A 68,656-nucleotide genomic window follows, 5' to 3' on the forward strand; every position below is an offset into this window, starting at 1 on the left:
CTTATTTATTTATTTTATTTTATTATTTGAGAGAGAGAGAACACAAGCAGAGGGAGTAGCAGGCAGAGGGAGAGGGAGAAGCAGACAGAGCAAGGAGCCACTCAAGTATCCCACCCATCCATTTCTTTTTTAAAAGTTTTTATTTTAGGGGCACCTGGGTGGCTCAGCCAATTAAGCATCTGCCTTCAGCTCAGGTCATGATCCCAGGGTCTTAGGATCGAGCCCCGCATTGGGCTCCCTGCTCAGCGGGGAGCCTGCTTCTCCCTCTCCCTCCATCCCTCCCCCTGCTTGTGCTCTCTCTCGCTCTGGGCCCTCTCTCAAATAAATAAATAAAATCTTTTTTAAAAAATAAAAGTTTTTATTTTAATTCCGGTATAGTTAACATACAGTGTAATATTAGTTTCAGATGTACAATATGGTGAGAGAACACTTCCATACAACACCCGGTGCTTGTCACAAATGAAGAAGTACCAACTATTTTTTTAAGTAAGCTCTATGCCCCACACAAGGCTTGAACTCATGACCTCAAGACCAATAGTCACATGCTCTACTGACTGAACCAGCCAGGCTCCCCCATTTACTTTCAATCTATATGTGTTTTTACATTTAAAATGGGTTTCTTATACACAATATGTAGTTGAGTTTTGTTTTCTGATCCTCTCTGACAACCTCTCTTTTAATTGGTACAATTAGACCATTGACATTCGAAGTGATTATTGACATATTTGGATTAATGTCTACCATATTTGTTGTTTTCTATTTATTGCCCTTGTTGTTTGTTCCTATTTTTGTTTTCAACCCCTTTTCTATTTTGTGTGGTTTTAACTGAGCATTTTATACGATTCCATTTCTTTCTTCTTTCTTTCTTTTTTTCTTTCTTTCTTCCTTTCTTCCTTTCTTCCTTTCTTCTTTCTAATGTTAAAGACAGGTCTCATCAAATATCCTGGGCAAAACTGCACACTGCTTACTCCACCTTTGCCCAACACAGGGAATTTGACCTCTTCTGTGCAAGCCTGGACTGGGTCCCTCTTGCCTTAGACCACGGGGTACCCCCAGGACCACCATGCTGGTGCCACACTTGGTGCAGATGCCTACTCTAAAAGTGCCATAGTTCCCAATCCCTCAGCATCCATGGTCATGACCTCAGCCTTCCAGGGAACTGAAATTACAGGCTTGCACTGCTGTGGCCTGGCTCTCATTTCTTAACAAGTCAATTACATTTTTGTTTAAAGATTTATTTATTTATTTTAGAGGGGGGAGGCCAGAGGGAAAGGAAGAGAGAGAGAATCTCCAGCAGACTCCCCACTCAGCATGGAACCCCAGGTGATGCGCCATCTCATGCCACATGAGATCATGACCTGAGACAAAATCAAGAGATGCTTAAACAACTGAGTCACCTGGATGCCCCAATTATACTTTTTAAAATACCTTTTTAAAAAAAGATTTTATTTATATATTTGAGATAGAGAGAGAGAGCATGAGTGGGGGGCAGGGAAGAGGGAGAAGCAGGCTCCCTGCTTGGCACGGGGCTTAGTCTCAGGACCCGGGGATCATGACCTGAACTGAAGGCAGACACTTAACTGACTGAGCCACCCAGATACCCCTAAATACTTTTTTTGAAAACTTTTTTTTAGTGGTTACTCTAGAGTTTGCAATGTACATTTTCAGGTAATCCAAGTCCACATTCAAACAACATTATATCACTTCATGGGTAATGTGACTACCTTATAAAACAATGTAATCCTAATTCCTCCTTCTCATCCCTTGTGTCATTGCTGTCATTCATTTCATTTATATATAAGCACACAAAAGCATATATATACACATACACATATGTATATGCATACATACAAAGATATTTTGATAAGCATACATCATGAAATACATTGTTGCTATTAATGTTTTGAAAGTTTGAAATATTTTGAGAATTATCAAAATGTTACAGAGAGGGCTGCCTGGGTGGCTCAGTCGGCTAAGCATCTGACTCTTGATTTCAGCTCAGGTTGTAATCTCACGGTCCTGAGACCAAGATCTGAGTTGGGCTCTGTGCTCAGTGGGGACTCTGCTTGAGATTCTTTTCCTCTTTCCCTCTGCCCCCCCAACCCCCTGCTCCCAGCTCATGCACACCCACTCTCTCTCTCTCCCTAAAATAAATATATGTTTTTAAAAAAATGTGACAGAGAGACATGAAGTGAGCCCATGCTATTGGAAAACTGGCATTGATACACTACCTAGACTCAGAGTTGCCACAAATCTTCACTTTGTAAAAAATACAGTATCTATGAAGGGTAGTAAAGCAAATCACAGTAAAATGAGATATGCCTGGGGGCGCCTGAGTGGCTCAGCTGTTAAGCATCTGCCTTCGGCTCAGGTCATGATCCCAGGGTCCTGGGATGGAGCCCAGCATCGGGCTCCCTGCTCCACAGAAGGCCTGCTTCTCCCTCTCCCACTCCCCCTGCTTGTGTTCCTTCTCTGGCTGTGTCTCTCTCTGTCAAATAAATAAATAAAATCTTTAAAAAAAAAAATGTGACAGAGAGACATGAAGTGAGCCCATGCTATTGGAAAACTGGCATTGATATACTAGCTAGACTCAGAGTTGCCACAAATCTTCGCTTTGTAAAAAATACAGTATCGGTGAAGCGTAGTAAAGCAAATCACAGTAAAATGAGATATGCCTGGGGGCGCCTGGCTGGCTTAGTCGTTAAGCGTCTCCTTTGGCTCAGGTCATGATCCCAGCACCCTGGGATCAAGCCCTGCATCGGGCTCCCTGCTCTGCAGGAAGCCTGCTTACTCCCTCCCCCACTTCCCCTGCTTGTGTTCCTTCTCTGGCTGAGTCTCTCTCTGTCAAATAAATAAATAAAATCGTTTTAAAAAATGAGATATGCCTGTAAATGACTTAAACATCGTAATACAAGCATACCCCTGTCTCTCTCCCTCTCCTAAAACCTCTACATTCCCTGAGTTGCAACAATATTGAAATTAGGCCAGTTAATAACCTTAGAATGGCCTGTAAGTGTTCAAATAAAAGGAAGAGTCAGACATCTCACTTTAAATCTAAAGCTAGAAATGATTAAGCTTACTGAGGAAGGCATGTTGAAAGCCAAGGTAGGTTGAAAGTGAGGTCTCTTGTGCCAAATTGTTAGCCAAATTGTGAATGGAAAGGAGAAGTTCTTGAAGAAAGTTAAAATTGCTCCTCCAGTGAACACAAAGATAATAAGAAAGCAAAACAGCCTATCGCTTGTAAGGACAACATTTCAATGGTCTGAATAGATCAAATCAGCCACAATATTCCCTTAAACCATAGCCTAATCCAGAGCAAGCCCTGTCTTCAATTCTGTGAAGGTGAGAAAGCTACAGATGAAAAGTTTGAAGCTAGCGGAGATTGGCTCATCAGGTTTAAGGAAAGAAGATATTTCCATAACAAATGTGCAAGGTAAAGCAGCAAGTACTGATGCAGAACCTGCAGCAAGTTATCCTAAAGATCTAGCTTAGATGATTAATAAAGGTGACTACACTAAACAACAGATTTTCATTTTATACAAAACAATCTTCTACTCAAAGAATACGCCATCCAGTATTTTTCATAGCTAGAGAGGAGAAAGCTTCAAAGCTTCAAAGGACAGGCTGTCTTGTTAGGTGGTAACACAGCTCGTGTCTTTAAGTTGAAGTCAATGCTCATTGACCATTCTGAAAATTTTAGGGCCCTTAAGAATTATGCTAAACTACTCTGCCTGTGCTTTATAGATGGAACAACAAAGCCTGGATGGCAGCATATCTGCATATCTGTTTACAATGTGGTTTACTGAATATTTTAAGCCAACTATTGAGACCTACTACTCAAAAAAAAAAAAAAGATTCAAATTACTGCTCATTAACAATGCACTTGGTCACCTAAGAGCTCTGATGGAGATGTACAATAAGATTTTTTTTTTAGTGAGTAAAGCGGGAGAAGTTTATTACATGAAGATACAGAAAAAATTATCCAGAGTGAGGGGCCCTGACAGGTTTGCCAACGAGGGCCTTTAAGGTTGGTCTTTTATAGAAAGCTAACCAGGGAACTTAAATTCTTTTAACATTTCTACTGATACTACCATTGAGCAAGGACTAGAGATAACACTTTCAGTGGCTTACTTCCTTTTTAGGGTCTGGTTATTGGTTATTAGTCACAGGTGATTATCATAAAAGACACCCCTCACACACACATACACACCAAGGGCAGGGTGGTCCTAGGGCAGGGTGGTCTGGTTTATTCCCTTATCTCTGGTTTTCCCACATCTTCACATTTTTGGGATTTCTATGAGCCTGATCACATAGCCCCCTATCTATCTCTCCCTACCTAGCCCCACCTGTCCCTTACTCATTCCTCCCCGTGGAATAGTAACTCTAACTGCCCTTAGGGTATGGGACGATGACCACTCTGGCTGCTTCCTGCTGAAATGGGGTGGCGGGGTGTGCAGCCGATAGAATGTATCCAGGGGTTGGTCCAGGGGCTTGTGGTATGGCTCCAGTGAGTCATGATGGGCAGCAAATGGTACATGCATCAACACATGCCAAAGAATGAACATAAAACAAGTATTAGGCCCAAAATTATGATCACATCCATTAGATAAGATCCCCAATTACCAATTTTGTCAAATGGATCAGTGGCTATATTGATCCTATTTAATTGATCACAAATGTCCCCTATTAATTGGGATAACTTGCAGGAGTTAACTGTAATGTTAAAATAACACATGTGAGGAAATTTTTCACACCCCAAATGGTGTAGCGATAGTAGACAGTCTCAAGATTTCCTTCTCTGACTTCATTTAATTCTTGGCTGAGTGCATCCAGTGCCTGGGAAATATCATTCAGAGTCCTGCTGAGCAAGCATACTGTTTTGCCTATTTTATATTGCAATCCTAACATAAGTCCTGCAAGTCCCATCAGGAGCTTTGAGGCTTTTTTACCAGGAGGGCTGTTGGATGCTTGGTTAAAAAATCTTTGTTTGCAATTGTAGGTCAGTTGAGGTGGCTTCTAGGATAAATGACTATCAGAAATGAAACCATCAAGGAGCCCTTTTTGTTTGAGGTCCAGCCTTAACAATATCCTAATTGATCCAAGGAATCACTGGCAAATGGGAGACTTGTCTCAGGAGATAAGGGCATCCCCAAGTGCATCATCCAATCTAATCATAAAGAAAGCAGGGCCAACCATTATCTCCATGGGATACGCTCTGGCTTTTAAAGAGCAATTTTGTCATCACAGCCACATAGAATTTTAATATCTTAGTCTTTAATGTCTAGCTTCTAAAAGGGTAAAAAGTAAAAAATGAAGGGGTAGGGAAGAGAGTGTGCATGGATGTAACATAATTTTAAAAACATGTTCCCTATTGATTGAGATTTGGTTATTTTCCTTTTTATTATTATTATCAACATATAATGTATTATTTGTTTCAGGGGTATGGGTCTGTGATTCATCAGTCTTATACAACACACAGTGCTCACCATAACACATACCCTCCCCAATGTCCTTTACCCAGCCACCCCGTTCCCCCCAACCCCCTCCCCTCCAGCAACCCTCAGTTTGTTTCCTATGTTCAAGAGTCTCTTATGGTTTGTCTCACTCTCTGGTTTCATCTTGTTTCATTTTTCCTCTCTTCCTCTATGATCCTCTGCCTTGTTTCTTAAATTCCACATATCATGAGATAATATGATAATTGTCTTTCTCTGATTGACTTATTTTGCTTAGCATAATACCCTCTAGTTCTATCCACATCACGGCAAATGGCAAGATTTCTTTCTTTCTTTTTTTTTTTTGGATGGTTGAGTAGTATTCCATTGTGTGTATATACCACATCTTCTTTATCAATGGACATCTGGGCTCTTTCCATAGTTTGGCTATTGTGGACATTGCTGTTGTAAACGTTGGGTGCTTGTGCCCCTTCGGATCACTACATTTATATCTTTGGGTAAATACCCAGGAGTGCAATTGCTGGGTCATAGGGTAGCTCTATTTTCAACTTTTTGAGGAATGTCCATACTGTTTTCCAGAGTGGCTGCACCAGCTTGCATTCCCACCAACAGTGTAAGAGGGTTTCCCTTTCTCTGCATCCTTGCCAAAATCTGTTTCCTGACCTGTTAATTTTAGCCATTCTGATTGGTGTGAGGTGGCATCTCATTGTGGTTTTGATTTGTATTTCCCTGATGCTGAGTGATGTTGACCACTTTTTCATGTGTCTATTGGATGTCTTCTTTGGAGAAATATCTGTTTTCTTCTGTTTATGTCCTCTGCCCATTTCTTGATTGGATTTTTTTGTTCTCTGGATGTTGAGTTTGATAAGTTCTTTATAGATTTTGGATACTAGTCCTTTATCTGATAAGACATTTATCAATGTCTTATAATATATTCTCCCGTACTATTGGTTGTCTTTTGGTTTTGTCAACTGTTTCCTTTGCTGTGCAAAAGCTTTTTATCTTGAAGTCCCAATAGTTCATTTTTTCCTTTGTTTCCCTTGTCTATGGAGACATGTCTAGCAAGAAGTTGCTGTGGTTGAGGTCACAGAGGTTGCTTCCTGTGTTCTCCAAGGATTTTGATGGATTCCTGCCTCACATTTAGGTCTTTCATCCATTTTGTTTCTATCTTTGTGCATGGTGTAAGGAAATGGTCCAGTTTCATTCTTCTGCATGTGGCTGTCCAATTTTGCCAACACCATTTTTTGAAGAGACTGTCTTTTTTCCATTGGATATTCTTTCCTGCTTTGTCGAAGATTAGTTGACCATAGAGTTGAGGGTTCATTTCCGAGTTCTCCATTCTGTTCCATTGACCTATGTGGTTGTTTTTGTGCCAGTACCATACTGTCTTGATAATGACAGCTTTGTAAGAGAACTTGAAGTCCGGAATTGTGATGCCACCAGCTTTGGTTTTCTTTTTCAATATTCCTTTGGCTACTCGGGGTCTTTTCTGGTTCCATACAAATTTTAGGATTATTTGTTGAATCTCTGTGAAAAAAAGTGGATGGTATTTTGATAGGGATTGCTTTGATGTATAGATTGCTCTAGGTAGCATAGACATTTTAACAATATTTGTTCTTCCAATCCATGAGCATGGAGCATTTTCCCATTTCTTTGTGTCTTCTTCAATTTCTTTCATGAGTGTTCTATAGTTTTCTGAGTACAGATCCTTTGCCTCTTTGGTTAGATTTATTCCTAGTTATCTTATGGTTTTTGGTGCAATTGCAATTGTGAATGGGATTGACTCCTTAATTTCTCTTCCTTCTCTCTCATTGTTGGTGTATAGAAATGCCACTGTTATTGTGCATTGATTTTATATCCTGCCACTTTACTGAATTCCTGTATGAGTTCTAGCAGTTTTGGGGTGGAGTCTTTTGGGTTTTACATATAAAGTATCATATCATTTGGGTGATATGAGTGAGAGTTTGACTTCTTTGCCGATTCAGATGCCTTTTATTTCTTTTTCTTGTCTGATTGCTGAGGCTAGGACTTCTAATACTATGTTGAACAGCAGTGGTGATAGTGGATATCCCTGCTGTGTTCCTGACCTTAGGGGAAAAGCTCTCAATTTTTCCCCATTGAGAATGATATTCGCTATGGGCTTTTTGTAGATGGCTTTTATGATTTGAGATATGTACCCTCTATCCCTACACTGTGAATAGTTTTCATCAAGAAAGGATGCTGTACTTTCTCAAATGTTTTTTCTGCATGTACTGAGGATAGTATTTTTGGTATTTTGCGAGTACATCTTTGAGATAGATTCTTAGAAGTGAATTTCTGGTTTAAAATGTAAATTTTATGTGATTATGCCTGTATTGCCAATTCTTCTCTGATATTGTATCAGTTTGCTCTGCCAGTAGAAATATACAAAAATATCTTTTTCCCTATAGCTATTGTAGACAATAACATGTTTATACCTTTTTTCTTATCCCTTACTAGTAATGTCCTTAAAGTCCAGATTTCTACTGAGAGTATTCAGTGAAATTATTAAGTCAGTAAGTGAGAAGTATCAAGAGTAATCAACAGTAATGAGATCAATAGAGCAAATGCAAATAAATAAAAAGAATGTATTAGTAAGGATAAGTTAATAAATCACCAAACTAGAGAAAAGATAAATATGAAACAAGATTTTGGCACCTGGAAGGGGGTGATGCTCTTACAAATTCTTAGAAATGTGGAAGTGGCTTTTGAACTGGGCAGTGTGTGAAGTCTGGAAGATTTTGAAGAGGTAAATTTTCCTGATAAATACATTTTAAGTTACAACTTCCCTCTATTTCTGCTTTGGGTCTTTCTCACAAATTTTGACATTTTATATTCTTGTTACCATTTCATTCTCTTTATTTATTTATTTATTTATTTAATATGTATTTTAAATATTTGTTTATTTATTTATTTTAGAAATAGAGAGCACACGAGCAGGGAGAGAGGTAGAGGGGGAGGAAGAGGCAGAGGGAGAGGGAGAGGGAAAGAACCTGAAGCAGACTCCCTGCTGAGTGTGGAGCCTAATACAGTCCTTTATCTCACCACCCTGAGACCATGACCTGAGCTAAAATCGAGTTGGTTGCTTAACTGACTGAGCCACTCAGGTGCCCCTTATTACCATTTCATTCTTAAGTATTTCTTCATTTCTTCATAATTTCCTTTTATCCCAACAGGTATTTAGTAATCATTTACTTAGTTTTCACACATTTAAGGCTTATTTATTTTGTTGTTAATCCTGAATATTATTAGATTATGGTTGGATAACATGATCTATATGATACTGAATTTTAGGATTCATTAAGTTTACTTTAGGGCCAAATCTGATGTATTGTTATAAATATTTTTAATGTAAAAAGAATGTCTATTTTCTCCTTGCTAATTGTGTAATTCTCCATATATATATTAACTCAGTTATTTGTTTAGATCTTTTTTATATCATCATATTTTTTGATCTCCTTGATCTCTCAGTTTCTGTGAGTGGGTATGTTAAAATCGTCAATAAAACTGTTCGTTGATTCATCTAATTCTTACTTCGTTTCCTTGTTTTGCTTTTTAGCTATATTGTAGCTGTATATTAGTTTCTAAGAGCTATCTTAACAAACTACCACACATTTGGTGGCTTAAAACAATATAATTTTATTCTCTTACAATTCTAGAAGCCAAAATTCTGAAATCAAGTTGTCAGCAGAGCCATGCTCCCTTCAAAACTCTAGATTTCCTGCCTCTTCCAGCTTCTGGTTTCTGTAGGCACTCCTTAGATGTGGCAGCTTCACATGCATTTATCCTTTGTGAGTTTTATTTTGTTATATGGACAGTTGTCATTGTATTTAGGGCCCACCTTACCCGAGATGAACTCATTTCAAGATCCTTAAGTAGGTGTACAAAGACTTTTTTTCTGAATGAGATTACTTTTACAAGTTCTGAATGAACATATATTTTGGGGAGGGCAACCTTCAACCCAGTATAAGTGGTATATATTAGGTACATGTATGTATATGACAGTTGTACCTTATTTGGCTGATTATAATATTCCATTATTTTACATACATGTATATACATTGATATATAAAAATATATACATACATATACAAAAATGTATATAAATATATATATCCTGTGTCATGCCATGGGTGAGGTAGGCAGCAGGAGGAGTTGTTAACTGGGAGTTGGAGTGTCTGTAGGGAATTTAAGGACAACGATAAACTCTAAGAATTAGTCTGCTTTTTATTATCACTATGTTCAGGCAATTTTAAATAATGTCAGAGTCAAAATACTTCTTAAAATTACCTTTTGTTGTTCTTGGTACAAAGTAATTACTGCAGGTATTGTTGAGTATTAATAATGAACTTGTAAACTCCCAATTAACATGATTTATTGCTTGTCATTTAACAAAGATTGTATTTTACATAGAGGTTAATTCAGAAAATTCCCAGTACTATTATCATCCCACAATACAGATAAACTTATTTATATATCTTTGTTTTAAGAGTAAGTTTATAATAATTCTAAATCATTAGAACTTGTATCATGTGCAATTCAGGTCTGTAACTCTTGGGGCACTATGTATTACTTCATTTAAGCCATAGATTATAGGGACGCCTGGGTGGCTCAGTCAGTTAAGGGTCTGCCTTCAGCTCAGGTCATGATCCCAGGGTCCTGGGATTGAGTCCCACTTCTGACAAACAAATAAATAAATTCTAAAAAAAAAACAACCAATAGATTATAAATAAATGATGATAACACAGTCATTGTAAAGAACAAACAGAATTTATATAATACTAATTCTGTTATCATATGTGACCACTTAGGGTTTTTGTATCTGTGTAATAACTGTTTAATAAGAACAACAAAGCAAGGGCACCTGGGTGGCTCAGTCGTTAAGCGTCTGCCTTCGGCTCAGGTCATAATCCCAGGGTCCTGGGATCAAGCCCCATATCAGGCTCCCTGTTCACTGGAAACCTGCTTCTCCCTCTCCCACTCCCCCTGCTTGTGTTCCCTCTCTTGCTGTCTCTCTCTCTCTCTGTGTGTCAAATAAATAAATAAAATCTTAAAAAAAAGAACAAAACAATGTTATTAATTATTGATCTTTTATTTATTTATTTATTTTTAAAGATTTTATTTATTTATTGGGTGCCTGGGTGGCTCAGTTGGTTGGGCAATTGCCTTCTGCTGTGGTCGTGGTCCTAGAGTCCTGGGATCGAGTCTCATGTTGGGCTCCCAGCTCAGCGGGGAGCCTGCTTCGTCCTCTGACCCTCTCCCCTCTCATGCTCTTTCTCAATCTCTCTATCTCAAACAAATAAAATCTTTTAAAAAATAAGGTTTTATTTATTTATTTGACAGAGAGAGAGATAGCGAGTGCAGAAACACAAACCGGGGGAGTGGGTGAGGGAGAAGCAGGCTTCTCACCCCAAGCAGGGAGCTTGATATGGGCCTTAATCCCATGACCTGATCTGAAGGCAGACACTTAACCACTGAACCACCCAAGTGCCCCTGATTCTTGATCTTTTAAAATTTTGGGGGGGCGGGGATGGGCTCAGGGAGAGGGAGAGAGAGAATATTAGGCAGGCTCTATCCCCAGTGCAGACTTGGGGACTTGATCTCACAACCCTGAGATCATGACCTGAGCCAAAATCATGAGTCAGAGGCTTAACTGACTGAGCCACCCAGGTGCCCCTAATTATTGATTTGATTTACTGCTCATGGAAAGGCAAACATTGTGACTAAGGGTACATTCTCTAGAACCAAATTGCCTGTATTTGATCTTAACTTTATCACCAGCTAGCTGTATGATCATAGGCAAGTTACTTAAACTCTGTGTTAGTTTCATCTTTTAAATGTGGGTAAAAATAAAGTAACAAAATATGGATTAATAAAAATACTTTAGACAATTTTGGTTGGATTTAATGAATTATCACACATATTACAGTTAGAATTGTACTTATAACACAGTAAGAACTTGATACGTTCTAGCTTTTATTATTATTAATTCAAATTATTAATTCCCAACTAGCTCAGTGGTACATGAAGAAAAAAATTCTTCATAAACATATCTTTAATGTAAAATTAATGCATGTTATTGTAATACAGAAAGAAAATTACTGTAATACAAAAAGAAAAGATTTGGGGCACCTAGGTGGTGCAGTTGGTTAAACAAACAACTCTTGGTTTTGGCTCAATCTCAGGGTTGTGAGATCAAGCCCTAGGTGGGCTCCCTGCTCAGGGCAGAGTCTGCTTAACATTCTCCCTTTCCCTCTGCCCCCCCTCCTTCTATCTCAAATAAATAAAATCTTTTTTTTAAAAGAAAGATTTAATGTGGGCACCTGGGTGGCTCAGTCCTTAAGCGTCTGCCTTCAGCTCAGGTCATGATCCCAGGGTCCTGGGATCAAGTCCCGTATGGGGCTCACTGCTCGGCAGGAAGCCTGCTTCTTCCTCTCCCACTCCCCCTGCTTGTGTTCCCTCTCTTGCTGTGTCTCTCTCTGTCTCTGTCAAATAAATAAATAAAAATCTTTTAAAAAAAGATTTAATGCTTGGAATCAGTCCATAAAATGAAGAAGCTGGGAGAAAATATACTTGAAACCAAAATTTACTTTTGGAAAGTGGCTTAGTAGTCTAATATCATGATCCAAGTATTACCTAGTATATCATAAGCACAGATCAAAACATTTGTGGAGGTGAAGGACAAGTGAGAAAAGAGACTGAGGGAATTGGTGCTTATCTTAATAAACAACTGCCAACAAAACAAAAGTGTATTTTAGGCTATAAAATGAGGGAAACTAGAGAAGAAGGAAGAAAGATTGAGAAGCTTAAATGGCTGATTGATTTTTCAATCTTTCTCCCCACTCTCCTAATATTTAAGATGAATGCTGTGATTTCCTATAGAACTTTCTGTAATGATAGAAATATTTTGTTATCTATACTGTCCAATATAGCAGCTATTAAGAGTGCGAGAGTTTAAGTAACTTATTGCTGATGATAAAGATTCAAAGGCAGGCAGTGTGGCTCCAGAAAACATACTCTTGGTCACAATGTCTATCTGCCTTTCCATGAGCAGTAAGTCTTTCATTATCAAAATATCCATAATAAATAACATTGTCTTGTTATTTATCAGTGTCACAATTTTTTTATTTGGACCTTACAACATCCTAAATTATTCAATTACAAAACAGCAAGCAAGGTTGAAATGAGGATGGTCATGGATTTGTAATTAGAATGAATCTCAACTTCTACTGGATTACGTTCTGTAAGTGGCATTTAAACTGTTCAACATGTTTTTACTGAGTTGATTAATTCATTAAAAACCTCATGTTCATCATCATTGTGCAAAACTTTAAACTGTAACATCACACGTCTATTTATTAATAGGCAGTGGTGTTAGATAATCATGAAATTGAGAAGTCTATTTTATCCATCCATTATTTCCCCAACACCATCAATTGTAATCCCACTAACAACCGCTAGGGTGAGACGACAGAGGCCTCACTTTCATCTTTACATGGAATCTTGGAAATCGCACAGCACCATGACGTGCGCCGAAGACGTAGGTGTAGACGATGAACAAAAGAGAAGCCCCATCGTCGATGTGGCTTCCCCGGGCACGCCCGCCCCGGGGCGCGCCGCAACACTCCACACCTTCGCTCCGCTCCCCGCAACCGGGCCGGCCCTGGTTGGGCGAAGCGCTTGAGCTGACTGTGGAGTGGAGTCTCCATCAACCGTTGAGGACCAGGAGATGGTGGAAGGCAGTGGAGAGGCTGGGTAGAGGCTGGGGGAGGGCAAGGGAAGGAGGCTGCGGAGGAGGACGACGGCAGCGCCGAAGGACACACCGAGGGGAGGCTCCAGCCCCTCCAACAGGCGGGAGCCCAGCTCCAGGGGAGCCCGCAGCTTCCTCCATCTTGGTTGATGGAGGCGGGGAGCGGCGTCTGGGTCTCTCCACCGTGGCGCCCGTCCCCCAAGGGCCCCTCAGGCGCAGACGCTGGAATCAGGGGCTGTCCCCTCGGCCGAATGGCGGAGCCCAGTTGGGGCTTCGCGGGGCCAAGTTTCCCTGCCCCACGGGGTTTGGTTTTGAATTGGTCCCAAGTTCCCACAGCAGTCCCGACAAAATGGAGGACGTCGTCTCCTCCTGCAGCCATGACGGGAGGTGGGGGGACAATTCCCCATGGGGGTGAGGCGAGGGGGGAAGTGTTCCCACTCCCCTCAGCACATTCGGGAACCCACTTCACGCGGTGCCCCGACCTCCCACTTTGCCTCGCTCCAGCCCCCGCCCGGGCTCGCCCCTCACGGGGGGCTTCAGGAACTGGACAGGGAGGGCGTTGGGGACATCGAGGCCGCGTCTCTCCTCGGGCAGGGTCATTGGGAGCGGCTCCAGGGGCCTGGGCGCCCAGGCCCGAACTAGGGCAGGCGGCCACGGCCTCAGTCTCTCGGGCTGTATCGGGCCCTGGAGGGCCCCCCGGACCCCGAGGCACCGAGCCGGCGGCCGGTGCCGCGGACAGCGAAACTCGGGCCGCCTGACCCTGACGGACCCGGGGGTGGGGGCGGGGTGGGAGGCGGGGGTAAGGAGGGGAGGGGACGCGGCCGAGGGCCGAGCGCTGGCGGAGGGGGGAGTGGAACGGCAACGCCGGGGGGTGTGGTTTGTGCCTGATGGACAGCCCTCCGGACCACCCCCTCCGGGGGGGTCCTGAAGGAAGGCAGATGTAGCCAATGGACGTGCCCGAGGCGCCCCGGCCCGCCCTCCCAGCCAGCCAATGAGGGAGCGGCGGGCGGGGCCTTCCCGGGCTCGGCCGCGCCGCCGCCTCCTCCGCCTCCTCCTCCTCACCAGCGCTAAACCCGGGACTGGACCGAGCGGAGTTGTGCGTGTTGCCGAAGAGGGGTGGGCCGGGGGAGGGGAGGTTCGTTCCGCGGAGCCGCAGCCAGAACCGGGTGAGGCTTATCCCCGCTGTCTTTCCAGTCCAGGTCCGCCGATAGTGGGGGTGGCTGGGAGCAGCGCAGCCTCGGGAGGAGGAGGCGGAGGCGGAGGCGACTGGGGAGGCGGAGATGGGTGAGGGCAGCCTCCGGAGCCTCCCACCGACCCGGGATTAATACCCCGCGGCGCGGCCGCCGTCGCCGCTGCCGCGTCGGGGCCTCGGGGGCTGCTCCGGGCTCCGCTCATGTCACAGGCGTCTTCGCGTGCGGCCCGAAGGGCTGCGAGAGTGAGGGCGAGGCCGGGAGGGCTGGGTGAGGCGGACGCCAGAGGCGGGGGGTCGCTCGGGGGGGCGGGGGCCGCCCGGGCCGGGGCGGTGGGAGGTCGCGGGGTATTTTTCCTTTCTTTCTTGCGGGGGGGGGTGGTGGTGGTGGAAAGGTGGGGGGAGGGGCGCCTCAGTTCGTTCTCGCGCTCTCGGGGCTGCGCTCCCACCGTCTCTGCGGTAGCCTGAGGTCCCCAAGTTTTTCGGGGCGAGGGTGCTGCCTCTTCCCCCACCCGGTCCTCTCCGTCGCTCTTCCCTTTCGGGTCATTTCGCGTCTTCATGTCTAATTTGGGCAAGTTTCTAATGGCGGACAGGGAACGGGGAAGTCTTGGAGTCATAGCAACTGCTTGGGACAAATGTAGGAGATAGCAACCCGGCGGTGACTTGAGCTTTCCCCTATCTCTGAATTGGTGCCGGGAATGACAGCGATGACGCTGGGTGGGCAAATTTAGGAGGGAATACAGTTCCCTTGCTGGTGTCGAGGTAACATTTGCCCTCCAACCACCCCGCCTGCCCCTTCCCTAGGTCAAGCTTGTTGCCCTCCGGCTTCCATTCTGTAGTTTGAAGAACGAGATTTAGCTTTGTCTAGTCGTTGAGGTCCCTATAGTTTTTTGGATTTTTTTATTCACCTTGTTTCCCCACCGCACGGGGGGTGGGGGAGGGTGGAAGAGCACGGAAACTCCTTGACTTCTTACTCTTTACTTCCTCCCTCTGGTGGTTAGGAGTTGGTGCTGCCTCCAAATTGGCTGTAACTAATTTCTCCTCTCTCTCTCCTGTCGTTCTAGGATCAGGAATCACCTTCAGACCAGTCTGGTGAAACGTTGCCAGAAATTAAGAAAACATACCTCTTGTGAGTAATTGCCCCTGCTTTTTTATTTAATACGCTTAGTGCCGCAGTTAGGCGATTTATCTTTGTTAATCTTGAAGGCAAAGAGCTAATTGCTTAGGTGGACCCTGTCCTCAGAGCCAAGCCAGGGTAATCCCTGGGAAAGTACTGGTAATGCATGCTGATAATTACACCACTAGCATTTTCTAGAGTTCCAAATAGGACTTCAAGTTAGTTTCACTTTTAATAGTTTGAATTTAACTTTTTTTTGTTCTTTCCCAATGGATAAAAATATTTTTATTTTGCTGTTGTTTTAAAGAAAAATGTACTGAATCTTCTGTTGTAAGGTTGACAGAGTATTTTTTGTGTTTGTCTTTTTTTTTTTTAAGATTTTATTTATTTATTTGACAGAGAGAGAGTGCACAAGCAGGGGGAGTGGCAGGCAGAGGTAGAAGGATAAGCAGGCTTCCTGCCCAGCAAGGGGAGCTGGATGTGGGACTCCATCCCAGGACCCCAGGATCATGACCTGAGCTGAAGGCAGCCGCTCAGCCAACTGAGCCACCCAAGCACCCTTTTGTGTTTGTCTTATATTTGAGGAAGATTTATGTTTAAGTACCCTGATAGTCCTCCCGATAGCATCACGTCAGGACATTACATAATGTAGTCACACTAACGTGGTTCTAAGATTGACCACTGACTTGGTAGTGACAGCCTGATCTCTCCGTTATGAAATTAATGTATCTTTTCCTTGTACCAGAAAGTAATCTATGTGATGTTTCATTTTGGTACAATAAAATGCCCAATTTTTTGTCAGCTATTCAGTTAATGGTTTCTTAATACCAATCCTTGCCTGAATAATAATTTTATTGGGAATCTGAAGATGGTGATTTGGAAAAAAAATCAGATTCTACATCTATTATTTGGGATTCAGTACAGTGTTAGATCCTGCCTATTTTATCCTTTAAAGCTGATTCAACAGTTTACAGTTGGTTATTGAAAAGAAACTTGACATTAGAATAACTCACGTTGTAGTATTCCTGCCTTCCCTTTGGCCTTGTTCCTTACCAAACTTGGCTTTGCACTTAACTCTATTATTCTTCACAGTACAACTTTTTAGTTAGTTAGGTCTAGGACACTATGGTGTCACGATGTAGATTGCTATGTCTGGCTTTTAGGAATGGATATTGTTTCAATTAGGTAATTTTTGTAGGATCCCTGAAGTGATATTTCACATTCTATGGAGTTTTGTGAGATGATGGGATGTAGGTATGGTTCTAGAGCTATGTTGGGCATTTATAGAGAAAGGGAACTAGTGGGGACTAAGATTGGCATGGTAACAAGTCACTGACTCCGTTATTATCACTTAGAAAAGCCATTTTTCTCAGAGTATTCTGAGCTATTTGCAGCATGATGTAGTACAAAAAACTAGGTTTTAGTGCCAGCCAGAATGGCGTTCAAATTTCTGCTATCTTGGGCTGCCTGGCTGGCTCATTGTGTAGAGCATGCTACTCTTGACCTAGACATTTTTATGATCTTTTACTCATCACCCATCTAGAGTACTAATAATTTTGTGTTTTTTCATTTTATTTTTGTTTTTGCTGTGTTATCAACTTCTGTTTTTTCCTTTTTTCTTTTAACTATTCTTATTAGAAGCTATCCTCAGATATTTAGTAATTCTTGACTGGTCTACTTGTGATTAAGAGTTTGGAAGTACAAAGCAGATTAGAAAAATGTGTGGGGCTTTCAATTTGTGAGCTTCACTGTAGGATGATTCTTTTCACCAATTAATGGGTAATCTCTTGAGTCATTGTCTTAAGGTCTTTCTTTTTTTGCTGGTTCCTAATTCCACAGAGAAGAGTGTTTCTGAGAAAAGTCTTCCAGGGAAGAGTCACATGCCTAGAAGATAGAGATCTAGATGCCAGCTCTGTGGGAATCACACACATGATATTGAACCATTTACCTATACTTGGTGAACCCCAGACAAAAGTCTTATGTTCTATTCAAAGAATAGAAGTGTAGAACTTGCGCCAGGGTGGGGAAAAACCTGTCATCTTCAACCTGGAGGGAAAGAATGGATCTGGGATCTCACAATTTCATTTTAGCTCCCCCTTCCCCTAATCCAGGGATTTCTGGAGCTACTGGTTTCTGAGCCTTTTTGAAGATTCTGCAGCAAGAATCAGGATGTTTCTCTCAGCTTTTTCCATTACTCTTTTAGAGTTGGTTTATCTCAGATCAGCTGAGGTAGTTAACTACTCATCTATTCTCTCTTCCACTTGTAAAATTTTGTTGCTTTGTTTCTTTTTGTTACTTCCTTTCTTGCTTTTCCTTTCCTTGAGAGTGGGAACTCTACCTTTGTTTTAGAAGGAAGTGAAGTTAGTTGTGTGTAATCGATCTATCAACTTAATCCCTACCAAGATATTGATTTCTAGATAGTAATTTTGTACTTGGGCAACTTCAGTAATTCTCTTGCTATTTGTGCTAGTTGTTCATTTGAGTTGTCTTTCTCCTATCTCGTTACATTTTTTATACGTCAGGAATTGTGGTACACCTTTATTTTATTTCTGATTTTAAATGGGAATGTTTGTAGCAGATACTCACTAAATATGAAGTTGGCTTTAGAGTTGAGATTATTTTTATGTAAATATATAAATATTTTTATAGTAAGACCTCTCTGTGACAGTTTAAGTCCGCAGAGATGCAAAAGGACATGTTTTAGGACTAATTAGTGATTAACAACGGTTTTTGTAACCTACATCTTGATTATCTTTTATAGAGCTTACAGTTACAGGTGGCCAAAAAATGAACCTTTGAAACAATAATTTTTTAATTATGTTTATGTGTTTTAATTATGTTTTTTCTTAAGATTTTATTTTTTTAATTTTTTAAAGATTTTATTTATTTATTTGACAGAAAGAGAGTTAGCAAGAGCAGGAACACAAGCAGGGGGAGAGGGAGAGGGAGAAGCAGGCTTCCCGCCGAGCAGGGAGCCCGATGTGGGGCTCAATCCCAGACCCTGGGATCATGACCTGAGTCGAAGGCAGATGCTTAACGGCTGAGCCACCCAGGTGCCCCAAGATTTTATTTTTAAGTAATCTCTGCCCAACGTGGGGCTCAAACTCACAACCCCGAGATCAAGTCACACGTTCTAGCAACTGAGCTAGCCAGGTACCTCAATAATTACTTTTAAATACTTTCCTGGTGATTTTGATTTTTAAAGGTCCATAAAGCAAGTTTACCCTTCTCCTCATGTGCTAATCTTACAATATTAATATCTCAGCATTTCTTTTTTTTTTTTTTAAGATTTTATTTATTCATGAGAGAGAGAGGCAGAGGGAGAAGCAGACTCCCTGCTGAGCAGGGAGCCCAACTCGGGGCTCAATCCCAAGACCCTGAGATCACGACCTGAGCCGAGGGCAGATGCTTAACCATCTGAGCCACCCAGGCACCCAATATCTCAACATTTCTATTTGAGCTACTTTTTTTTATAAGAACAGGTTTTTGGGGCGTCTGGATGGCTCATTGGTTGAGTGTCTGACTCTTGGTTTGGGCTCAGGTCATGATCTCAGTTGTCTTGAGATCAAGCTCCCCCTCCCTGCCACTTGGACTCAGCACTCTGCAGAGACTCTGCTTGAGATTCTCTCTCTCCCTCTGCCCCTCAGCGGTACACGTGATACACACGTGTGCGGGCGCATATGCATACGCCCTCTCAAGTAATCTTTTCAAAAAAATCTAATAGATTCTTTTTACTATGTAAATTCTATGTAATGGTATGTGAAAACATAATTGAATATTGAATGGCTACTAAATTATTTAACTAATAAGTTAAGAATTTATCCAGAAGCTTTTATAACTTTTAAAAAGCACATTCTGGGGGCACTTGGGTGACTCAGTCTGTATGTCTGCCTTTGGCTCAGGTCATGATCTCAGGTCCTAGGATCAAGCCCTGCTCGGTGGGAGTCTGCTGCTCCCTCTCCTGCCCCTACGCCCTGCTCATGCTCGCTCACTCGCTCTCAAATAAAATCTTTTCTAAAAAACAAAAAACTGATACTGAATGTACACTTAAAAATGGTTAAAGTGGCAAGTTTTATGTATATATGTTTTGCCACAATTTTTTTTTTAAGTAGGTTCCACACCCAGCATGGAGCCCAGTATGGGACTTGAACCCATGACTCTGAGATCAAGACCTGAGCTGCAATCAAGAGTCAGGACTTGGGGCACCTGGGTGGCTCAGTGGGTTAAGCATCTGCCTTTGGCTGAGGTCGTGATCTCAGGGTCCAGGGATTGAGCCCCACATCCAGCTTTCTGCTCAGTGGGGAGTCTGCTTCTCCCTCTCACTCATCCCTCTGTGCTCTCTCTCTCAAATGGATGAATGAAATCTTAAAAAAAGAGCACTTATCTGACTGAGATACCCTGGCACCCCTATTTTGCCACAATTTTTTAAAAAATTCAACCTTCAGGAAATAAAAACAACTGAAATGTCACTAAAAGTAAACACAAAAGGGCAAAACACTATTTATTTAAAGATTATTATCAGGGCACCTGCGTGGCTCAGTTGGTTAAGCGACTGCCTTTGGCTCAGGTCATGATCCTGGAGTCCTGGGATCGAGTCCCGCATCAGACTCCCTGCTCAGTAGGGAGTCTGCTTCTCCCTCGGACCCTCCCCCCCCTCATGCTCTCTCTCTATCTCATTCTCTCTCTCAAATAAATAAAAAAATCTTAAAGATTATTATCAGAGAGAGAGAGAGAGAGCATGTGCAGGGGGAGGGGCAGTGGGAGAGGGACAAGCAGAGTAAGGGTGGAACCCGACTAGGGGCCCAATCCCAGGACCCCAAGATCATGATCCAAGCTGAAGTCAGATGTTCTACTGAGCCACTCAGGTGCCCCCAAAGCATTCTTATTTATGTCTTTGTTTTAATGATAACTCTTATTCTTACTCCTAATTAAATAGCGTGGTAGCTTTGCAAGGTTGTTAACCAACTACGTAGAGATAGTTTGCATTTAAGAGTCTTGCTTTGGTTTCAGCCTCTTTTTTGTATGGTAGTATAATTTTTTATCAAATTTCTCTGTGCAGATTTTCCTTTGATTTTACATTACTTGAGATTATGTTAATTTTCGTTGTATCCAAATGAAACCAATTAAGCATTGCATATAATTTGTAGATGAATAAGATACCAAAGAAGATTAGCTAAATGTTTTAAGATTAATTAGACACTCGTTGAAATTATAGGATATAAGCAAAGTATCTGCCTGAATACGTTCTCAAAGAAGAGGGATTTAACATTTTTTGCTTTTTTTAATATGGTCCAAACAGACACTAGAGACTTGCATGTCCAGTTATCTCAATAAAAAACCTTGGAATTGTGTATTACCCTCTTTTACAATTTATAGTTTGTTTTTTTTCTAAGATTTATTTACTTATTTGTCAGAGAGAGCAGGAACTGGGGAGTAGCTGAAAGAGGGAGAAGCAGGCTCCCCACTGAGCAGGGAGCCCTACATGGGACTCGATCCCAGGACCCTGGGATCATGACCTGAGCCAAAGGCAGACGTTTAACTGACTGAGCCACCCAGGCGTCCCTACGGTTTATAGTTTGGAAGACTAAAAATGAGGTGAAGTAATTTGCTCAGTGCCACACAACTAATTCACTAAACCATAACTTTTTCTCTGTTTTTGGATAATATTGTAGAAGTACTCAAAACTTTTCTGTAATCTTCTGTTCCTGAAATTAAAGTGTTTCATTAAATTTAATTAAATATAAATTACAAGAATTTAAATTATTGGCTTTTAGTAGTGGTTTAACTTTTTTTTAATCTATGACTTGAAAAAAGGTGAATACTTAATCTTTTTTCAGAGATAGATGACTGCAATTAGTGGAGCATAAAGAACGCTCTTTCCGTTATTTCCTTTGAGACGGTTAAGATATGTCCTAACGGCCACCAGAGGAGACTGGAGTCCTCTATAGCTCTTTTCCAGAAATTGTTCTTTTTTGTTGTACGTTTATTCAAATATAGAAAGGACTAAGAGAGTTCATGTATAACAGCTCTTATATTACCTAACTTTGTTTAGGCTAAATTATTGCCTCTTTCCTTTGAAAATCAACCACAGAATAAGCTTATTGGATGTGTGGTAACCATGATCCCAATTTTTGTGTTTTTTTTATAATCCTTTTAAGGTGGTCCCTTAGAGGGACACCTGGGTGGCTCAGTTGGTTAAGCATCTGCATTTGGTTCAGGTCATGATCCCAGGACGAGTCCTACATCGGGCTCCCTGCTCAGTGGAGAGCCTGCTTCTCCCTCTGCCTGCTACTCCCCCTGCTTGTGCTCGCTCGCTCTCTCTCTCTCACAAATAAATAAAAAAAATCTTTAAAGTGGTCCCTTAGATTTGTTATTTTTTCTTTGAAATGGACATTGAATGTTGATTTTATTTTAATAAATTCATCTTAGTAAAAGATAAGTAATTTATAAAAATTGTTTTATCCATTAAGTGCCAATAATATAGTGACTATGAAATCATTTCTAGAGACAGATTTCTTGGATTTGAATTCTGACTCTATCCTTTCCAGCAATGGACACTTGGGCAGGCTATGCAGATTACTTATCTTCTGAGTCTTAGTTTCCTAATGGGAAAAAGAGCAGTTTATACTTCACTTTTATAAGCATTAACTGAGTTATCGAATGACGTAACACCTATTAAGAATGTGTTATAACCATTATCAATTAAAATTAGTTGGGAAAATTTTGGAATAGAAATGGTATATAGCATATTTCAGTGTGAGTTGTTTAAAATGGAATGATGATTGCCATATGAAGTGAGTTTTCTTAATAATTCAAAAACTCATATAGTTCCCATCTTCATTCTTGAGTTTCTAAGAAAATTGAGGCCAGCATATGTAAACTTACTTCAGCTTTTCATCTATCATTTTTACATACTTAATATACATTCCATTTATATTTACGTTTTCCTCTCCTGCCTTTGAGATAGAGGTGATTTTTTTACTCATGATCCATTTCATTACCACCTGTGCACATATCCTCATCTTCCCTCATCTACTTTTAAGAGCCTTGCTTCATTAATTAATTTACTTTTTTTAAAGATTTTTATTTTGTTTTTTTAATTTATTTGACAGAGAAAGATTGAGGACAGGGAGGGGGAGTGGCAGGCAGAGAGAGAAGGAGAAGCAGGCTCCCCACTGAGCAGAGAGCCTACATGGGGCTCAATCCCAGGACCCTGGGATCATGACCTGAGCGAAGGCAGACGCTTAGCTGACTGAGCCACCCAGGCGCCCTAATAAATTTACTTTTCCAGATTCCTCAACTGTGTCTCTCTACTGGATCCTTTTCTTTGTTATATCCTAGTGTACAGTAAGTTCACAAAAGTAATTGTTGAATATAACTGAATGCTAAGAATTTGAGGCCTAGAATTAGAGTCTGGAGTTTTAAGTCCTATTCAGTCTCACCCAGAACAATTTAATTGGCTTCTCTTTCCTGATTTGTAAAGTGGGTTAAATTATACATACATTATGGGGCTGTTTTCAGAATTTTACATAAAACACCCATAGTATAATGTCTGGCAATTTCTGGACAAAAACAAAGATTCAGAAAGATTTAATCACAGTTACCTCGGAAGCAGAGAATTTGAAAATCAGTGACAAAAGATACTAGCGAAATAAGGATTAGACGATATCATAGTTATTTGGTAGATAAAAGTATAGTATAGTAATTATATTTGGACCCATATTGGTATTTGATAGATTTATTTTATTACTATTTCCTATTTCAAAGGAAGACTTGGTTTTGTTTTGTTTTTCATTGTAAAGGATGAGCAGGTTAAATTGAGTACTTTAAAATGAGTAAATTTTTTAAGGACTACCACAAATTGGATGATTAATTTCCATCAAATTCTGAAGTAAGCATTAAATGGTTAATGGGAGAGAAAAAACAAAATGAGTAACAATTTTTTCCCTAAAAGTTAGATAAAAATCACGAAAATTAAAGTTTCATTTCATTGCATTATTTCATTGCAATAAAACTGAATAATCATACTAGAACTTTTTTTTTTTTTTTTTAAACTATTCTCTGTCCCCTACAGGTTCTTTGGCATGGATAAATGTTCAGTGAGAGGATTAGACTTGGCTGAACAGACTCCTGTTTTATTAGAGCATAAAGCCATGGCAGCTAGTCTCTTGGATATAGGAAATTCATTTGGTAACCCAACTAGTCCTTTAGATAACAGATGTAGAAATTCATCGGTGGAAGAAGATGATGATGATGTTGTATTTATTGAATCTATACAACCTCCTTCAACTTCTACTCCAGCAGGAGCTGATCAAAGAAATTTTATATTTGCTTCATCAAGAAATGAAAGGCTACAAGGAAATTATTCCATAATTCTTCCTTTCTCAAGAGATTTGGCTTCTGAGAAGGGAAATGTAAGTGAGACAATTGTTATCGATGATGAAGAGGACATAGAAACAAATGGAGGGGAAAAGAAAAATTCTTCCAATTTTATTGAATGGGGACTTCCTGGAACTAAAAATAGAACCAAAGATTTGGATTTCTCCACTTCCAGTCTTTCAAGAAGTAAGGTAAATGCAGGAATGGGTAATAATGTTATCACTACAGAATCGACTCTGAAATTCCTATTACTAATGTTACATCCTATTACTAAGAAACAGGTATAAGCTCTGTGAATGCTGGGCGAGATATGAACTTAATGATTACACGTATAACATCACTATAGAATACCAACTTGGGAGATGTCGCTAAAGGACTTCAGTCAAGTAATTTTGGTGTTAATATACAAACATACACCCCATCTTTGACTTCACAGACCAAGACTGCAGTAGGACCTTTTAATCCTGGTAGAATGAATGTGGCAGGAGTTGAATTTCAGAATGGAGGATATGCAACTCACCATAGTCCTGGTAAGCAGTAAGTGATTTTATTTACTTTCTATATATGACATACTTTATTTCTCTTGATTTCCATATTCAGATGGAATATTTTACTTGCAGTGTGCTTGGTCCCTGATTTTTCAGAAATTAAATCTATTTTACCCAATGTGATACACATCCGAAGTGTTTTAATTGAAAACCTCCATACTTCACTACCACCACCCTGTTAACTAGTATCTTTATTTTAATGTAAAAATCATAGAATAAAAAAATGGACAGTGAATTGAAGAAACAAAGTAATATGTAATAATTGAATTTTATTTAATTTGTAAGTAGATAACTTGAAATTTCAGTTTTTCATGTGAGGTATTTATTTTTGGACTTCTTATCTCTGATTTCTGTTTTTATTTTATTTATTTATTTATTTATTTATTAAAAGATTTTATTTATTTATTTGACAGAAGTAGTGAGAGCAGGAACACAAGCAGGGGGAGTGGGTGAGGGAGAAGCAGGCTACCCGCCGAACAGGGAGCCTGATGCGGTGCTCTTCCCAGGACCCTGGGATCATGACCTGAGCCAGAGGCAGATGCTTAATGACTGAGCCACCCAGGTGCCCCTGATTTTTGTTTTTAAATCAGCATTTTATTAGTTGCTTTATTTTAAAAGTTGGGAAACTTCCTTGCCTTTTAAGTCAGAGCCCTATATTTTTAAAACTTACATGGACGGTCTTGTTCTGCTAAAATTATGAAAGCTCTTGAAAAGTTAGCATATCTTTTTGGTAGCTTTGTCATGATTTAGTGTGGGGGTTTGAGAGTTTTAAAATTTGTTTTGGTATTGTTTTTTGGCCACTTCAGTGCTTTTTAAGCTGTTGACCAACTTATAATTTTGGGAATGTCTAAAAAATAACTAAAGCTAAGAACCTCATTTACTGCTTTAATGGAATGCCAGAATTTTTTTTTTCCTTTTTTAAATTAATCTTTTTCTCTGGTTATGAGAATACTACCTGATTATCACAGAACACTTGTAAGAAATCATGGTTAGAAATAAGAAGATATTTGTCATCATATCCCACTAACTAGCAGGGACTACTGTTAAAATTTTGGTTTCTTTGCTTGAATTCTGTGATTTTAAAAAATATAATTCAGAGCATATTATATATAGTTTTGTGTTCTTTGGTTTACTTAATCTAAATTTTAATATGTCATTTGAGAATTAGAAGTTTCTGTGGGACACCTGGGTGACACAGTTGTTTAGGTGTTGGACTCTTGGTTTGTTCCCAGGCCATGATCTCGGGGCCAGCTCAGTTGGTGATCCTCAGGGCTGTTAGATCGAGCCCTGCCTCAGGATCCACAATCAGCTCGGAATCTGCTTGGAATTCTCTCTTCCTCTGCCCCTCCCACTCTCATGCTCACACATGAGCTTTCTCTCTCTCTCTCTAAAATAGAAAAATAAATCTTTAAAAAAAATAGAAGTTTCTGTGCCTATAAAATACTTTTTCTGAGATACCCATTCCTCTACTTTTTTTTTTTTTAGCATTTGTATGGTTTTCCTTTTTTTTTTGAAGATTTTATTTATTCATTTGAGAGAGAGCATAAGCAAGGGGGAGGAGCAGAGGGAAAGGGAAAAGCAGATTCCCCCCTGAGCAGGGAGCCTGATGGGGGCTCAATCCCAGGTTCCTGAGATCATGACTTGAACCAAAGGCAGATGGTTAACCAATTGAGCCACCTCCGTGCTCCTATGGTTTCCCATTTTTTACTGTTGAAACTCTACACTAAATTTCTTTGTTTACATGTTTATTATTTCCGTAGGACAGTTCTCAAACATTTTAGGCTGTTTCACTCTTAAAAATATTTGAGGACCCCAAAGTTTTTAAATTTATATCGATTAATTATCATGTTAGAAATTAAAGCTTAAGTTTTTTTAAAGTATGTATTTAATAATAATTATGTATTATATGACAAAATACCATTTTTAATGAAAATTACTTTCAGAATTTAGTGAACAGCCTTGTTTTACATTTCTGCAAATCTCTTTAAAGTTTGACATAATAGAAGACAGCAAGGTATATGGTATCTTCTCCTATCTATTTCTACATTGAATCTGTTGCTATATCTTGTTTTAAGTATAAAATGAAAATCTGCCCTCATATAGACATTTGGTTGTAGAAGAGAGCACTATTTTAGGTAATTATGGATAGTTGTGGGGTTTTTGACACAGCACCAAAACTTGATAAGTGGCAATGTCTTAAAGTTTCTTAACAGTGTGGAATCTGAAACCAACTAGTGAAGTTTTCATACTTTATTACATTAAGATTCATTGATCTGTGAATGAATCTTTACCTTTGTATGGTTTGGTAACATTGTGCTTTAGTCAATTAAAAAATACATAGATTTGGAAAATGCCGATTCACTGAACTTCTGGATGTTGACATTTTATTTTAAAAGTTGAGACTTTAGAAAGCTGTCAGACTGACAGTGGTGGATACAGTTTTCAAAGATGCTAATTTTCACTTGAAAGCTCAGATTTTCTCAGCAACAAATACTGTCATTTTTCTTGAAGTGATTTTTTTCTTGATTTATTTTCAAGAAAATGTCAATAACCAGTTTGTCAGTTATTCTTTCAAGTAAAAATGGTATTTCATGAAAAAGCGTAGTTCAGCTTGCAGTATAACTATTTTACAAGCACTTTTCCACTTTTTCTTCAGACAACCATTGTACTTTGGTATGAAACAGAGGTAGTTTATGTATGCTTCCCTGCTTATGCATGTTTCTCTGTTTATCACAAAGAATATTAAGATGTATTCAAAAGCTTAAATTTAGTAAGATTAATAATTTTTACTATTTCATCATGGACATCTATTATATAATACATCATTTTACTGGCCTTTGTCCTTAATTCTTAGGAGAAAGACTAAATCTTTGGAATTTCCCAAGTATTGGGATTGTGTTTTCTATTACCCCTTTGGATCACTCTTGAATCTGGGCTAAGACTTACATGACATGACTGAGGCTGAGGGAGGGTCACCACAAAGACCAACCATGTGATTATAGAGCGTTGGAGGTTTTAGCCAGCCCAACCTCAAGGGAGGAGAGGGAGGCTGGAGATTGAGTTCAGTCACATGCAGTGAGGCGCCAATAAAAACTCTATAGACACCACGGGGCACCTGGGTGGCTCAGGCGTTAAGCATCTGCCTTCGGCTCAGGTCACAATCCCGGGGTCCTGGGATCAAGCCCCGCATTGGGCTCCCTGCTCGGTGGGAAGCCTGCTTCTCCCTCTCCCACTCCCCCTGCTTGTGTTCCCTCTCTCCCTGTGTGTGTGTCTCTCTCTGTCAAATAAATAAATAAAAATCTTAAAAAAAAAAAAATCTATAGACACCAAAGCTCAGTGCAGCCTTCTGGTTGTTGTACTTATCAATATGCCAGGTAGGTATTGCTACCTGATTCCATAAAAAGTAGGCACAGAAGCTCTGCATTTGGGGCCTTCTAGACCTTACCCTTCTTTGTCTCTTCATTTGGTCGGTCCAGATTTGAATCCTTAATATTAAAACTATGGTTGGAAATATAGAGCTCTCCTAAGTTCTGTGAGTCATTCTAGCAAATTATTAAACCTGAAGGGGGCCTTAGGAACCTCCCAGATTTATAGCTAGTTGGCCAGAAGTATGGGTGGCATCTGAAGTGACTGGCAGTCTTGTTGGGGATTATGCCTTTTAAACCTGTGGGGTCTGATCCTAATTCCAGGTTAGTGTCAGAATTGTATTCACCTGTTGGTGTTGATATAACAACCATAAGTGCAGTTGACACTTTTTCTTTTCTGCAAGTGTGTGATAGTAAAGAAATAAGATTCGGTTCTACTGCCAGCAGTTTTACCCATCACTGCTTTTGCACCATTATTGTAAATGCCAACAGTGAAAAATGCAAATAATCTTAGTATTGTCATAGAAATAGTTTGGCCTCACAGATCCCTGTTTATTTCTTTTTCTAATACAGTGTTGAATAGAAATGGTAAAAGTATAAAGCCTTGCCTTGTTTTTGACCTGGAGTGAGGGTAGGACAGCATTTGACATTTCATCATTATTAGCTCTTGTCAAATATAATTATCTTTTTTATGTTTATGTAATCATTTAATAGTTTGTTATTTGAAGTTGTTTCTAGTCTTTGCAATTATAAAGAGGTTTTTCACAAATATCTCTGCAAGGTGGCACACTTCTCTTACTTTCTTGAGAAAAGTTTCTATAGGTGGAATTGCTAGGTCAAAGTGTCAACATATTAAAAAAAACAGTGTCAACATATTTTTTTTTATTTTATGTATTTATTTTAGAGCATGCGTGTACATGCATATGTGAGGAGGAAGAGGGAAAGGGAGAGGAGAGAATCCCAAGCAGACTCTGCGCTAAGTGCAGAGCTGGACTTGGGGCTTAATCCCATGAGCCCGAGATCATGACCTGAGCCGAAACCAAGAATGGAGGCCCAACCGACTGAGCCACCCGGACACCCCAATGTGTCAACATATTTTTAAAACTTTTGATGATCAATGCAAAATTGCCCCACCAAAAAATGGTATTACTTTCTTTACAGCATAAATTTTTCCATATTGCAAGTTTGGGGATAGGAGTGTTACTTAATGTTTGCTAAACTGGTCATTGAAAGGTGGTGTCATCTTAATTTAATTTACACATCACTGAACTTTTAAAAAAATACTTGCAAACTTTTTGTTCATGTTTGTCATCCATTTATTACTATGTACATCTTTTATTTATTGAATAATAATTAAATCTGAGAAATCATGTCATAAAAACTTGTGATCTCTATAATGAAAGGTGTAAACTTAAAAGTAATTGAAGGTATTGAAGACTTGAAATGATATCCATTGAAAATTGTCCTTTTGGGGACGCCTGGGTGGCTCAGTCAGTTTTGAGTGTCAGCCTTTGGCTCTGGTCATGATCCCAGGGTTCTGGGATTGAGTCCCACATCAGACTCCTTGCTCAGTGGGGAGCCTGCTTCTCCCTCTGCCTGCTGTTCTCTCTCTGGCAAATAAATAAAATCTTAAAAAAAAAAAAAAAGAAAGGAAGAAAAAGAAAATTGTCCTTTTGGATCTGTTTATTTCTTTTACTATTTTACCTATATTTTGTTTTATAATTCTTAAATTTTAGATTTAAGCAGATTTAAGAATTGTAAAACAATAATGTCTATTTGAAAAACCTCTTTACAATTGCAAAGACTAGAAACAACTTCAAATAACAAACTATTAAGTGATTATATAAACATAAAAAAGATAATTATATTTGACAAGAGCTAATAATGATGAAATGTCAAATGTTGTCCTACCCTCACTCCAGGTCAAAAACAAGGCAAGGCTTTATACTTTTACCATTTCTATTCAACACTGTATTAGAAAAAAAAATATTTGTGTAAGCATGACTTCCATCTTATGTACACATAAACTCTTTAGTTAAAACCAGAAACCTTGCCTTGTATTTCTTTAATGTTTGCTTTGACCATTTTTCACCTTCCGGAATAAGTTGATGAAGTTGTGTATTTATTGGCAAATGTGATTTTCTTCTTCTTTTTTTTTTTTTTTTAAGATTTTATTTATTTATTTGACAGAGAGAGAGTACAAGCAGGGGAGCGGGAGGGAGAGGGACAAGCAAGCTCTCACCGAGCAGAGAGCCCAATGTGCGGCTTGATCCCAGAACCCTGGGATCATGAAGCTGAGCCGAAGGCAGACACTTAACAGACTGAGCCACCCAGGCACCCCAGAGCATAGCATGGGGAGGCACCTGGGTGGCTCAGTCTCTTGGGCATCTGACTCTTGATCTCAGCTCAGGTCTTAATCTCAGGGTCATGAGTTCAAACCCTGCATTGGGTTCCATGCTGGGTATGGAGCCTACTTTAAAAATATAAATAAATAAATAAATAAAAGCATAGCATGGATACTATAAAAAAGCATACTGTAGTTAGATGCTATACTATCATTTCACTCAAATTGTGTACATAACTGAAACTTGCAAATGTTATTTGGAAGTAGTTTCGATTATTCTTGCCTTGTCGACTTTATCTCATTAATTCATAAGTGTATTTTACATTTCTATATTTTTTCATAATGTGAAGTATCAATAATTTTAAACTAACAGAAGAAGCACAAAATATCTCACTTGACACTCATTCATCTAAATGGAGACATTCTTGACTACCTACGTTTAAACTATTTTGTTTGATACATGGCAACAAATTTTGTTATTTATGAAGTATGCATGAATTTACAACATTCCTGAGTTCCCTAAAATTCTATCTTTGGGGACAAAAGTTACAGAACTATACCTTTAAATAATAATAACACTTAGTATGGAATTCTAAAAAGAATGTTTACCAAGTTATCAGGTGAAAAGTGATGCTGAAGATATGTTTGAAACTTTCTTAAATGTTAAGTCAGCTGTCAAAAGGACAGTCTGTTGTTGTTGCTATTTTTCTCTAACTTCAATGTAGCATAGTAAAAGTTGTCTAATTTTAGTATTGGCCCTAGGTTTTGTTTTTGCTTCTTTTTGCATTAGTAAAACTAAATTCTACCAGACTTACAGAAGAAGATGGCACCAATTTTATTATTATTATTTTGTTACCTAGAGTGTCTTACTTTAGTTTCTAAGATTTTTTTATTTATTTGTCAGAGAGAGAGCAGGCAGGGGGAGAAGCAGGCTCCCCACTGAGCAGAGAGCCCGATGTGGGACTTGATCCCAAGACCCTGAGATCGTGACCTGAGCTGAAGGCAGACATTTAACTGACTGAGCCACCCAGGTGTATCTTTAGTTTAGTACCTTTAGTATTTTATAGTTCCTATGTGCTTTCTACTTCTATAAGTAGAAGGATTTCCAAAAAAGAAAAAAGAGCAAGATAAAGATTTCTGGAGTTGAGTTACAAATAAATCTAGGGCTTATAGGTTCAAATTTCATCATACAGAATTATGGCTCTGCATAAAATACACATAAAACTTTGCATTTCGTCCTATAAAAATAGGATTATGTCCATTAGAATGGACCTTTAAGTCATTTAATCCTTTCATTAACGTTTAATGTTGACTTTTTCAGCAAAAGATCTTTCTACTCATCACAAATCTTTTATAAACAGCAAAAAACTCATCACAGAAAAAATACCTTTATGTAGAAATTGCTCTTGCATCTGTTTTATTTTTATTGCATTGTAGTCATTTCTGGTTATTCTGATTCTAAGACGTTCTATTTCTGATAATAAAAGACTAGGTAATTCCAATCCCTCTTGCAGAAAGTAATTGGGGAGGAGGGGCAAAATGTATAAAATATGCATTGAAAGCATCACAGAGCTGTAAATACAGTGGGAAATGAAGGTCCTAAGTTCTAAGAGAAGGAGCTTCAGAGAAGTAATCTGTTATTTGAAGCCTCTTTTCTCTTATGGGTGTGCAGTTCTAGAAAAAAAAAAACTGCAGAGAAAGGCTGTACGAACTTTCAACAGATTCACAGGGGTCCACAAAGAGGGATACTGGTAGAAAAAACAAACCAAACCCCCGAAAAACACACTCTTCCAACCTCTGGCTTGGGATGCTGACATCCAGAGCCTCGATTTTTTTTTTTTCTTTCTTTCAGTTTTTCATGTAAACACAATAAAAACCAAGCAGGAACATGAGGAGACAAGACCGTATCACAGAAAATCAAGAGGAAAATAGACAATAGAAGTGAACCTAACAAGGGATCCAGATAATAGGATTATCAGATGCAGATTTTAAGGAACTATATTTTTTAACTGCAGGTTGGGCATAGCCGAAGAATATAAGCGAACTGGAAGAAATAAGAAAAGTCCAGATTGAATCATAGAGAGTAACAGGGTAGAAAACCAGAAAATAATGTAAGATACCTATGACAGTTGACAAAAAGCACATGTATTTAATGTCCCAGAAGGAGGAGGAAAGAAATGAGACAGAAGAGGTGCAACTGAGAATTTTCTAAAATGGAGAAAAAACACTAACCTACAAATTCAAGAACATTTACAAACCCCATGCAGGATAAATACCTTAAGAAACCATTAAAAGACATGTACACAAATCATCAAAATTTGTAACAATCCAAATGTCCATCAACAGTAGGATGGATAAATAGTTCTAGCCACACAGTGGAATACTACTGCATGTGATGTGAATGAACCTTACAGACAAGATGTTGAGTTAAGGAGATCAGCCACAAAATTGTACATACTGTATGATTTTATGTGTGTGAATTTCAAAATAAGAGAAAACTAATCTTTGAAATCAGAATAGGGATGGCTTACAGGAAAGGAAGGAAATTATCGATTGAGAAAAGATGAAGGCTTCTGGGATATTGGACTTTTTCTGTTTATGTGGGGGGGTGGTCATGCAAGTATTCATTGTAAAAAATTTAATTGAGCGGCGTGCCTGGGTATTCAGTCGGTTGAGAAATAAAACAGTTGTGCTATTAACAAAGGAAACATTTGTTTTATTTATGTATGAACCAAGCTAATGTGAAAAAGAAATTTCAGAATCTTGGGGCACCTGGCTAGCTTAATTGGAAGAGCATGCAACTCTTTTTTTTTTTTTTTAAGATTTTATTTATTTATTTGAGAGAGAGAGAATGAGAGAGAGCACGAGAGGGAAGAGGGTCAGAGGGAGAAGCAGACTCCCTGCTGAGCAGGGAGCCCGATGTGGGACTCCATCCCAGGACTCCAGGATCATGACCTGAGCCAAAGGCAGTCGCTTAACCAACTGAGCCACCCAGGGCGCCCGAAGAGCATGCACCTCTTAATCTCAGGGTCATGAGTTAGAACCCCATGTTAGGTGTAGATATTTAAAAATAAAATCTTCAGGGGCGCCTGGTGGCTCAGTCGTTAAGTGTCTGCCTTTGGCTCAGGTCATGATTCGAGGGTCCTGGGATCGAGCCCCTCATTGGGCTCCCTGCTCCTCAGGAAGTCTGCTTCTCTCTCTCCCACTCCCCCCAGCTTGTGTTCCCTCTCTCGCTGTGTCTCTCTGTCAAATAAATAAATAAAATCTTTAAAAAAATATTTCAGAATCTAATTATTGTCCTAAGCATATAGTTGATATCTCACATTCCATAATTATATAAACATGCTACCTTTATGGATAAGTCCACAAAATTTAGAAGCCCAGTATTTTTGTTCAGGGTTTTTATTTCTCCCATATTTTTTTAAAGATTTTATTTATTTATTTTTAGAGAGAGAACACGTGCAAATGGGGGGGTGGGGCAGAGGGAGATAGAATCTTTTTTTTTTTGGTTTTATTTATTTGAGAGAGAGAATGGGAGAGGGAGAGAAAGAGTGAGCATGAGACGGGGGAGAGTCAGAGGGAGAAGCAGACTCCCTGCTGAGCAGGGAGCCTGATGCGGGACTCGCTCCCGGGACTCCCAAGATCATGACAGGAGCCGAAGGCAGTCACTTAACCAACTCAGCTCCCCAGGCATCCTTATTTCTCCTATATTAATGGTAATGACAAATCTTATAATTGTTGCTATTTTTTGTTTCTGTTGTTTATTAAATCTAGTGTGGCATCTAGATGGTATTTTAAAAAGTGGGCCCAGAATGCAACCTGTTTGTTCTATAGATGAATATGTAATTTTTGTTTTCTTTGAAATGGTTCAGAAGTAGGAAAACTGAGCAGTAATGAAACTTCTGAGTACTAAGTGATAAAAAACTTATCATGATATATTCCATATTTGTCAGCATGTCATCCTGTGGAATGAAAGAATTGCTTTTGTTATTCTGTTTTATTTTTGCTTGTAAGATAGAGGTATCTTGGGCACCTGGGTGGCTCAGTAAGTTAAGTATCTGCCTTTGGCTCAGGTTATGGTCCCAGGGTCCTGAGATCAAGTCCTGCATGGGGCTCCCTGCTCAGCAGGGAGTCTGCTTCTCCCTCTGCCCCGCCCCCAACTCGTGCATGCACTTGCTCTCTCGCAAAAATAAATAAGTAAAATATTTTTTAAAAAAGGTATCTTGAAATAGGACAAAGAAAATTAGAAGCAGTAGGTAGGAATTTAGAAATGAAAATATAGTTGTCAGTATTAATACTGTGAGAGGCCTTTGGGGTTGTGATAGGTGGAGGCGGCAATAGACCTCTTGCTAATGACAAAAGCTATTCTTTTTTAAGATTGATTTATTTATTTTAGAGAGTGAGTGCCTGGCTGGGGGGAGGGGAAGAGAGAGCGAACCTTTAAGCAAACTCCCCGCTGAGCTTGGAACCTGACCTGGGCCTGGATCCTACCACCCATGAGATCACGACCTGAGGTGAAATCAAGACGCTCAACCGACTGACCCACCCAGGCCCCCCTACAAAAGCTGTTTTTGAAGATAGTGATAGAGTAATTCAGTACTCTGGGGCCGCAAAGCTTTCACCATCTTGTAAGAGTTAGAAATGTAGAACCTCAGGCCCCTCCCTAGACCTATTGATTTTGAATGAATGAATTTATATACATATATATATGTAAATGCATTTTTAATGTATTTAATGTAAATGCATTTTTAAGTAATCTCTACACCCATGATGGGGCTCGAGTTCACAAGCCTGAGATCAAAAGTCACATGCTCTACCAACTGAGACAGTCAGGCACCCCTAGAATCTCTGTTTAAACAAGATTCCCAAGTGATCTCATGCATGTTAAAGTTTGAGAAACATTGTTACCTGTATATTTTGAAGCTAACAGTAATATATGATGGAGGAGTTCTGTGTGAAGTTAGGAAAGCTGCGTCTTCCCAGATTAACCCATCTCTTATATTAATGATTATGGAATAATACTTGGAAGGCTGGGAAGGAATTGTAGAAAGAGTTGCTTTAAAAAGTGGAATGGGGAGTGCCTGGGTGGCTCAGTTGGTTAAACGTCTGCCTTTGGCTGAGGTTATGATCCCAGGGTCCTGGGATTGAGCTTCAGACTCCCTGCTCAATGGGGAGTCTTCTTTCTCTCCCTCTGCCCCCACCACTCCCACCCTCTGCTGGTGCTCGCTCTCTCAAATAAATTTTTTTTTAAAGATTTTATTTATTTGTTTGAGACAGAGAGAGTGAGAGAGAGAGAGCACACATGAGGGGGGGAGGGTCAGAGGGAGAAGCAGACTCCCTGCCAAGCAGGGAGTCCGATGCGGGACTCAATCCAGGGATTCCAGGATCATGACCTGAGCCGAAGGCAGTCGCCCAACCAACTGAGCCACCCAGGCGCCCCTCAAATAAATAAAATCCTTAAAAAAAAAAAAAAAAGTGTTTTGGAGTGGTGCCTGAGTGGTACCTTAGTTGGTAGAGCATGCAGCTCTTGGTCTTGGGGTCATGAGTTCAAGTCCCACGTTGGAGCTTACTTAAAATGTACAAATAAAAAGTATTTTGGGGGCACCTGGGTGGGTCAGTCAGTTAAGAGCCTGCCTTTGGCTCAGATCATGATCCCAGGGGCATCCAGTTCCCCCTGCTCAGCAGGGAGTCTGCTTCTCTCTCTGCCTGCTGCTTCCCCTGCTTGTGTGCTCGCTCTCTCTGTCAAATAAATAAAATCTTGGGGAAAAGATATTTTGGAGGAAAGTATACTGATGTTCTTTTTCTTTTAAGATTTTATTTATTTTAGAAATAGCACAAGTGGCAAGAGGAGCAGAGGGAGAGAGACAAGCAGACTCCATGCTGAGCACGGAGGTTGACTGGGGGCTTGATCCCACAACCCTGAGATCATGACCTAAGCTGAAATTGAGTCGGAGGCTTAGCTAACTGAGCCACTCAGGCACCCCCTGATATTCTACATATTACTTGAAATACACAGAATACGTGGATTGATTGTTTAAAGGGAATAGATAGATATGATAAAGCAAAAATCATAAAATAGTATAGAATCTATTTTTGGGCATATGAGTATTTGCTGTAAAATTCTTTGACTTTTATATGCTTTAAATTTTTCATAATAAAATATTAGGGAGGAAGATGAAAATGGGCATGATATACCAGATTCTATAGTTATCTTTGATTTGTGTATTTGCTTTACTTTATAATGTATTAATACTTTCCCTCTTTAAGAAGATAAAGTGGCGGGGCACCTGGGTGGCTTAGTCGTTAAGCGTCTGCCTTCGGCTCAGGTCATGATTCCAGTGTCCTGGGATCGAGCCCCGCATCCGGGAAGCCTGCCTCTCCCTCTCCCACTCCCCCTGCTTGTGTTCCCTCTCTTGCTGTGTCTCTCTCTGTCAAATAAATAAAATTTAAAAAAAAATTTTTTTTTAAAAATAAAAAAAAGATAAAGTGGCTAATATTTTTTTGCAAGTGCCCCATGTACCAAACATTGTGCTTTACTATATGCATTATCTCATTTAGTCTACCTATCTCTGATGAGTTAGGTATTGTTGCCAGTTTGTAGCTGGGAAAACCAACAAAACACAATTTAATATACTTGTATGATCTGGTAAACTTAGGAGATGCATTTTGAACCTGGGGTTTCTGACTTAAGAGATGATGATTACCGCATTGCCTGATTGAAGGGTCACCATGTACATTTTTGGCATGATAGAGTATCGTTCACTGTGAATACAAAGTGGAGGGGCTCCTGGGTGGCTCAGTTGGTTAAGCATCCAATTCTTGATTTTGGTTCAGGTTATGATCTCAGGGTCAAGAGATCCAGTGTGTGTTGTTCACCCCCTCCCCCCAAATCAGGCTCCTCACTGGGCTTGGAGCATGCTTAAGATTCTTTCTCTCTAAAAAAAAAAAAAAAAAAAAAAAAATACAAAGTTGAGCATTTCCCTGGAATTGTGCAACAGGGCTACCTGGCCTTAACCACTTCCTTATAGGCTGTGTCATTATTCTCTTAGACTTATGCAAAATGAAAATTTAACATTTTTTAAAAATTTATTTATTTGTCAGAGAGAGACAGAAAGCATAGGGGAAGCAGCAGGCAGAGGGAGAAGCAGGCTCCCTGCTGAGCAAGGAGCCCGATGCAGGACTCGATCCCAGGACCCTGGGATCATGACCTGAGCTGAAGGCAGACGCTTAACCAACTGAGCCACCCAGGTGTCCCTTAACATATTTTTCTGATGTGAATTTTGAATGGTTCCATGACTTTTTCTTGTGTGTTTTGTTTTTAAGATTCTTGGATCTCCCAGTCAGCATCATTTCCCCGTAATCAGAAACAGCCAGGGGTGGATTCTTTATCACCAGTGGCCTCCCTTCCTAAACAGATTTTCCAGTCTTCAGTCCAACAGCAACTTACAAAACCAGCTAAAATCACTTGTGCACACTGCAAAAAACCTTTACAGAAGGGACAGACAGCTTATCAACGAAAAGGATCAGCTCACCTCTTTTGTTCTACCACCTGCCTTTCTTCCTTCTCTCATAAGCGCACTCCAAAGAAACGCAACGTAATAAGTAAAAAGTAAGCTGTAATTTTCAACATGCTTGAATACTGGCAATATAGATGTGTGTTGAATGTAATTGGAAAGCTGAATAGATTCATGGATACAGTTGTTGCAAAGGTATCTTCGAGGATTTGAGCTTGAGTTATCCTAGGGTCTATCAGAGCTATAGGTTCATTTGTACTGTCCTTATTTTTTTTTCTTTTTTTATTAACATATAATGTATTATTTGTTTCAGGGGTACAGGTCTGTGATTCATCAGTCTTACACAATTCACAGCGCTCACCATAGCACATACCCTCTCCAGTATCCATCACCCAACCACCCCATCCCTCCCACGCCCCTCCACTCAGCAACCCTCAGTTTGTTTCCGGAGATTGAGTCTCTTACGGTTTGTCTCCCTCTCTGGTTTCGTCTTGTTTCATTTTTTTTTAATTTTTTATTGTTATGTTAATCACCATATATTACATAATTTGTTTTGGTGTAGTGTTCCATGATTCATTGTTTGTTTCATTTTTTCCTCTCTTCCCCTATGATCCTCTGCCTTGTTTCTCAAATTCCACATATCAGTGAGATCATATGATAATTGTCTTTCTCTGATTAACTGACTTCGCTTAGCATAATACCCTCTAGTTCCATCTACGTTGTTGCAAATGGCAAGATTTCATTTTTTTGATGGCTGCATAATATTCCTGTGTATGTGTGTATGTGTGTACACCACATCTTCTTTATCCATTCATCTTGTACTGTCCTTATTCTTGGGGGGGAATGGAATGTAGATATAGAAATAAATTGACCCTCTCCCTGCCACTGTCTTCGCCTCATCCCTTCCCCAGCTTTTACCTTAGGTCTTCCAAGTTGCTGCCACCCTTTTTGAATGCTTCAAAAAGTCATAATAACTTGTGACAAAGTTCTTGTGCTATAAAATGTTTTTACCTCCACATCATCTCTTGCCATATTAATTAGGAACTCTTGACAATGAAACCAAAAAAGTGGGTTTTGTTAGATCCAAAAATCATAGTTGATTCCTAGGATTAAATCATGAAAAAAACAAAAACGTTGTTTATTGTTCATATATTTGACTTTTATTAGAATGCAATATTCTTAAATGCTGTCTGTCCCTTTTGTTTCAGAGATGTACCTACAAAAAGGGCTACTAATGTTCCTCAAGTTGAGTCAAGAGAATCCTCCCAAGAATTTTGTAGTACGTCTTTGCCTCCCTATGAAGACAACCAGAATCTTAGAAAAAGAATTAATAAATCGAGATGTATAATCTGTAGTAAACTAACAGAGGTCTGGACTTCCATATCTTATTTCAGTTTTATCTAGGTTAACAGGGATAATTTTAACTTTTCACTGTTATTATATGCTCTGCCATCTACATAATACGCATGTCCTGGATCTACACAGTGAAATTAAAGGGAATGATAAGGATATGTTCAAACTAACTCTCTTAGGAACAGATACCCCATTTGCATGCTATGGAAAGTACACCGCTATTTCCATGAAATCAGATGTATTCCTAAACAAAGCAGTAGTTCTCTGGTGAATTTTGTTCTTATTAGCCACTCTAAATAAAAGTGTAGGTTCAGGATGCGAAGGATGCAACCAATCCTGGTACAAGAATATGTAGAACAAGTGGAGTTAAGTGTGCTGATACCCTCACATTTCTTAAGTGGTATTGCCATCTTTCCAGTTGCTCAAAGAAGAAACATTCATACAGGAAGTCTTCACTTAACACAGTTCTTGGTGACTGAATTTGGTGTTTCCCAGAGCCTTGCAAATTGAGGATACAATTTTATCTCAGTTACCACAAAACTGAGCAAAGCAAGAACCACCTTACTTATGTATATACAGACACCATCCTGAATATGGTAATATTATTCTTTTAGCCCCTCCCATAAATTTTCTAGGGCAATGAAGAAATTCCCAAACCATTTCTTTTAAGCAGGTCATATCAAAGTCTTCTAAACCAGTTCATTTCCTCTAGTTCTTAAGTGTCTCTGGGGAAGTTATTACTGATTTTATAAGTTTTTTGTTCTATGAATCAATGAATAAAATCAAAGAATGATTTTATAAAGAAATCAGAGATAAAAACGTAAGAGTAACAAAATGTGCTTATTAGTCTTTTCCCTGAATATTTCTTCCACGGAGAAATTACTAGAGGTTGGTTTTGGGGGTGGGGGTTTGTTTTTTTGTTTTGTGGGTTTTTTTTTTTTTAACTATCTCATCACTTACTGTGCTAATCTGACTCATTTATTTAATAAATTCTGGCTTTTTTAGATTCGCCATGAAGTCAGCGTTAATAATGTAATACATAAACTGTGCAGTAACCAGTGCTTTAATAAGTACAGGTTGGCCAATGGACTAATAATGAATTGCTGTGAACAGTGTGGAGAGTACTTGCCCAATAAAAGTGCTGGAAACAATGTCCTGATCATTGAAGGTCAGCAGACAAGATTTTGCTGCCAAGGTTGTGTTAATGAATATAAACAGGTAATTCTTTTCAATGTGTTTTAAATGATCAAGTATACAATAGCTTCTTCCTGTTAGCTTACAATAACCAGATTTATCTTAGAATCTCATTTAGTTCCGTTTTTGTCAATCTGTCATTGAGCTGCCCCATCTCAAATGAGTATTGAAATCAGTTGGTTATTCTAAGCTAGTTTTCCTTCCTCTTCTATTTTTTAGAATGGTGTAGAGAATAGGTATTAACTTTTCTTAAATGTTTGGTAGAATTCATCTGTGAACTCATCCTGGACTTTTGTTTGTTGAGAGTTTTTTGATTACTGATTCAGTTTCATATACATTTTATGTATATGAAGATTATGTTTCTAGGAATTTACCCATTTCTTCTAGGTTGTCCATATGTTGGCATATAATTTTTCATAATATCCTCTTAACAATCTTACATGTTTCTGTAGTGTCATTCTCCATTTCTGATTTTATTTGGGTGTTCTTTTTTTCTTGATGAGTGGCTAATGGTTTATCAGTTATTCTGTTTTATCTTTTCAAATGGTCTTTTCTATTGTTTTTTTAATCTCTGAATTTATTTTTACTCTCGTTATTTTCTTCTTTCTACTGGCTTTGGACTTGCTTTGTTCTTTTTTCTAGCTCTTTTAGGTGTACAGTTAGATTGTTTGAGATTTGTTTTGCTTTTTAAAGTAGGCCTGTGTTGCTATAAACTTCCCTCTTAGAACTGTTTTTTGCTGTGTCCCAAAGATTTTGGACCTTCACATTTTCATTTTCATTTGTCTCCATGTATTTTTTTTTATTTTCTCTCATTTCTTCATTGACCCATTCATTGATTGTTTAGTAGAATGTTTTTTAGCCTCCATGTGTGTGTTTTTTCCCATTTTTTTCTTATACTTGATTTGTAGTTTCACACTGTTGTTATCAGGAAAGATGCTTGATATGATTTCAGTCTTAAATTTATTGAGACTTATTTTGTGGTCTACCATGTGATCTAAGCGAGTGTTCCGTGTGTACTTGAAAAGAATGTATTCTGCTGGTTTTGGATGGAATGTTCTGTATATACATATATATACATATATGTATATATATGTATATATGTTTAGTCCATCTGGTCTAATGTGTCATTCAAAGCCACAGTTTTCTTGTTGATTTGCAGTCTAGATGATTTATCCATTGATGCAAGTGAGGTGTCAATGTTCCCTCTATTACTCTGTTACTTTCAGTTTCTCCTTTATGTCTGTTAACATTTGCTTTATGTATTTAGGTGCTCCTGTGTTTGGTGCATAGATATTTACAATTGTATGTCCTCTCTTACTCTCTTCCCTTGTGGTTTGATGGATTTCTTTAATGTTATACTTGGATTCCTTTCTCTTTATTTTTTGTGTATGACAGGTTTTTGGTTTGTGGTTACCATTGGGTTCATATATAACATCTAATGTATATAGCAGTCTCTGTTAAGTTGATGGTTGCTTTATTTCAAACGCGTTCTGAAGGCACTACATTTTTACTACCCTTTCCACATTTTATGTATATGATGTCATATTTTATTTACATCCTCTTATTTTGTGTGTTCCTAAACTAATTTTTGTGGATAAAATAGATTTTACTACTTTTGTGTTTTAATCTCCATACTGGCTTCATAAGTGATTAATCTACTACCTTTACTATATATTTGCTTTTACCTGTGAAATTTTTTCTTTTCATAATTTTCTGTGATTCATGGCCTTTTCTTTCCAGGCAAAGAATTCCCTTTAACATTTCTTGTGTGGCGCCTGGGTGGCTTAGTCAGTTAAGCGTCTGACTCTTGATTTCAGCTGAGGTCGTGATCTCAGGGTCCTGGGATCAAGTCCCGTGTCAGGCTCCGTGCTCAGTTGAGTCTGCTTCCCCTCTCTCTTTCTCTTCCTCTCCCCCCACATGTGCACACACACTCTCTAAAATAAATAAATAAATCTTTAAAAGAAAGAATTCCTGGAATGCTTGGGTGGCTTAATCCCTGCTCAGCCAGGGAGTCTGCTTCTCCCTCTCCCTCTGCCCCTCCTCTCCACTCATGTGCTCTCTTTCTCTCTCTCTCTCTCTCTCTCTCTCTCTCTCTGTGTCTTGCTCTCTTTCTCTCAAATAAAATCTTTAAAAAAAAAATTCCCTTTAACATTTCTTGTAAGGCTGGTTTGGTGGTGATGAACTCTTTTAACTTTTGTTTGGGAAACTCTGTTTCTCCTATTCTGAATGATAATCTTGCTGGATAGAGTATTCTTGGTTATACGTTTCTTCTTTCAGCACTTTGAATATCTCATACCACTTTCTTTTGGTCTGCAAAGTTTCTGCTGAAAAATCAGCTGATAGCTTTCGGTTTCCCTTGTTTGTAACTATTTTCTCTTCTTTAAAAATTCTGTATTTATCATTACTTTTTGCCATTTTCGTTATGTGTCTTGGCATGGACCTTCTTGGGTTCATCTTGTTAGGGGCTCTCTCTGCTTCCTAAACCTGTTTCCTTCCCCAGATTAGGGATGTTTTCAGCTATTACTTAATTGAAATAAATTTCTTTCTGGCATCCTTATACTGCAAATGCTGTTCTGCTTAATGATGTTGCGGAGGTCCCTTAACCTGTTCTCACTTTTTATTCTTTTTTCTTTTTGCTGTTTAGCTTGAATGATTGCCAGTATTCTTCCATATTGCTGATCTGTTCTTGTACTTCCTCTCATTTGCTGTTGAGTCCCTCTATTTCAGTTAGTGAATTCTTCAGCTCTGACTGGTTCTTTCTTGTATTTTCTGTCTCTTTGTTCTAGTTCTGAGTTCATCTACTCTTTTCTCAAGTCCAGTGAGTATCTTTATGATCATTACTTTGAATTCTTTCTCAGGCAGATTGCTTATCTCCATTTCATTTAGCTTTTTTATTGTAATTTTGTCCTTTCATTTGGGCCATATTCTTCTGTCTCATTTTGTCTACTTTTCTGTGTTTGTTTCTCCATATTAAGAAAGTCAGCTGTATCTCCTGGTCTTGAAAGTGGTGGCCTTATGTAGAAGAAGTCCTGTGGTGCCCTGTAACATAGTCTTTCCTAGTCACCAGAACCAAATGCTCCAGGTGTGTCCCTTGTGTGGGGTGCTTGCGCCCTCCTATTGTAACTGAGCCACGATTGCCTTCAATTCAGCCACTTACAATTGACTCACTTTGTTTGCTGTGGGTGCAGTGGGCAGGGTTTGCTCCGGGTGCTGTTGAGGAACCTGCAATGGCTGCTGCAGGCAGCTATTGTGGTCTCATTGGTGGGTGGGGAAGCCATCAGCCTAGCAGTCTGCAGTTAGCCTTTCTGTCACAGCTATCGGTGCATCAAAGGGCAGGTCTTGCTCCCTGTACAGCCAGCTAAGGTTCCCAGCTACAAGAACTGCACGCATGGTGTGTGGGCTTATTTCCCCCCACTTTCCCAGTGCAGGAATCACTTTAGAGTGGCGCCAGTCCCAGCTAAGGCTGCCAGGTTGGATGGGGCAGGGCACACAGTGCTAGCAAGGTAGATGGAGAGTGTTTGTGTTGGCTCTCGCAAGTGACCAGTTAGTTATATAGGCTGGGGGTGGGAGGGAATGGTACCCACTAGCACTTTTCTTAGAGTAATCTGCAGATCCTGCCCGTTTGGCACACCTTCTAAAACAAGTCAATAAATCTTCATGTGTATCTCAGATGCTTTTAAAACTGCTACTTCTCTTCTGTGTCTCAGGTTATTATTTAATATGCTGGCTCTTTAAGGATGAGCACTCAGTTTCCTGTAGCCTTCCAGCTATCCCAGAGTTAAGCCCACTGATTTTTTTTTTTTTTTTTAAAGGCAGAGGCATTACTTTATTCAAGCAGAGATGAGCCAGACACAGATACAACATGGTAGGAATACAGGGGGTCAGGGTCAGGATATAGGAGCATACCCTCACTCTGTGGCCAGACACCCCAAGAGGTTGCAGTGAGGGGGACAGGGCTGGTGAGCCCTATCATGAAGACCACCACAGCCCCCTCCCCTGGGAGGGACCTTTCCCAGCCTACTGAAGGGGGAGGGGGAGGGGTGCAAGGAAAGGGGCCTAGTCCTATAGTAGTTCATATAAGCGTCACTGGTTCTTAAAGCTTCTGGAGTTAAGCCCTGCTGGTTTTCAAAGCAACACATTACAGCAATTCATCTTCCAGTGCAGATCCCCAGTGCCAAGAGTGCCCTGTGTGAGGTCTGAGCCTCTCTTCTCCATGCTTGTGATGCCCCTCCTAGTTGTGGTTAGTTACACCAGGTATTTGGTTCTCAGGTACATCTTTTTTCAATGTGGACTTCTCCCTATGATTATCCATGGAAGGTCTGTTCTGCCAATCTTTAGGTCATTTTCAGTTAGTGTGTTACGTATAGCTGTTCTCTTGTGTCCATGGATCAAGGTGAGCTCAAGACCCTCCTACTCTGCTATCTTCCACCATTTGGTACCATATCATTTTAATGGGAAAAGTAAGATCTTTTTAACAAGTAGTGCTAGGATGGATTTTTGGTTATTTGGAAATAAATGAGACTTGACCTCATTTTTTTTCCATACAAAAAAATTTATTCAATAAATGTAAAACCAGGAATATTCTTTTTTTTTTCTTTTAAAGAAGGCCCTTTATTTTTTTTTAAGATTTTTATTTATTTATTTAACAGAGATAGCATAAGTAGGCAGAGCAGCAGACAGAGGGAGAGGGAGAAGTAGGCTCTCCGCTGAGCAGGGAGCCCAATGCGGGGCTCGATCCCAGGACCCTGGGATCATGACCTGAGCCGAAGGCAGCCACTTAACCGACTGAGCCACCCAGGCGCCCCAAACCAGGAATATTCTTAACCCCCATTTCATTGTATAAGGATTTAAGTGGTTAGTTTAAGGGAAAAGTAACCCTGAAGTGTGCAAAGCTTATTAAACAGTAGAAGAAACAATAGGTGTCTATAGTTAACTTTTAAGTTTTTAAAAGGAAGGCTTATTTATGTTATCTTTATTATTTTCTTGATATGTACCGTACCTCTTTTTTTTTTTTTTTTAAGATTAAATTTAATGGAGAGAGAGAGCGAGTGCAAGCAGGGGGAGCGGCAGGCAGAGGGAGACGGAGAAGCAGGCTTCCTGCCAAGCAGGGAGCCCGATGCGAGGCTCGATTCCAGGACCCTGGGATCATGACCTGAGCTGAAGGCAGACTCTTAACAACTGAGCCACCCAGGTGCCCCTACAAGTATTTTTTTTTAATGGATGATTTACTTGTAACTACTTAGACCATGACTTTTTGCTAAGTTAAAGGCAGTGAACTCATAAACAGATACAATGCGTATCATCTGAAGAGCATGAAACTTACACATAGATAACCCACTCTTTACTCCTAAATGAACGCCAAAGGAAGTAAAAACAAGAAAATACACATAGTCAAAATAGGCAGCAATTATATATCCAGATTTTCTTGAATTACTATATTGTCTGCCACTCTGATCCCCAAAAGAAAGTCTTTCCATTCTACCATGTATATCTCAGTGATGCAAAATAGTTTGTAAACAGTTGGCAGATACAAGAATGATATTTCCAGGGGCGCCTGGGTGGCTCAGTTGAGCGTCTGCCTTTGGCTCAGGTCCTGATCCCAGGAAGGAGTCCCCCGTCAGGCTCCCTGCTCAGTGGGGAGCCTGCTTCTCCTTCTGCCCTTCCCGCCTGCTTGTGCACACTCTCTCTCTCTGTCAAATAAATAAAATCTTAAAAAAAGAAAAAAAAGAATGATATTTCTATATAATTATAAATGTACCTCCCCCCCCACCATCACATTAATGGTTAGTGGCAGGCCTTTTCACAGTAGAAAGTCTTAATAATATAAGAAGACTTTAAGGAAAAACTGAAATCTTGCAGTTAATGGTTTATCTGAGAAAAGCATACACAGTAATTAAATGCAGAGATTGAATCTTGATCTTACCCAATGACCTAACCAGGGGTCATTTTTTTCCCCTAAGGACATTTGGCAACATCTAAATATTTTTCATTATCACAGCTGGGGTAGTGCTGTTGGCATCCACTGGTTAGGGGCCAGGGATGCTGGTAAACATCCTGCAATGCACAGGACAGTCCCTCACAACAAAGAATTATCTGGCCCAAGATGTTAGCAGCGCCAAAGTTGAGATATCCTACAACCAAAGGATAAGTAGATGGCTGGATAGTACAATGAGAAGGTGGAAAACTAAATTTCTTTCTTCCTCATTGAAAAGCCAATTTGTGATGCCTAAAACTGGGAGGAAAAGCCAGTAAATAGCAATACAAACATGTTACTTTGAGATTTGGACATAAACACCAAATGAATCAGCTAATAGTGTTAAAAGTGACTTCTGGGAAAGAAGAAATGGGTAAAGGTGGTTGGGGAGTGCTATTTGTTTTAATTAACCAGGTAAAACTAGTTGTTGCTTTGTATTAAGTATATATTCTGTTTTGAATAAAACCTTTACAATATGTTAAAGATACTGAAGTTCAGAGAAAGTGTCTTACCCAAAGTCACATAGCTAGATTTGACCTTACATCTAAAACCTTAGTTTGCTCTCTTGAATCTGACATGAATATTTAATTATACATGTGCCTTATCTCCCTTAATAAGCTGTAGGTTCCCTGAGGCCAGGATTTTTACCTGATTCAATTTAGTAATCTTAAGAATAAGTAGCCTTATATGTGGGGTGACTTTAACCATCTCACTGGGACACTTCTGAGAGTGAAATCAGATTCTGTCAATAAATACAGTGCTCTTCATCTTGATACCTTTCTTTCCAGTGGTTTTTGTTTTGTTTTGTTTTCTCCTGTTTTCTTAGAGGCTTTATAGTTAATTGGTGGCTGCCTCACCTGCTTTTTACTTAGCTTCAGTTTTCACCCAGGTCATCAGTAAAAATGTTGGTTGTGAGAGATGTAGTATTGCACTAGAGTATTTTTGAACTTCATTTTCAGAGAATCTCAGATGAATGTCCCCGGAAAGATGCCTGAAGACACAGATAGGGAAAGATACAACCAGTTTAATCTTGGAACCTAGAGTAGAAAGCAGAAAACCCATGAGCTTTGGCTCAACCACCTTTGTCTTCTTATTATCAGTTCTTGGTATTAGACCACATTCAGTAATTGTCAAATGATCACAGGTATCCTTGTTAGAGTTCATGCCCAGAATAACAACTCACATGACTGTGGTGCCAGATACAGTTTTACATGTATTTTTGCATTTAATCATCTAAACAGTCTCCCTAGTTAGGTGTAGTCGATATCTTCATTTTATTGCCAAAGAAATTGAAGCTTCAGTGGTCCAAGTAACTTGCCCAAGGTCATACAGTTGGGACATGGCCCATCCATTGAGAATTATGACTGTAACAAGTTGAATCACCTGTTCATTACCAGGAAACTCAGGAAGGAGAAACAAGTCTAAGTTTGGATTTGGTTATATAAAAAATAACACTAACTACAGTCATTGGCCTTCTGTTGGCTTTTTTATATGCTTTTCAATACAGTTTCATCTAATCCCATAGTTTTAATTAATAGATTTTGATAACTTCCAAAATATATCTGTAGATGATATTTCCTTTTTTTTTAATTTTTTTCTTTTGTGTGTATTTTTTTTCAATTTTAGACTAGTATATCCATTTGTAATCTCCATTTGAATGTTCCACAAATACCTCAGATTCCTTGTCTAATACTGAAACTCCAAACCCATTTTCGCTGTTTCTCTTATCAGTAAATGATCCCACGATTCAGTCAGATGCCCAGGCAGAAACTTAGGGTCATTCTTTACTCCTTCCTCTTCCTTGGCCTCCAGAGGCACTCAGTTACCAGTAGTCCAGATATCTCTCAACTCCATCCTGTCTCTACTCCTACAATCCTAGATATATAGCCACCATCATCTCTTGCCAGAATTAAACTACCACAGCTTCTGACTGTTTCTGTACCCTTGGTCTAACTTACAGTTAGAAATCCATAATACAATCAGCAATCTTTCTAAGTATGAATTTGATTATGTTGTTCCTGCTTTTTTTACTTCATGCTGCCAATGTTGCTTTTAGGGTTAAATCAAAACAAAGCTTTTAGTTTGTTTTTGTTTTTAAAATTTATTTATTTTAGAGGGGAGAAGGGCAGAGAGAGAGAATTTAAGTAGACTCTGCACTGATAACGAAGCCCGACACGGGGCTTAATCTCACAATCCTGAGCTCATGACCTGAGAGGACACTTAACTGAGCCACCCAGGCACCCCAAGGCTCTTAGTTTTCTTAAACATTATCAAATGCGGGGTTCCAGTTGTGTTGTATACAAAAATATTACAGTTAATAGGGTGCCATTCACATTGTATACATTTTTGTTATTTTGAATTTTATTGATTCTAAAATCAGTTATATATCTTATTAAATGGAATCATACAATATGTGATACTTTGTGACTGGCTTTCACATATCATACTGTTTTCAAGGTTCATCCATGTTGTAGCATATAACTTGTTTTTATAGCCAAGTAATATTCCATTGTATGGATAACACCCACATTTTGTATTTATCCATCAGTAGTGGACATTTGAATTATTTCTACTTTTTGGCTATTACGAATAATGTTGCTATGAACACTTTGTACAAATCTGTGTAGACCTACATTTTCTGGTATTGGTGGGTCATATGGTAACTGTTAAGATTGCCAGGCTATTTTCCAAGGCACCTGTACCATTCTACATCTGCACTAGCACCTCAGGAAGATTTCGAATTTTCCATATCTTTGCCAACACTTGTCATTATATTTCCTTTCATTATAGCCATCATAGTGGTTGTGAAGTGATATGTGGTGGTTTCGATTTGTATTTCCTTGATGGTGAATGATGAGCAGCTTTTATATTAATAAAAATTAATATACATTAATTTTTTAACATTTTTTTAAAGATTTTATTTATTTTGAGAGAGAAAGCACAAGCGGAGGGGAGGGGCAGAGGGAGAAGCAGGATCCCTGCTGGGAGCCCAACTTGGGGCTTGATCCTAGGACCCTGGGCTGGGCTCATGACCTGAGCCAAGCGCAGATGCTTAACTGATTGAACCACACAGGCACCCCTCTTTTTAACAAATCTAAGATAAAGTTGTAATCTATTTCTCCCCAGATGCTGGAAACAAAATCAAAAAATTTGTCAGCATCAGAAAACAGAAAAAGGAATGCTGTTAGAGAAGAAGAAAATGAAAGAAAATCATATGGACCATTGAATACTCTTTTAGAAAAAAAAGAGGGAATACCAGAGAAAAAGGAAAAGACTTCAGAGCTACAGGTTTTGGCAGAATATAGCACAGATACATCACTGATCAAGCAGGATGTGAATTTACCTTCTTCTGTGTTAACCATAGCTGATAAATTTCAAGAGCCGCAGGAAGAGAAAAAATCAGAAGACTGCATTATATCAGTTGTACTTTCTACAGACCCAGGTACATGGCCCCGAATTTTGAATACTAAACAACGGGACATTCTTGTTGAAAACGATCCACCTCAAGTAAGAAATTTTAACTTTCCAAAAGACAATACAGGGAGGAAGTTTTCAGAAACTTACTACACACGAATTCTTCCAAATGGTGATAAAACCACTAGATCCTGGTTACTTTATTCGACTGCAAAAGATTCTGTATTTTGTTTGTATTGCAAACTCTTTGGGGAAGGAAAAAATCAACTGAAGAATGAGAATGGGTGCAAAGATTGGCAGCATTTATCACATATTCTTAGCAAACATGAGGAAAGTGAAATGCATATCAACAATAGTGTTAAGTATTCAAAATTAAAATCTGATTTGAAAAAAAATAAAACTGTGGAATCTGCAGAACATGGATTACATGAGAATGAGAAAAATGATGGTGTGCTCTTGTTGTACACATAATATGCCTGATGTGGTTCTTGACATAATAGGGTCTTAAATTTATTCAGAAAAGATCTATACCCTAATGGTCAGTACCATTTTTGTTGGGAGGCTCCTATGACTTTCAGCAGTTCGTTAGCAATAAGTATAATAGCAAATAAATAGTAAAGAATGTTTCTGTTCCAAATTCTAAAGCTAATTGGGTTCAGTAGTAATTAATGCAGATTTCAACAAAGGCAGTTGTTACTTTTTCATTCTGTGTCAATTCACACCTTTTACAACTGGCATTTGAGGACTGACATTTAACATGTTTGGTTAATTTTCTGTTCTGATTACTTTGAAAGAAGGAGAAAAAAGGCTTCAATTTATCAATACTAGTTTGAACAAGATACTTTGTGACTATTCTCATCATTATTAAGGTAAAAACATTCAGAAACAGTTTGAGAGTAGAATGGAATCTGAAACTGCAGCTTTTTGCTATTAAACCAAATACCTATGATTTATTTCTTTTGGGCAAAACATTTTTTTATTATCTGAGCAAAACAGCATTATTTGTTACATTATATTAAGGTGATTAATTTGCATTTTATTGGTCTTAATTTATAAATGTTTTTGCTTTTATTGTTGTGTGAGAACTATAAGAATAAAGAGTGTATACCTATTTTTATGTTAGTACAAATCTAAGAAATATTAAAAATATGTTAAGTCAACCTTTAGGTATTGTGGCAATTTTTTTTTCCTCTGAAGACTACATGCTTAAGTTTGAGAAATACACTAATGAAAATTAAGGATCTCTGTTTTTTCAGATGGTCACTGTTCCCATCACTATATTTAGGAATTCTCCCTTTGTATCTGATTTTGGATACCAACTTTATCATATATTAAATTCTTACATATACCTGGGTTGTGTTTCCAAGCTGTGGAACAAAATGGCATATGAGCGATGACCAGAGCAGAACAAGGTGCATTCTTTTTGGCGGGGGTGACACTAGGAGTACTTATAGACTCTGTCAGTGATGCCAGTGCATAAAATTATTTTTAGAATACCTAGGAAAATCATTCTCATTAATTTATAACCATTTTGGTTTTTGACACTGGACCATTTCAGTCTTTCAGAGTTGGATTTGAATGAAGCTTTGGGATGTTTCCAAAAATCCAGTTTACTCTTGGAGGCCTAAGAGGATTCTCTAGTTATAACAGGTTTTGAAGTTCCTTTCCAAATGATTAATGGGCCCATTATTTCATTAAAACTTAACAGTTAATTGAATGACATTATATTAGATAGACGCTTGGTATCAGTGGTATCTGAGTAAACTAATGAAATCAACCAGGGGCTACTTAAGATAATTTCCTAAAAACATTGAATTTGTCCATTGAGAAAACAAAATTAAATCCTTTCCTTTATTATTTGACACACAGAGAACACAAATAGGGGGAGCTGCAGGCAGAGGGAGCGGGAAGCCTGATGGCGGGGCTTGATCCCAGGACCCTGGGATCATGACCTGAGCCGAAGACAGACACTTGATGACTGAGCCACTCAGGCGCCCCAGATCCTCTCCTTTAAATTCTTTCATTTTGGGGACGTATATCAGACTCTGCTCAGCGGGGAACCTGCTTCTCCCTCTGCCTGCCGGTTCCCCTGCTTCGCATGTGCTCTTTCTCTCTCTCTCTGACAAATTAATAAAATCTTCAAAAAAATTCTTTCATTTCTTCAACATATTGCACACACCTGTAAGGCACCATAAGCTCTTCATGTAGTAATGAAGTAAATGTGAAAATTTTCCAAAAGATGTAGATGCTGGGTTTATCCCTGTTCCCTGTAAATTTCATTCAACTTTGTGGTATGTGAAATTTTTCATAATGAAATGTTGATGGAAAAATCAACTAAATTCAGAACATAATAAATATCTCTAGGCAGGGGAATAATTTTTTTTTCCATTATCAACTTTTTTTTAATTATAAAATTACTACGTTCTTACTGTAGAAGGAAGGAAGAAAACAGTTAAAAGTCTTGTTTTTCATCTACTTCCCCTGCTGAAGGACTTGTCATCAGTGATCTGGACTGTACCCAGGGTTTGTTTTCATCTTTTTAATTGAGAAAAGGCATTAGGAAACATCTACCACTAATTTAATATAAAAAATTAGGAAGGACAATTCAGAATAACAGTCCTTAAGAAATGGCAATTTATTGGTTTTCTCATTTCACAAAGGACAAGGGGAATTCTTTGATAAATTTTTTATATGTACAGGGTACAGTTTGCTACACAGGATGTAAAAGTGAGTAAGTGAAGAGCTCAAGCTCTGTAGAAAGAATAATGCTTTATAATTTTAGGTCATGTTACTCTTCTGATTCGAAGCTTTGAAATTCCCCATTGCTTTTAGTTTAAAAGTCCCAGCTCCTTGGCACATCATAAATAGCTGCAATCCTGAGTGGCAGATAATAGGGAAAGAGGTTGTAGACAAAGACAACATTAAGTACCAAATTGTAGAAGTGACTAGTGCTCTATAATTTTGAATCATAAAGTGTGACCATGTTAGGATGAGATTAAAAATTTGAGAATTTAGGGGTGCCTGGGTGGCTCTATAGGTTGAGCATCTGCCTTTGGCTCAAGTCATGATTCCAGGTTCTGGGGTAGAGCCCCGCGGCAGGCTCCCTGCTCAGTGGGGAGCCTGCTTCTCCTTTTCCCTCTGTCCCTCCCCTGCTCATGCTCGCTCTCTTGAATAGATAAAATCTTTAAAAAAATAAAGAATTTGAGAATTTATAGCTGAAAGAAAAATCTAAGGCAATTACCCAAGTCTGTTTTTGACAAAGTTAGTTTAGGAAAATGGTGTAATATTGAGGACAAGGTTTTCAGAAGCCTGTGATTTTTTCTTTTTAAGGCAACAGTGATTTTAAATGTAGAGAGTAGATGATTATGAACTAACATTCTGGAAGTCACATCTACAGCAAAGAGCAGTTAATCCAGTTTGCTTCTACAAATAAAGCAAGGGAAACCTAAAACCTGGGAAATTGGACTAACACCTCACACATATGGATGTTAAAAGACTTTCATGGGGCTCTTGGCTGGCTCAGTTGATAGAGCATGCGACTGTTGATCTCAGAATTGTGAGTTCAAGCCCCATGTTTTAAGCTGACTTAAAAAATAAAAAAGACTTTCATAAGTCATATGCTTACAAATTAATAAAAAATCTAATTAATAAACCCCTAGTAAAACTGATCAAGGGATTTAAAGAAATAAAAATAACCAATATCAAGAATCACTGGAGGCTCAGTCAGTAGGGCGTGCGACTCTATCTCAGGGTGGTGATTTGAGCCCCATGTTGGATGTGGAGATTACTTAAAAAAAAATCACTGGAGCTCCTATGGACATTAAAAACAAAATGTTATGAACAATGTAGGTCAAAAAATTTGACAAATTTGATGTAGTACACAAATCCTTTGAAAAACACAACTTACCAAATCTGTCCCAAGAGGGGCACCTGGGTGGCTCAGTCGGTTGAGTGTCCAACTCTTGATCTGGACTTGAGTCTTGATCTCAGGGTCATGAGTTCAAGCCCTGTGTTGGGGCCCACTAAAAAAAAAATCTGTCCCAGGGTGCCTGGGTGGCTCAGTCATTACGCATCTGCCTTCGGCTCAGGTCATGATCCGAGGGTCCTGGGATCGAGCCCTGCATTCGGCTCCCTGCTCGGCGGGAAGCCTGCTTCTCCCTCTCCCACTCCCCCTGCTTGTGTTCCTTCTCTCTCTTTGTGTCTCTCTGTCAAATAAATAAAATCTTAAGAAAAAAGATTGGGAAGGAAGAATAAAACTCATTTGCATTTGACATGCCTATCTATGGAGAAAAACAAAAAGAATCTATGACAAACTATTAGAATTAAGAGAATTTAATAAGGAAATTAGTTGCAATGCCAATATATTTTTAAAATTGTATTTCTGGGGTGCCTGGCCAGTTCAGTCAGTGGAGCATGTGACTCTTGATTTCAGGGTTGTGAGTTCAAGCCCCACATTGGGTGCAGAGCTTACTTGAAAAAATAAAAAAATTTTAAATTAATTGTAGTCATATATATTAACAATAAATTAGAAAATAAGCTAAGTGCTGTTTATAATAGCATCAAAAAATCAAATACATGCAAATAATATAGTGAAATAGATGCATAAACTCCACACATAAGCCTATAAAACATTGAAGAAAACATGAGACCATTTCCTAGATTGGAAGACTTGATATTAACATAAAATATGTCAGTTCTCCCAATGCTGATCTAGATTCATTACCATCCCAGTCAAAATCTCAGTTTTTGTGTGTGGTTTGTGGAAATTGATTAACTGATTCTAATGCTTATAGGAAATATAAAGTCCTAGAATAATAGCCAAAATAGGGGTGTCCAGCTGGCTTGGTCAGTAGAGCATGTGACTCTTGATCTCAGGGTTGTAAGTTTGAGCCCCACATTGGGTGTGGAGATTACTTAAAAATAAAATCTCAAAATAGCAAACATTCTTGAAACAATAAATTTGTGGAGGATCTACTTATCCTGCCCTATCAATATATATTATAAAACTAGTTAAGTCTGATTTTGTGGAAAGGATAGCAAATAAATCCATTAGGTAGAATGGAATAGAGAGCCCAGAAACCAAACTACACATGTATAAACACCTGGTTTACCTTTACAGTAAAGGTATTACTGCAATTCAGTGAAGAAAGGATGACTGATGGTTTTGTCAATAAATAGTGCTAGATGTAAACCTTGACTCCTCTATCCACACCGTGCACAAAAATGTATTTCGAGATTGATCACAGACTTAAATATGAAAAGTAAAACAATAAAACTTCTATAAGAAAACACAGGAAAATATTTTCATGACCTTGGAAGACACAAATTTTTTTAAAAGATTTTATTTATTTGAGAGAGAGAGAGATAGAACAAGTTGGGGGAGGGGCAGAGGGAGAAGCAGACCCCCTGCAGAGCAAGGAGCCAGATGGGATCGAGCCCCCGCATGGGGCTCCCTGCTCGGTGGGAAGCCTACTTCTCCCTCTCCCACTCCCCCTGCTTGTGTTCCCGCTTTCGCTATTTCTCTCTGTCAAATAAATAAAATCTTCAAAAAAAAAAGAGGGATGCCTGTTCAGCCCTCTGAATGAGGAAAAGCAAAGCAAGGGGCATTTGATGGATCTGAGAATAGAAAAACTGCAAGAGAGCCAACAAATACTCACTGAAAGGTACAGCAGGCCAATCCAAGAACTGACACTGGAAGGGGTTTTCCTAATTCAGTAACTGTTGAGTGTAAGGAGTCCATAGGAAGACCCTATAAATTCCGGAAACTGAACAGTTAGGGGTCCCTTCAAGGACAAGGCCCCACACAGAGAAATCAAAATTAAGCAGATTAGGAACAACAGAGACCAAGCAAAGAGAGGTTTGGATTCAAGTGTAAAATGGGAACAGAGCCAGGTAATCTCAGAAAGCAGGTTGACATAGTTTTTTAACACTACACAAACACAACAGATGAAAGCTCTCTGAAGTACAAAAGCTACCCTGAACTACACTTCCTAATAATTCCAGAAAACTAAACTCAACCTACAAAAAAGCAACAAAAATATCAAGGCCAAATCCCAGCAAAATTATTATAAGAAAAAAGAATAAGAAACAGACATCCAAAGAGACAATGAAAATATGCTAGAAAGACATGCTCAGAAAACATCAAAATAGCATATTACTTAAAAACAAGATTCAAAAAGGAAAAAAAAATTCAAGAAAATGATTCCCAATTTGATAGAACCTTAATCAGAAAAATTCAGAAATGAAGGCACAGATGTCAAGAAAAAATTAGAAATAAAAATGTCAGAAATAGAGTAAGGTAGAGGGAACACAAGAATGAATAAACACAACATATAGTGCCTTAAAAGAAAAAGTGAAATGGGGGACTTTTAAAAATTTATTATTTTTGATTTTTTAAAAAGACTTTATTTATTTGAGAGAGAGAAATTGTGAGTGGGGGGATGAGCAGAGGGAAAGGGACAAGCAGACTCTGTGCTGAGCACGGAGCCTGACTTGGGGCTCAATCCCATGACCGTGAGACCACAACCTGAGCTGAAATCGAGAGTTGGATGCTTAACATACTAAGCCACCCAGGTGCTCCTTATTTATTTTATTTTTAATTAAGCTCTACATCGTGAGACTTGAACACATGAGCCCAAGATCAAGAGTTGCATGCTCTACTGACTGAGCCAGCCAGGTGTCCCTAAATGGGGGACATTTTTAAAAATAAAAAAGAAGGGGCGCCTGGGTGGCTCAGTCGTTAAGCATCTGCTTTCGGCTCAGGTCATGATCCCAGGGTCCTGGGATCGAGCCCTGCATTGGGCTTCCCGCTCCGCGGGAAGCCTGCCTCTCCCTCTCCCACTCCCCCTGCTTGTGTTTCCTCTCTCGCTGTGTCTCTCTCTGTCAAATAAAATATTTTAAAAAATAAAAATAAAAAATAAAAAATAGAAATGGAGATCACATCCAGTGGTCCAACAACCCTATGCCCATGGCTCATGAATATAAAGATCTAGAACTTAGAGCACATTTTCCCACCCATGGGGCCATGGTGGACCCATGGAGACACCCAGGGTACAGCTGCTATGGGAAACTACTTGAATAATGGAAGTAGATGTGTTGAAGCAGAATATTGATTTTTGTCAACAGGCTTCATATCCACTGATTCCTCACAACTGAGTGGGGGTTGCACACTCTTGCAAAAGTGTTGAACCTTTAGATTTGGGGAACTTGTGGATCTTTGATATACATCAAAGAACATTCTGTTGTGGATCCAGTGGTAAAGAACATGGAATTTTGTGCCACTTACATCACACTCACAAATTTAGTATCAGTTAATGAAAAGTTGGTATATGCTCTTCATCCAGAGAATCCTGGAATGACCATGCTGATACAAGAAGCTATCATTACTGTGAAAGGAATTAGCCTAGGGAGGCATATGGAAAGTTTAAAGACAAACCCTATGTCACCTGATGCAAAGAATGGTCAAGGTGCCTTGGAAGGGGTGATCAACAGGTTTACTACAGAGCAGGAGGACTTGTGAGAGTCTGTGAAACATAGTGCATATTCAGAGGCCAAGAACATGGAAAACACAGAAGTTAAGAAGCACAGTGTCTACCACCTTCATTCTACATTTTGTCAGGAAAAAAAAAAAAAAACAGGGGCACCTCGGTGGCTCAGATGGTTAAGCATCTGCCTTTGGCTCAGGTCATGATCTCAGGGTCCTGGGATTGAGCCCCGTACCGGGCTCCCTGCTTGGCGGGGAGCCTGCCTCTCCCTCTCCCTCTACTGTTCCCCCTGCTTGTGCTCTCTCGCTCTCTTTGTCAAATAAATAAATAAAATCTTAAAAAAAAACCCACCACCAACAACAAAACAAAACATGCTTGTAGAGAAATTGAGTTTATTTAGGGAAAGGAATACTAGAACAAAGAATGAATTTGTTATATCTTGACTTTTTTTTTGGTAGGAAGAACTCTTTCATTCCAAGAAACATCTTTTTTTTTTTAAGATTTTATTTATTTATTTGACAGAGAGAGACACAGCGAGAGGGGGAATACAAGCAGGGGGAGTGGGAGAGGGAGAAGCAGGCTTCCCACTGAGCAGGGAGCCCGATGTGGGGCTCGATCCCAGGACCCTGGGACCATGACCTGAGCCGAAGGCAGATGCTTAACGAACTGAGCCACCCAGGCACCCCTAATTTTTGATACTAGGATTGTCTTTTAAAAGCAAATGTTTATTTATTTTTAATTTTTTTCTAAGATTTTATTTATTGACTTGTCAGAGAGAGAGTGCGCACAAGCAGGGGGAGCGGCAGAGGGAGAAGCAGGCCCCCCGTGGAGCAGGGAGCCGACGCGGGGCTCCATCTGAGAGCCGGGGATCACTGGGACCAGGATCATGACCTGAGCCGAAGGCAGATGCTCAGTTGACTGAGCCCCCCGGGCACCCTAAAAACAAATGTTTATTATTGAGTGCCAATATGTCAATGCCCTGAGCCAAACATTTTCATAATCGTGACTCAAAGTCCTAAAGCTAATAGGGTAACTCACTTCACCCGTCTGCTGGTTTATCCTTCGGTCTAATATGCCTCAGCTGCCTCTGTTCTAATTTCAGTCCTAATTAAAATATTCAATATACACAGTTGACACTCTGGTGCTTTGCTCAATTTCTTGGCTCTTTCTTATAATAATGCATGTCTCTTCTCTTTCCACCTTCCCCCTGACAAGACAACCAGAGATCAAATCCTACAGACTTTTCCTCCCTATCTTCTTGAAATAAGCCTTTCTTCTACATTCCCACTATTGCCTTGGTCCAAGCCTACTCATATTTTTCTTACTCTTTTGCCATAATTTCCTATACAAGACCTATTTCCCTGGTATCTGTGTCTCTCTCCACTCTAGTCCATTCTTCACTCTACTATTAAAAAAAAAAAAAGGCAGCCTTGTCCAGTCTTCTGCCTCAATACTTCTATGAGCTCCTATATTAGTCTGCTAGGGTGGCTATAACGAAGTACCACAGTTTGGGTGCCCTAAACAGCGGCGATTTACTTCCTCATAGTGGTGGAAGGTAGAAGTCCAAGATCAAGGTGTCAGCAGGGTTGTTTTCTCCCGAGGTCTATCCCATGGTTTGCATGTGACTGTCTTCTTCCTGTCTTCACAGTCTTTTCTCTGTGTATCTGTGTCCTAACCTCATCCTCTTATAAGGAGAGTCATATCAGATTAAGATCCACCCTAATGACTTCATTTAAACTTAATTACTTCTTTAAAACCTCATCTCCAAATATAGTCATATTTTGAGGTACGGAGGGTTAGGACTTCAACACACAAAAGCTTGGTGTAGAAGGACATTTACTACTGGGCCCTACAAGCCACTGCCAACTTCATCTCTGATTACTTCCCCCTATCACACATCCCTCACAGCCTTGCCTTCCTAAACTTCTTCCTGTTTCCCTATGAGGCAGATACTATTTTGACTCCAGGTTTTGCATAAGTCATCCCTCTAACTGACTTCTGTTTCCTTTTCTCCCTTATTTTTATTTGTTTGAGTGTATAACACTGCTTTGTGTTCATAATTGATAAGCTTAAAAAAATGGTGTGTATATATATAATACACACCTATATATATATCTCCTTTTTTTTTTGAAATTCACAAGGAGATAAATATGGCAATGTTGAAAGGCATTGGGGGGCCCAGAGCGCCCAATCTTTGTTACAACAGGCTGAGATCCATCTTCATGCAGGCCATTTCTGAATAGGCAAAAGGCATGATAAGGTAATAGTGCCAAAGATACAGCTGTAGGATTCTAAACAGGAGTGATTCTTCTATTATTAAGGCTGGTTTGGATGATAAATCTCTGCAGATTTATATTGCATTCCTTGAGCTGAATAATCCGATGTGATCTCTTTGCGTTCTTCCTCTAAATAGCTCCATTGAGGGGCTCAATAGGTTAAGCATCTGCCTTCTGCTCAGGTCATGATCCCAGCGTCCTGGGATCAAGCCCTGCATCAGGCTCTCAGTTCAGCAGGGAGCCTTCTTCTCCTTCTCCCTCTGCCTGATACTCTGCCTACTTGTGTTCTCTCTTTGTCAAATAAATAAAATCTTAAAAATAAAATAAAATAAAAAGCTCCACTGAAAGTTTAAAACTGTAGGTCCTGAATCATTTTCCACTTATGGGTGAAGTTTTGTTTATCCGGTAAGTCACCGGCCTCACTGGTATCTCAATTTGTACTCCCTGTACAGAGAGTACTTTGGAATTTTCAGGTGCATTGGCATGGTCAGGCCCTCAGGGATCCCCATGTAAGGGAACGCCATTAATATTGAGGGCATGTAGAGACTTTTACGGGGGAGGGTCTGAGACTTCAGGCCTCCAGAAGGAGTCCTGGGGCAGTGCGGGCGTTATGGGTGGGCAAATGCTGGAGAACACCAAGGCACACCCTAGCACTGGAAACCCTGATCCTACAGTGCCTCCAGCCTCTGCACTGGGCTGCGGATCCCTGGAGGCCACAGCTTTGGCTTGGTCCTTCTTAGGTTCTGGCTACAAATTTGATTTGTGGAGCCCGGTTAAGGCGAATTGCAGCTGGGTGGTGCCGGTTATGTCACTTGATCCTTCCCGCCGGGCCCATCCTCACCTCCTCCAGGTTCAGAGCCGCCGCCTCCCTAGGGCCGTTTGCCCGGGCCAGGAGTGGGACAGCGTGGTCTGCTGACTCTGGACCAGAGGAGGACACCATTCCCTAAGGGTCGTAGAGAAGGCCCGGGGATCCGGAGCAACTTGGTCACAGCCTCCAGGTGTGGTGTGGACTGCGGAAATTGTTCCCGAGCTGTGGATTACCACCTGAGGCACCGTGGAGGCACAGGATAGAGGGGGCTCTTAGGGGCCAGGGAAGGGGGGGCAGCTTCTTTGTGTTGCCCAAAGCCGCTGCACAAAGCCAAGGCAGACAAATGGTTCTCCAGGAGGCTTTTTCTCCTCTGGGAGGCTTTTTCTGGGTCCCCAGGGCTGCAATTATTTTATTTATATCTGTATGGATTCACAGATTCTTACTTAATTCTATTAATTATAATCCATTACCGTCATTTATTTTGTTGTCTAAATTTTCCCAGCTTTGGCCATTGGGAGTCTCTTTAAGTTCAATCCTATGCCTCTTGATCTATCTCCATCCGTTTTTGCATTTTCTTATTTTCTGGCATTATAAGATGTTTCAGGCTCTTGTACTTTTCCTGCTCCAGCCCTAGAATCAGACATTTCTCCAAAAATCCCTGGTTCTTGTTAGTGAAGTGGCTGTGGTATCTTATTGTGGTTTCATTTTGTGTTTCCCTAATGACCCGTCACCTTGAACTTCTTTTCATTTGGTTTTTAGCCATTTGTGTATCTTCTTTGGGACTTACATAGGGCTTACTATTCAAGTCTGTGCTCATTTTTTACATTTATTTATGTATCTATTTATTTAATGGATGCTGTTGAGTTGTAGGAGTTCTTTATATATTCAGGATATTAATCCATTACCAGGTGTATGATTTGCAAATACCTTCTCCTATTCTGTGGGCTGTCTTTTCACTTTCTTGATAGTGTACCTTCTCATTTTTTGTGATCTTTTTGTTTTATTGTTAGTTCCCTCTTTTATTTCTGTGAACACTTTAAATAAAATTATTTTATGTGCTATAATCATTTCAGTGCCTGAAGTCCTATTTTTTTCCCTACTGATTCTTGCTTATGGTGGATTGTTTGTGTATATATATTTGTTAAGAAACAAAACAAATAAGCAAAGGGAAAAAAATGAGAGAAAGGGAGACCAATCAAGAAACACTGAATTATAGAGAACAAACTGATGGTTACCAGAGAGGAAGGCGGTTGGGAGGATGGGTTAAGTAATGGGGATTAAGGAGTGCACTTGTTGTGATGAGCACCGGGTGATGTATGGAAGTATTGATTTACTGTATTGTATACCTGAAACTAATATAACACAGTATGTTAAAAAAGAAAAGAAAAAAAGAAAAAAGTCCCTGAACTAGAGGCTATCTCAAAACAAACAAACAAAAACCCTCCAAAACTGAAAGCAAAGAAAACAAGGAATAAGGGGGGGAAAACCCAACAACACAGAGCAGAAAATCCACGATTCCTGGGACAGCTATGAAAGGTGTTAAAGTGAGTAGTGGGAAGAGCAGAGGAAAAAGAAAGAGAAGGAAACAGATGAAAAACTTGAAACATTAATGACTGAGAGTTTTCCCAAAGTAATGTCAAATACCAAACCACAAATCCACAAAGCTCAGAGAACATCAAGCAAGATAAATTAAAAAAAAAAATTCGCCTAGGCATGTCATTTTGAAACTACAGAAAATCAAATTAAATAAAAGATCTTGAAAGAAGTGAGAGAAAACAAGCAGATTACCTATAGAGGAACAAAAATAACAATTATGTTTGACTTCTCCTCAGAAACCATGCAAGCAAGAAGAGAATGAGTGAAATATTTACAGTATGGAGAGGAAAACCCCACCAATCTAGAATTCTGTACCCTGCAAAAATATCCTTCCAAAATGAAGGAGAAATCGGCTTTCTCAGACAAAAGTTGAGTGACTTTGTTGCAAGCAGCGCATCTGTGTAAGAAATGTATGGTTTTCCCCCCATGTAAGAAATGTTAAAAGAGTGGTACTTTGGGGCACCTGGGTGGCTCAGTCCATTAAACATCTGCCTCTTGATTTCAGCTCAGGTCATGATCTGAGGGTCGTGAGATTGAGCCCCACATGGGACTCTGTGCTCAGCAGAGAGTCTGCTTTAGATTCTCTCTCTCTTCCTCTGCCCATCCTCTGCTAAAATAAATAAATAAATCTTTTTAAAAAAAGAAATGTCAAAGGATGTTCTTTAAAGAGAAGGAAAATTGGGGCACCTGGGTGGCCCAGACAGTTAAGCGGCTGCTTTCAGCTCAGGTCATGATCTCAAGGTCTTGGTATCAAGCCCTGCATTGGGTTCCCTGATCAGTGGGGAGCCTGCTTCTCCCTCTCCCTCTGCCTGCTTCTTCCTTTCCCTCTACTGCCCCCCCCCCGCTTATTCAGATTATATACCCCGGCATATACAAATTAAAAGTAAGTGGATAGAGTGATGCCTGGGTGGCTCAGTGGGTTAAGCATCTGCCTTTGGCTCAGGTTGTGATCCCAGGGTCCTGGGATCGAGCTCCCACTTGGGCTTCTTATTCAGCAGAGAGCCTGCTTCTCCCTCTGCCTGCTGCTCCCTCTGCTTGTGCATGCTCTCGCTCTCTCTCAAATAAATAAAATCTTAAAAAAAGAAAAAAAGTAAATGGATGGAGAAAGATATACAATGCTAATGCAAATCAAAAGAAAGAAGAATTAGCTATATTAATTTCAGGCAGAACAGACCTCAAAGCAAGGAACGTTATCAGGGACAAAGAAAGGCATTCCATAATTTTTGTGGTGGTTTTCTTTATTTTCTTCTTAATTTAATTTTTAAAAATTGAAGTATAGTTGAAATACAATATTATATTAGTTTCAGGTGTGCAACATAGTGATTCCACATTTATATACATTACAAAATGCTCCCCATAACAAGTATACAGTTGAGCTTTGAACAACACACAATTGAACTGTGTGGGTCCACTTATACAAGAATTTTTTATTATAAATACAGCACAGCCCTATAAATGTATTTTCTCATCCTTATGATTTTCTTGATAACATTTACTTTCTTTAGCTTACCAAACTGTAAGAATGAAGTATATAATACAAAAAACAGTTGTTTATGTAATCAATAAAGCTTCTAGTCAACAGTAGGCTATCAGTAGTTATATTTTGAGGAAGTCAAAATTTATACACAGATATTTGACTGCACAGGAGTCAGTGCCTCCAACCCCTACAACGTTCAAGCGTCAATTGTAGTTACCTTCTGATACCGTACAAAGTTATTACAATATTATTGATTATATTCCCTATATTATACTTTATATCTCCACGATTTATTTATTTTATAACTTGTAGTTTGTAACTCTTAATTTGGCCCATCTCCAAACTCTCAATCCTTCTGGCAACTACCAATTTGTTCTCTGTATTTATGAGTCTGTTTCTCTTTTTTTGTTCATTGTTTTTTAGATTCCACATATAAGTGAAATTATATAGTATCTGTCTTTCTCTGTCTGACTTCTTGCACTTAGCATAATATCCTCTAGGTACATCCATGTCACAAAGAGCAAGATTTCATTATTTTTTATGTCTGAGTAATATTCCATATCACATATCACCTATAGCATATATATACATATATGTCACATATCAATTGATTTTGTGTATGTGTATATATAATAATATATACAATAATATGTAATATATTTATACATACACCATATCTTTATCCATCAATCAGTGGACATTTGGGTTGCTTCCATATCTTGGTTATTGGTTTTTTTCGTATCTTGGTTATTTTAAATAATGTTGCAATAAACATAGGGGTGCATATATCTTTTTTTAATTTAAATTCGATTAATTAGCATATAATGTATTATTTGTTTCAAGGGTATAGGTCTGTGATTCATCAGTCTTACACAACACACAGTGCCCACCGTAACACATACCCTCCCCAATGTCCATCACCCACCACCCCATTCCCCCACCCCCTTCCCCTCCAGCAACGCTCAGTTTTTCTCCTAAGAGTCTCTAATGGTTTGTCTCTCTGGTTTTGTCTTGTTTCATTTTTTTCTCTCTTCGCCTATGATCCTCTGCCTTGTTTCTTAAATTCCACATATCATGGAGATCATATGATAATTGTCTTTCTCTGGCTGACTTATTTCACTTAGCATAATACCCTCTAGTTCCATCCATGTTTTTGCAAATGGCAAGATTTCATTGTTTTTTTTTTTTATGGCTGCTGCATAGATCTTTTTGAATTAGTGTTTTCACTTTTCTTGAGGAAATACCCAGAAAAGGAATTGCTGGATCATTTCTATTTTTAATTTTTTGAGGAAACTCCATATTATTTTCCCTAGTGGCTGCACTATTTCACATTCCCACATCATGATTTCCTTTTCTTCATGTTTTTACCAGTACTTGATATTTCTTGTCTTTTTGATACTAGACATTCTGACAGGTGTGAGGTAGTATCTCATTGTGGTTTTGATTTGCATTTTCCCCTAATGATTAGTGTTGTTAAATATCTTTTCATGTGTCTGTTGGCCATTTGCATGTCTTCTTTGGAAAAATGTCTATTCAGGGCTTCTGCCCATTTTTAAATTGGATTGTTTGGTTTTTTTGATGTCGAGTTACATGAATTCCTTATATATTTTGATATATATTGATATATTACCTGATATATCACTTGCAAGTATCTTCCCATTCAGTAAGTTGCTTTTTTGTTTTGTTATGGTTTCCTTCACTGTTCAAAAGCTTTTTAGTTAGATGTAGTCCCAATTGTTTGTATTTGCTTTTGTTTCTCTTGCCTGAGGAGACAGATCCAACAAATATCATAGAGATTACTGCCTATTTTTTCTCATAGAATATTTATGGTTTCAAGTCTTACATTTAGGTCCTTAATCCATTTTGAGTTTATTTTTTAGTATGGTGTAAGAAAGTGGACCCACATTTCATGCTTTTGCATGCCGCTGTCCAGTTTTTCCAACACCACTTATTAAAGAGACTGTTTCCTATTGTATAGTCTTGCCTCCTTTGTTGTAGGTTGACTGACCACATTAAGTTTGGATTTGTTTCTGGACTCTCCATTTTGTTCTGTTGATCTATGTGTCTATTTTGTTTTGATTACTATAGTTTTGTAGTATAGTTTGAAATCCGTGAGTGTGATACATCCAGCTTTTTTCTTCTTTCAAAAGATTGCTTTGGCTATTTGGAGTCTTTTTTGGTTCCTTACAACTTTTAGGATTATTTATTCGAGTTTTGTGAATAATACCATTGGTATTTTGATAGGGATTGCATAGAATCTGTAGATTGCTTTGGGTAGTATGGACATATTAACAATTTTAATTCTTCCAATCTTCCAAGATTATGAACATGGTATACCTCTCCATTTATTTGTGTCATCTTCAATTTTTTTCATTAATGTCTTACAGTTTTCAAAGTATAGGTCTTTCACCCATCTGGTTAAATTTATTCCTAGGTATTTTACTCTTTTTGAGCAATTTTAAGTGGGATTGTTTCCTTATTTTTTCTTTTTGGTAGTTCATTATTAATGTATAGAAACACAACAGATTCTATATAATTAATTTTGTATCCTGCAAATTTACTGAACTCATTTATTAGTTTTTGTATTTAAAAAAATATTTAGGTTCTTTTCTTTCTTTTTCTCTTTCTTTCTTTCTCTTCTTTCTTTCTTCCTTTTTTTTGAGAAAGAGAGAGAATTTTTTTTTAAAGATTTTATTTATTTATTTGAGAGAGAGAGAGAGATAGAAACAGCATGAGAGGGGAAAGGGTCAGAGGGAGAAGCAGGCTCCCCACTGAGCCGGGAGCCCCACATGGGACTTGATCCCAGGACTCTGCTATCATGACGTGAGCCGAAGGCAGTCGCCCAACCAACTGAGTCACCCAGGCGCCCAAGAAAGAGAGAGAATCTTAAGCAGGCTCCGTGCCCAGTGCAAAGTCTAAGGTGGGGCTTGATCTTACGGTGCTGAAATCATGACCTGAGCTGAAATCCAGAGTCAGTCGCTTAAATGACTGAGCCACTCAGGTGCCCCTAAATATTTAGGATTTTCTATATATAATAGGTCATCTTCAGATAGTGACAGTTTTACTTCTTCCTTACCAATTTGGATATCTTTTATCTCTTTTTCTTCTGTGATGCTTTGTCTAGGTCTTTCAGTGCTATCTTCAATAAAAGTGATAGGAGTGAGGGGCGCCTGGGTGACTCAGTCGGTTAAATGTCTGCCTTTGGCTCAGGTCATGATCCCAGGGTCCTGGGATTGAGCCCCGCATTGGATTCCCTGCTCAGCAGGGAGTCTGCTTCTCCCTCTGCCTGCTGCCTCCCCTGCTTGTGTTCTCTCTCTCTCTCTTTCTCTGTCAAATGATAAAATCTTTAAAAAAAAAGAGAGAGTGATGAGAGTGGGCATCCTTCTCTTATTCCTGATCTTAGAGGAAATACTTTCACCTTTTCTCTGTTGAGTATGATGTCAGCTTGGGTTTATCATATATGGCCTCAATTTTTTAAAAGATTTTATTTACTTATTTGAGAGAGAGAGAACATGAATGGGGGGAGGGACAGAGGGACAAGAAGATTCCCCACTGAGTGAGGAGACTGATGTCAGGGCTCAATCCCAGGGCCCTGACATCATGACCAAAGCCAGAGGCAGATGCTTAAGTGACTGAGCCACCCAGGGGCCCCTCATATATGGCCTCTATTATGTTGAGGTATGTTCCCTCTATATTCGCTTTGTTGATAAATTTTATCATGAATGGGTGTTGAATGCTTTTTTTTGCACCTACTAAGATGATCATATGATCTTTTATACTTCATTTTATTTATGTAGTGAATAATATTGATTTTCCAATATTGACCCATCCTTGCATCCCTAGAATAAATTCCACTTGATCATGGGGAATGATCTTTTTCATGTATTGTTGAATTTGGTTTACTAATATTTTAGCATGTATTGCTGAGGATTTTTACATTTGTGTTCATCAGAGATATTGGCCTGTAATTTTTTTGTGGTGTCTTTGTCTGGTTTTGGTATCAGAGTAATGCTTGTCTTGTAGAATGAATTTGGAGGCATTCCTTCCTCTTCAATTTTTCTGGAATAGTTTGAGAAGGATAGGTATCAACTCTTCTTTAAATGTTTTATAGAATTCACCTATGAAACCATTAGGCCCTGGGCTTTTGTTTGTTGGGAGTTTTTTGATTACAGATTCAATTACACTACTAGTAATCAGTCTGTTCAGATTTTGTATTTCTTCCTGATTCTGTCTTAGACGATAGTATGTTTGTCTATTTTTTCTAGATTGTCCAATTTATTGGCATATAATTTTTTGTAGTTGTCTCCTATAATCCTTTGTATTTCTGTGGTGTTGGTTGTAACTCCTCCTCTCTCATGTCCAGTTATATTTATTTGGGCCCTTTATCTTTTTCTCTTGATGAATTTGGCTAATGGTTTATCAATTTTGTTTAGCTTTTCAAAGAACGAGTTCTTAATTTCTTTGACTTTTTCTATTTTTTACTTTTAGTCTTTATATGATTTATTTCCACTGTGATCTTCAGAATATCCTTCCTCCTACTTTGGGCTTTGTTTGTTCTTCTTTTTCTAGTTCCTTCAGGTGTAAGGATACATTATTTATTTGAGTTTCTCTTGTACTCGAGGTAGACCTATATTACAATTAACTTTCCTCTTAAACTACTTCTGCTGCATCCCAAGGATTTTTTGTTTTGCCGCCTCCCAAAGATTTTGAAATGTGTTTTCATTTTCCTTTGCTTCCATGTATTTTTTATTTCTTTTTGATTTCTTTGTTACTCCATTGGTTGCTTAGTAGCATGTTGTTTAGCCTCCAAATGTTTGTGTTTTTTTCCTTTTTTTTTTCTAGTTTCATATCATTTTGGTCAGAAAAGATGCTTGATATGATTTCAATCTTCTTAAATTTAATGAGACTAGTTTTGTGTCCAATATATGGTCTATCCTGGAGAATGTTCCTTGTGCACGTCGAAAGAATGTGTATATTGCTGATTCAGGATGGAATATTCTGTATATATCTAAGTCCATATGACCTAATATTCAAAGACACTGTTTCCATATTGATTTTCTGTCTGGCTGATCCATTGATGTAGGTGGGATGATAAAGTCCCCTACTGTTATTATATTACTGTTGATTTCTACTTTCATGTCTGTTGATATTTGTCTTATATATTTAGGTGCTTTTTTGTTGGATTTATAGAAAGTTACAATTGTTGTATTCTCTTACTGTATTGATTCCTTTATCATTATACAATGCCCTTCTTTGTCTCTTGTAATAGTCTTTGGTTTTTTGTTGTTTTTTTTCTTTTTCACATTTTTATTTAAATTCTAGTTAGTTAGCATATAGTGTAATACTGGTTTCAGGAGTAGTATTTAGTGATTCATCACTTACATATAACACCCAGTGCTCAAC

At 39.0% G+C, this 68,656-nt stretch overlaps 1 protein-coding gene across 12 annotated transcripts; it reads left to right on the top strand.

Annotated features, from left to right (window-relative positions):
- The first annotated feature begins 12,881 nt into the window (after window positions 1-12,881).
- On the top strand, window positions 12,882-50,767 carry ZMYM5 (zinc finger MYM-type containing 5). 12 transcript variants are annotated; one of them, XM_073894814.1, is made up of 9 exons: window positions 12,901-13,210; window positions 15,475-15,539; window positions 23,602-24,097; window positions 24,343-24,436; window positions 37,487-37,772; window positions 38,886-39,045; window positions 40,036-40,248; window positions 45,246-45,415; window positions 49,325-49,472. In XM_073894814.1, exons 1-8 carry the CDS (start codon window positions 13,025-13,027, stop codon window positions 45,378-45,380), a joined length of 1,635 nt encoding a protein of 544 aa, XP_073750915.1. In that variant the 5' UTR covers window positions 12,901-13,024; the 3' UTR covers window positions 45,381-45,415; window positions 49,325-49,472. The 12 variants fall into 12 exon arrangements, with proteins under 12 accessions (XP_073750916.1, XP_073750915.1, XP_025731000.1 ...); XM_025875220.2 differs by lacking the exons at window positions 12,901-13,210; window positions 45,246-45,415 and adding exons at window positions 14,072-14,387; window positions 22,819-22,888 and having other exon boundaries at window positions 49,325-50,767; XM_073894813.1 differs by lacking the exons at window positions 12,901-13,210; window positions 45,246-45,415 and adding exons at window positions 14,072-14,387; window positions 22,819-22,874 and having other exon boundaries at window positions 49,325-50,767.
- The last annotated feature ends 17,889 nt before the right edge of the window (window positions 50,768-68,656 follow it).

Source organism: Callorhinus ursinus, unplaced genomic scaffold (genome assembly GCF_003265705.2).
Source record: "Callorhinus ursinus isolate GAN/ISIS: 27379988/994484 unplaced genomic scaffold, GSC_fseal_2.0 scaffold7, whole genome shotgun sequence".
NCBI lineage: Eukaryota > Metazoa > Chordata > Mammalia > Carnivora > Otariidae > Callorhinus > Callorhinus ursinus.

Bases quoted from the DNA above. Each gene is read 5' to 3' on its own strand.
- ZMYM5 (XM_073894809.1), top strand. From the start codon at position 13,025: ATGAACAAAAGAGAAGCCCCATCGTCGATGTGGCTTCCCCGGGCACGC. The intron at 24,098-24,342 runs GTAAATGCAGGA...TTGACTTCACAG, and splicing joins CCAGTCTTTCAAGAAGTAAG to ACCAAGACTGCAGTAGGACC. The intron at 40,249-49,324 runs GTAATTCTTTTC...ATTTCTCCCCAG, and splicing joins GTGTTAATGAATATAAACAG to ATGCTGGAAACAAAATCAAA.